The sequence below is a fragment of the Lepisosteus platostomus genome, chromosome 14 (genome assembly GCF_059453375.1).
Source record: "Lepisosteus platostomus isolate fLepPlt1 chromosome 14, fLepPlt1.hap1, whole genome shotgun sequence".
Classification (NCBI taxonomy): Eukaryota; Metazoa; Chordata; class Actinopteri; order Semionotiformes; family Lepisosteidae; genus Lepisosteus; species Lepisosteus platostomus.
In genome coordinates, this window is record NC_142624.1 from 32164726 (window position 1) to 32221886 (window position 57161).

General features: G+C 39.1%; 1 protein-coding gene across 3 annotated transcripts; it reads left to right on the forward strand.

Annotated features, from left to right (window-relative positions):
• Positions 1–220: 220 nt before the first annotated feature.
• drc11 (dynein regulatory complex subunit 11) lies at positions 221–56302 on the forward strand. Of its 3 annotated transcripts, none has more exons than XM_088605695.1 (20): positions 221–425; positions 1152–1253; positions 7283–7610; positions 9072–9191; positions 9559–9750; positions 11840–11911; positions 16436–16641; positions 19573–19657; positions 20543–20695; positions 24186–24261; positions 31389–31495; positions 31903–31998; positions 37138–37202; positions 37866–37948; positions 39361–39468; positions 42429–42628; positions 45654–45740; positions 51619–51796; positions 52884–53122; positions 55326–56302. In XM_088605695.1, the coding sequence occupies exons 2-20, from the start codon at positions 1243–1245 to the stop codon at positions 55458–55460; spliced, it is 2541 nt and encodes an 846-aa protein (XP_088461821.1). In that variant the 5' UTR covers positions 221–425; positions 1152–1242; the 3' UTR covers positions 55461–56302. The 3 variants fall into 3 exon arrangements, with proteins under 3 accessions (XP_088461821.1, XP_088461823.1, XP_088461822.1); XM_088605697.1 differs by having other exon boundaries at positions 7395–7610; XM_088605696.1 differs by lacking the exon at positions 45654–45740.
• The last annotated feature ends 859 nt before the right edge of the window (positions 56303–57161 follow it).

A 57161-nucleotide genomic window follows, 5' to 3' on the forward strand; every position in this document is an offset into this window, starting at 1 on the left:
ATCAAAAACTATAAATTACTTAGATCACTCTGTCCCAGAATACGCTTTTCTTTTAGCACAACGTTAAAAAAAATGTCTGCGTCTTGGTGTTCTGAAATTCGAAATATTCCAAGCGAGCGCCGTGAGTTTCTCCTAAATCCATTTCTTCATTCTCGTAGCAATCCAATGTCAGCTGCTTCACACTCTGCACCTTGGATACGGAATAGTGCGCAGGCGTGGCGTCTTGTTGTTAGATGCAGTGATGTTGTAAAGCAAGTTTGGAAGCATACAGCCGTTTCTGTGAGGTTTCAAAACATTTTATAATTTAGCATTCATCAGGCCGTACTAAGGTAATGTGAAATTACCTTGACAGTCGGTCAGAAAGCCAACAACCAAATAAAACTGGAAACACCTGAACTTGCGGTTTGTGTTTTTTCAAGATATTGGTGAGTTTTTGTGTCTAGTTTCTTCTTACAGATTTTTTGTTCATTGTGGACTTTGAAATATAAAATAAACCGTGTAACTGTATCTGTTCCAGTTATTCTATTTGATTCCCATAGTAATATGTAATTTTAAGTGCAGTTATCTTTAATACTTATATGAAATACCTAATAGGATACGTAGCTCTACGTGCAGTAAAACTGAAAATTGTGCATAAGAACATGTTTTGTCGTTTGAAGTAGTCACATACTGCTTTACCTATGCCCAAAAAGCAGTATTATAATAAAATGCCACATTCCCCTCTTTCTACTAGATTAAGGTTAAAGGTTGTGTGCATGTTGTCCTTTCTGGAATGAAACATTTGCATCTTCTGTAATCTCTGAGGATCTTTTCTTCGTGGTAGTTTTTTAGATCATATACTTAATCTACAACTGTAGAATGGTTTGGGAATATGATCTATGCTTGCTGTTTATAAGGAGAACCAAACTTTTTTTATAGGGCTTTTAAACACTGAATATATACAGTTTATACATACATAAATTGTGAAGTGGAAAGAGTTTATACATATATAAATTGGGAATTTATATACAGTATGTACACACATAAATAAAGTGGGAGGTCTGTTGTTAAAAAGTATCGAAAATGAAGACTATTAATGCTGTTATAGCTCTGCTTATATATGTACAGTATGAGATGCAGCCTGCAATACTAATCTTTATTAATTATCCTAGGATCTATGCTCTTCAGAATCAGATGTAATGCAGAGAGAGTAAGAGAAACAGCAGGACTGTCTGAGGAAAAAGTTGGCAAAATAAAAAAAGCATGTCTCACAGGTAAGCATTTCCAACTTTGTAATGGGGGTTGCCATTATAAAGCTAAGTCATCACATCAAACCAGACCTGCAGTCTTAAGCTTTTATCCAAAGCTTTATTTTTGTTTGTGCAAAAAAAAAAAAACTGACGCTGTTGCATGACCAAATAGTGGACAAAATGTTTTTTTTTTCCAGAGAAAATTCCTGTCGATAAGAAAGTAAATTACTAAAACTATATGTACAGACTAGTATGAAGTAGCAGGTTACAGTCTATTTCATATGCCAATGCAATATGATTCCAATGCATAACCATACTGTGTCATACTGACACTCACTGTCAAATGTTACCTCAGTGATTAACTTGTAGCAAAAGAGTTTCCAGACCTCAACCACAGCACGATTGCTGGGTACCACCCACTTCATAAAACATAATACATCTGATCCATATCTCTTTTTAATGTTTGCTTAACATATGTACATACACATAAACATTTTTGATTATACAACATGTATTAAATAGTAAAGTAAGAAATATTTCTTACCAGAGATGTTTTATGAACTACAAATTCAAAACACAGTACCAGATAATCATGTCTTAAGAATGGTTTTCTAGTCCATTTACATTTTTTGTGATTTTTGTTCTCTTTTGTCTTGTTGTCACATATTATTGATCTGTAAATAATGTTATTCTCACCTGTGTAACAGAAAGGTAAAGGTTTTAGGATCCAGTTCTTTTCAAATGAACTCTTTGTTGAATGCGCTCTTCACTGTTTGCTTTTTGGTGCAGTTTGTGCATGAATAGAAAGTGCTTTTAAATGTTTATCTCATGTGAAAACCTAAGTTGATCGCTGGCACAACATCTAATCAGATTATCTGTGTGGCATTGAAGGCAAAAAATAATTGCATTTTTAATGTGCACTTTACATGCATACTGAATTTTCAAACTGAAAGCTACATGTATTCAAAGTAAATAATGCGTCTAAATGGATTAATGAATAGCAAACAGTAAGGTATAAGGGGAGTAACCTCTGACTGGGCCAATGTATGTAGCTGTGCACTACAGGGTTTTATGTTAGACCCTGTTGCTCTTCCTAATGGTGTATGGTGAAATTCTACGCAATAAGTACAGAAGCATTTTCCACAACATGCATTATAGAAGACTGAGATTACTACCACTGTGCTTCAGAATTTGCTTGGAACTACACAGAGGAGCCACACTTTTACCAAAGTGATGAAAAGGGTTAAAATGTGGAGAAAGGCAGTTACTTCCAATGATCACTACGTCATGACCTGGTCTTGGCTTATCCATATTTCTATACTTACTGGGTAGAGCTTCACCATGCAGTATGGTCATGGCCCAAAACATGAGGCCAATCCAACCAAGGAATTCCACGTTAATCTCCAGATCCCCCCAAAAAATTAAGCATTAGATTTTACATGATGAAGTAAAAACTGAAGGTGTAACATCCCATAACAGGCAAGGAAATTGGCTGTAGAACCCATCTCGGATGGTTACATTGAGTTAGTGGGCTCAGTGGGTCGCAGAGTTTGTGCATTTTATTCCTCAAACACATATGCAGCCAAATACTGACTATTGCACTCTGAAATATGTTTAAATTGAAAGTATTCCAATCATTTTGATCACTTGAAATCACTGGTTTGAAAGTGAGTTTTAGTTCTCATATATTGTATGCATGAACTTACTCAAAACAAATATTTATTGTAAAACAAAAGAAAGATTTTGACTTGAGTTGTCTTAATGCGTTTGTAGGGAACTATAATTGTTGAAAGCACTAGTGAAGGCTTTGAGTAAATTGTTGATAATCATAACATATACTAATACATTGCAACTTCTGATTGAGTCAATGATGTCTAAGACATCTGCACTGGTGTATATGTGGCCTGAGTGAAATGTAAATGTTGTGAAATCCCCTTGTTGTTAAGAGTTTAGCTTAATTAGCTAATACTGTAATTAGGTAAAACTATTTGAATTTTCTTTTAATCTAGTACAACAGGAGTATCTTATTTACATTGCAAGCTAGTAATCAGTCCTTTATGTATTTAATAGCTAACAGTAGTAGTAATGCATGGCTGCAGAGAGCTCGCATCAGCTAATGATGCCGTCTGTTTTGTGTCTGGTCATGGGACTTGAAAAACTGAAATAATCTGCGGTAATTAAAGGGCTTGTCTTGACACCATAGCATTATATATGGTTGTATCTTGCTTTGAAATTGCATATAATTTTAAGGTTATTATACTTTGGGGAAAAAATTATGAGGAAACTTTTTGAACTTGTTGTGTTTATAAATTCACAGGATAGTTCTTAGCTGTTGGGATTGTTTTGGAACCTCCCTTGCTTTTTTAAAAACAATATTACTTTTGGAACAGTTTTTCAATTCCATTGTTGGCTGCTGCTGTCTTATACCAATGTGTGTAGAACAAAACAAACAGAGTTCAAAGTGTTTCCTTCATTCTTACTGTCTTAATTGTCATTTTGGGTGTTTCTTTACATCTGTCTTGAGTTCATGTTTGGCCATATATTAGAAAAAAGGCATTAAGGATAAGGGTAGATTAAGCAAAGATAAATGCAGACTATTGCAGTAATATCCTTGTTGTAAACACCACCGCTCCATTGTATAAACTATTAAGGAGCAGATTTTCCATGGACAGCACTAAGCTGTCCAAAGTTTGTGGAACCTTCTGTTAGTAAGCTCCTTTATGTGTGATGCCATGGCTAAGGGAAAACACACTCCAAATAAAAAGATGTAAACAAGAGCCCACAGCGAGAGGATGTATACATTGTGTTGTTGTTCCTATAGCGACACAAAAGCTAGTGTAAACCTGACCTTCATCCCCATCTCCACACAAGAAACAGCTACTATGTTGGTCAGGTAAGCACCTGGGAACCTGGAAGCATGAAAGCAGTGTAGCAGAATTCTTTTAATGAGCGTGCACAACAATACAAATCATTATCTGCCCTGGCATTGTTAAGTCTGAATTGCTAGCTGTCTATTAAATCATTCAGCAGGCAGTGATTTCAAGCCCAAGAGGCTCCATGGCCAGGGGTTGTCAGCCTCAAGACACTTTCCATTTTCCATTAAGCCTCTTTCACTGTGACGGGCCTTGTCAGGTGATGACTGTCACACAGGGCTGTCTCCGGACTTAATCTGCCTTGAAAACCTTTCTGTGCAACCCTTTTATTCTGAAATTCCTTCATTACAGCTTTGCTGAGGTTCTACATGTTAGCCTGGTTCAAAGGATTGCTCTGCTTTTTTTACTTCCTTTCAGAAGTAGTGCAACCACCCCCCCCCACCTCCACTCCTTTGAGCTCATTCCTTTTCAAGAGCTAAAGAAGTTCTTGTATTCAGCCTCACCCTTGTCTTGGGGGCAGCTCAGAAAAGGTGAAGTGCTCCACATACTGTTGCCCCTGTGAAAAGGAAAATTCTCAGTATTCCTGTATACCCTCCTCTGGTATAAGACTATTCTGCTAAGAGGACTTTCTTTGGCAAATCGGTATTTACAGTAAACATTTCTGTTAAGTGCTAACATTCTGTAAGAACCCCAAAAAAAATCAACTATAATTTTAGATGACAAAGTTAATTTGTAATGTTCCCCAGACACAGGGACATTGCTATTCACATTTCTATTCATAATAGCAATGCCCAAATTCATTACCTATCCTGGAGTGATCAAAGGACTTTGTTTTCAGAAATACTCAAATGACAAATAATTCTTCATGTGATTGTGTTCATTTGCTCCTTCAAACCGTACCCTTGGGAATTGTGTGAATACTTTGGCCCATATGGTTTCCCTGAAGTTTTGTTTTCCTTGTGCATCATTGTCAGATTTATTCTTCTTTGTTTTGTGAAATTATCTCCTCATTCTGAACAGTAGAGTGGCTTATAGTAATGTTTTGTCTGCCCAAATAAGGTATGAAATGCTATTAAAGGTTTCATATTCATGAAATGGGGCATTCCCAGCTGCTGTTCTGATATATTATAGTCAAGGCTTTTATTCTCCAATAACCATTACAGGAAAATCTTTGGAAAAATGTGTCTTGGGAAATTTCAGTTAGTGTGTTCCTGTTACCATAGAATTGAACACACAAAAGTGAGATTAAATTAGGAAATAAAATTTTACCTTAAGGGCGATCTGATAAACCGGCCATCTACAGTATATTTCTCCTTATATTTTGAATAGCTATTGCCTGTTCCCATCAATAAGGAGAGGTATGCTGTCCTTAGGATGACTGAGTGTTGCTTGTTTAGGACTGGCTGATATTTGCTTGTGTTATCTTTGTGTGGGAAGCATCTGGGGGAATTTGGTAGAGTAAAAGAAATAAGGGAATTAGTGAGGAAGGGAAAATAAAAAGATCATGCAAAATTGAAAAGTTAGATGTCTGTGCACCATTTCAGATTGATCATTATTCAATTGCCATTGTCTTTTGAAAATATTTACAAATTAAATTCATGAAAATAAAAAAAAACTAAGGTTGCTGCTGGAAGAGGTGTTTGTGGGGCCAGCAGGGGGCGCTCACCCTGCGGTCCATGTGGGTCCTAATGCCCCAGTATAGTGACGGGGACACTATACTGTAAAACAAGCATTGTCCTTCGGATGAGACGTAAAACCAAGGTCCTGACTCTCTGTGGTCATTAAAAATCCCAGGGACTTTCTTGAAAAGAGTAGGGGTGCAACCCCGGCGTCCTGGCCAAATTTCCTATTGGCCCTTACCATTCATGGCCTCCTCTATGAACTGGCTACATTACTCTGCTCTCCTCCCCACTGATAGCTGTTGTGTGGTGAGCGTTCTGGCGCACTATGGCTGCCGTCGCATCATCCAGTGGGATGCTGCACATTGGTGGTGGTGGAGGGGAGTCCCCATTACCTATAAAGCGCTTTGAAGTGTCCAGAAAAGCATTGTATAAGTGTTGGCAATTATTATTATTAATTATTAAAAGCACAATTTCAGTCTAATATGTTTGCTGAGGATAGATAATGTATCACTGTTTCTTAGAAACATCAATACATGCAATTTTGTTTAATAATAACTGTGCATTCACTTTAGATCTGGTTTGATTTATCATAGGTAATGAGGAGTTTTAACCTGTTGAATGTCAAGCCTAGAGAAAAGAAAGAAAAACGCAGAAAGGCACCAACATGTCGTCTTTATCAAGAGAACATCACCTTTATGCTGTCAGTATGTTAGAGACTGGAATAAAGGAATTGTCTCTTACTGGCATTTTCACAACCAGCAATTTTTAACCTGGCTTGTCCTGACAATAACAGACCATGAACTGGAGGACCACAAGTGATAACACTTCAATTGTTAGGTCCATGTATGATTGTCAGGGCAGGAGAGTCATTAGACAATTTTATTCGTAGTGTTAGATGTTAAGCTGACTGCACAGTGCTACACTGACCAAGTCCTAGGGCTTTCCTGGGTGCTCACCCTGTCCTGACAGGACAATGTATGTGCAACACATGTCCTATGTACAGCGACTTTCTTGTGAGATGAGTTATTTTGCAGACAGACTGCTTACTGGACTTAAGCCCCATTGAAATAAGCTGAGATAACATGTGACATCTAGGGCTCAGAGACCAGTGCACAGGCATTTGCATGTCCAGCTTCTTTGAGACAAATGGGACAGAAGCCCAGCATCTGAAGCTTGGTGCAAAGGATGCCGTACGAATGTACAGCTTGTATTGCTTGCTTCCAGCAATGGTCACACATACCACTAGCCTGTGACTTTCACCAGATTGTCCACCCTCCAGGTTGTTGAGGTTCAATGCAATGTTAGCAGACCGGATACAAAAAATGATTGCCGTTTTCCTGAATATAATGTTTTGAGTATGTTGGAGTTGTAAGTGATAAGTTTGTTTTGACGCCGAAAGGCTTTGATGTTTGATGTGGAAAGAGTTATTTTATATTTCTGAATGTTGGAAAGCTGTTAGTCTTCATCTACTCTATAACCTTTGTACGTTTTCTAGTGCTGGGCTTGGCCACAGTTGTGGGCCTGCTGTTGATTAACCCTGTACGCCATCCTGCCACAGTGTCTACGGGAAGATGTGGGTGGCTGCTCAGGGGGCACTGCAGGATTTGCTGGAGGAGGAGCTGCCTGCTGACCCGCCACGCCCTCAGAAAGACCGTCTCCTCGTCTTCCAGACGCTGGCCACCTTCTATGTCAAGTACCTGCAGGTCCTGCGCGGTCTGGAAGCCGTCTACGACCAGATCGTCCACCCTCAGAAGCGGCGAGTGGTGCGGCACGTGCTGGACGGGGTCATGGGCCGCCTGCTGGAGCTGAAGAACGAGATGGTGGAGCTGGAGTTCTCCGAGTTCCACTACTATGATGACATCCTGCAGGACCTCAAGCTGACCCCAGTCAGTGCTCTTGGGATTCCCTCATGCCGCTGGCAGATCTGTAGAGAGGAAATATTGTTATTGATTATGGATTTCATTTCTCTCCTTTGCAAACATGTGATATGCCTGGGTGGCTGAAAAAAATCCTAGGTTAATCAAAGCACTTGGACGAACTAGTCTATTCTAGACAGAAATGAAAGCTCTGTGAAAGCATCAGGATCAGCAATCAGATCAGAGCTGATTGTTATACTACAGTTTTAATGAGGTGGCTTGATCAACATCATGATCATGTACCATGAGATCACTTTTCCAAATAACCAATTTATAACTTAAATGAATTAAATTCTGTTCTGGCTCACTTGTTTCTCAAGAAAGTTGGTTGCCAATCTTTTGTATACATAAATGAAAGAAAACAGATGATTAGATATTGTCTCTAAAGTGTACAATGCCTACTATATTTTTCTACTATATTATTTTCTCAATTTTTCAGTTCTGTCTTCTCCAGTTTTTCATAGATCAGTGTTTACTGGCCAGCCATATTTGTCTCAGGTCAGATTTCTGGCGGATCCATGCTGGCAGTCTCAATGCAAACTGTTTTCATATCCCTTGGGTTTCAGGGTTGAATGGTAACCACATTCAGCTTATGTGCAGTGATGGATGGGGAAAAAAGGTTGGGTTTTTTTATTCACTCATGCATTTTGTTTGACGCTTTGCCAAATATCAAGAGATACCTGTGGCTGTCCTTTCAAGTTATGTTTTTCTTTGGTTAGGAAAACAGGTATTAATCAGAGAAGTTGTCTGTCCCCACAGTGTGTTTTTCTTTCATCTTGGCTTTTTTCCAAATGAATACCAGGAAGGATGTTTAAATAAAACAAGTCTTAATAACTAACACAACTAGAAACCGAAATTAGCTTTCTCTTCCATAGTATCGTTCCCACCATCTTCTGAATAACCGTACAGTAAGAAGATAAAGTCTTTACCTTTACTCCACTGACATGGTCTCCAATACCTCTCACAATTTTGGTATTGGAATAAACATATGGCATTGGTTCCTCACAGTGCTGGGGCCCTGGGTTCAATTCCAATAGTGTTATCCTTTGTGGAGTTTTGTAGTGTATGTTCTCCCCTTGTTAATGTGGGTTTCCTCCAGGCGCTCTGGGTTCCTCCCACTGTCCAAAGGCATACTGGAAGGTTAATTGGCTTCTGGGAAAATTGACCCTGTGAATGAGTGTGTGTGTGTTTGTATCTGTGTGCGCCCTGTGATGGATTGGCACCCGTCCAGGGTGGATCCTGCCTTGCTCCCATTGCTTGCCAGGACAGGGTCCGGTCTCCCCTGTGACTCTGTATTAGAATAAAATGGTTAGTAAATTAATGAAATACAATAAACATGTATATGAAGCACAGGTTTGGTACCCAATGGGAAATATGTCATGATAACACCTGAGTAAGTGTCTTTCTCCCTCACATCTTCTGTGTTTGCAGGAGGACCTGGAGGTGCCCGTACCCAGATACTTTGTGAGTGAAAGGCTGCGAGTGCTGAAAGACCGCGAGAGGATCCTCGGCCAGATTCTGATGAGAGCCGGACATTTCGAACGGGAAACAGTCAGTGGAGTTGCGAATCGCCAGCCCATTCATACTTCCAGGCTAAGCACATGTGCAAAGTGCAGAACAGCTTTTTTCATCTTGACATAGAGTAAAGCAGGATGGCTGCACTTTTCTTCTTAGATCTTGCACCTTGAAATACGCTGACCATGGTTGCCTCTTCTTTAAGGTTCAGTGGTTTGGAGATGAAGAAATTCTAATTAGAAGCAGAACAGGTGTCTATCGAAGATAAATACTGTAAGAGACTGGCTGGGCACCTTTTTTCATACTTTCAGTAGACTAATGCAAATAAAAGTGAACAAAAAAAAATCTTTTGGCCGGGGAGTGTGTTTTAACTGTATCCAGAGTTTGGCCTGTTCTTTCACAGAAGGCCCCAGCACGGTCCATGTCGCTGGAGGAGGCGGCGCGCTTAGTGCAGGTGTCGGAACGCGCGCGGCAGGGCCGGCTGAGGGCCAGGTTCATGAGGGAGATCCGGCAGGAGGAGGAGAAGGAACGGCTGGCCAAGACGCGCGGAGCCAGCACCCTGGATCCTCATGAAGCAGCCACCCGCATTCAGAAGGTTAGAGCACATATATCACAGACTGCCACACAGAACCAGGCAGCAGGCACAATTCCAGTGCCAGAAGCCATATCACCCTGCAGCTCAAAACAGGCAACCCACTGAAGCTAAGCAAAAACTGTGGTATTAGTGGGACCAGTGAGGGGCGCTCACCTTTCTAATGCCCCAATAAAGTGATGTGGACATTATGTTTGGATGAGATGTAGAACTGAGGTCCTGACTCTCTGTGGTCATTGCGTATTGTGCACACTATGGCTGCCGTCGCATTATCCAGGTGGGAGCTGCACACATTGGTGGAGAGGGGTCCCCATTACTTGTAAATGTAAGGAATAATAATTATTATTATTATTAGTTGCGTTTACATAGCAATGCAGCAGGTAGTTTGTTCCTGCCTTTGCAAAACTGCAGCACTGTGTCGTGCAGATGATGAGATTATGATGATCAGAGCTCTTTATGTGAAATAAAATCTGCCTCAAAAACAAAGGTTTTGCTCGGGTCCTCTGTGAACACTGTTGTTTGTTGTTTATGTGAGGAAGGAATTTTCAAGAGACGAAGGAAAGCAGGTTTTATTTCATTGATCTCGCTAAAGCTTTATCTTATCCAAGGCATCATTCTGTCTCTGAGGTAGAATGCACGTTATGGCTGATGTAGCAGTAGACATGAAGGGACATTTTGGACATGAAACGATAGAGGCTTTTTTAGATTTAATTTTCAGCTGTTGTGCAATAAACACATAAACAATAACACTCATCTGAGTTCATCTGGCCATATACAAACAGCCAAGTACATGACATGCATCAGTTTAGTGAACAGAAAAACATTACTTGATATACAAGGAATATACAACCAGAACATAGTTTGCAGATCATTATGTAACTAGGTCTAGTCCTATGAGTGCTTCTGTGATGTTATGGGGCAGCGTTCCTGCACAAGTATTTTGATTCATCTCTACATAAAGCTGTCACAGCAAACACAAAATATAGAAATGTTATAAATAGCAGCAAGACATTTTCTGAGAGAGCAGTGCCAAGTGCATGAGTAAGAATCACTGGAGCATTACGACTTAGTGAAGATGTTATATATAAGCATGAAGGAATCTTTCATATTTTATTGAGCAGATTTTGTAAGGGCAAGAACACATGCCTAAAAATGTGCAGAATACAGAATGCATGAGTAAAAATAATAATAATTAACCTTTGGTACCCTTAGTAACAGACATAAAAAAATAATTAGAGAGGGGGGGACTATTTGCAAGTGAGAGCTGGCATTCACTTACAATATGTGAGTAGTTCAGGTGGGGAGGTGCGTCAGCATGTGTAGACTGCAAAGGAACAAGTAATAGGTTTATTCCATGCTGAAAAGAGAAGAAAGAAAGCACAATGTTTCTGCCGCTGAAACATTGTGTTTTCTTTCTTCTCTATTTGGCATGGAATAAACCTATTACTTGTTCCTTCACATATGTGCATATGTGTGAAAGGACTTTCTTTCTCGTCGCAGAAATAAAAAGTAATTATAGAATAAGTCTTCTTCATTGTAGGATATTTCATATGTGTGGGATAAGTAGGAGTCTTATCTGTTAACAGCCCATAAAATGTCTGGCAGTTCAGTGTCTTTAGTATTTAGATTACTGATCCTTTGGTTTACCACAAAGCTGATTTATCAAGTTTCAGTGCTAAACAGCTAATGCTTTTTTCCATGCTGAGGTTTTAGAAGTATGTTTGAACCCTCAAAACTGCATTCATAGATTGATTCAAAGCTGCCATCTATCTGCTTACTTTTGAGTCATGCTATCTTATCTTGAAGGCAAGTCCAGGTTTTTGATTCGTATTTTTAGTAGGACTGTGTGGTTCATCATTCAGTTGCTTGTATCTTATTGTATTGTATCTTATTGCTTAGTTCATATTGGACATTACCAGTTGTTTGGTATTTTTGCTGTTACAGATAAACCACAAAATCTCATTATTTGCCTTTCTTTGAAAACTGCAAGTGCTCATTCACTACATACAGTAGAAGCTTTCCATCTGTACACATTTGTACAAATCTGTACACTTTGTAATAAGTATTGCTAACTCTTTTCTGTGTTTTGCAGGTCTGGCTGGGCTATAGTCAGAGGAAGAAAACAAAAAAGGAACGATTAGAGGAGATGATATTCCTAGGAATGGTGAGAAATCAACGTAATGCATCCTAAGTCAGTAGGGAACTTTAAAAAAAAGTTTTTAAGTTCTGAGCTATCTAGCAGGGCAGTGCCAGTTTTGTTGAGCCCATAGCAATGTGAGCTGTTAAGCTAACTCAGGAGGTCTTTACAAAAAAAAACTAATCTATATCTGAGATATGTTACACAATTTCCCTGTAATATACAGCAGTTACATGTATTAAAATACAGTTAAGTAATTAAAGCATAAAAAGAATTAATAGAAGTAAAGTTCAGAGAACTGTGACAAAAAGGACCTGAGTTACTGTATAAAATGGCAGTAATTTGGGCAAAACAGTGCATGATATTGGAGATCACTGTAAAGCATTCTGGTTACTAATCTACTTCTCTTTAAAGTAGCATACAAACATGTAGAAGTAGCATACAAATGATGCATGATAATAGAGCTAACGCTATTTCACAGCAGGTGAAAACAACAAGCAGGTGCCAGTGACAGAGATATACAGTATACAGTATGTGGCCTAAAAGAGCAAAATTAAGAGGTTTAGAAGGTCAGGCATCTGTGTGCAGTTTGAAAGTGTAGAAATCACTCCATAAAATAATTTTATACTTGCCTTCTTTTGAGACAAAAAAGGAGTCTGTTTTAAATATGAGCCTTAAAGGCAGCTTAGGAAAAACATACACACTGTCATCTGACAACTGCCTTGAATTGTTTCATTTTAAAATAAACAAAACGTAGGTTTGACTTAGGTTTAACGTAGGTCTTAAAACATATTGTTATTGCAGAATTGGTATTTTAATCCAAAAAGCAGCATATCAGTAGTGTACAGTATATAGCCACATTATTTTGACAGCTTGCAAAAAGTACTATATTTTTATGTGCAACATTTTTATCTCGCGGGTTTTCACGAGAAAATAGCCTGAAACAAATAAAGACATGTCTTGCGAGAAGAATTTATGACTTGTGATGGCTCCTGAAGATGAAATATGTGGGAAAGCTACATCTTAACCAATGCAAAAAGAGTGCAGCCTAGTACAGTGAAGTAATATAGTAATATTCCTTACCTAGTACAATGATGTAAAATAGTTTGAATTTATAGCAGAAAAAACAATTCCAGCTTTCAGGTTTGCCAGGTTAGAAAAAGTTTGAGTTCGACTGAGTTGAAGACAGGTCAAAGGCCAGGTTCAGTTTGTGCACTCTGCCACATACAACTGCCAGACCATGCTGTAGTGTATATCTCTGAGAAGACAGATATGTGCCTTTTAAGAGCTTGTTGACAACTTTGTGAAATTGATGACATGCTGTGCTGATTTTAAACACCTTTTCAGGGCTGTATTGTAGAACTGCATGTGAAGTTGTTCACTCTCTCTTTCTGCCACCAACGTTCAGTAGCAGTAAATTGTCATTTTAATGCTAAGTATTTGGACCTTTTTAAATAGCTTCTGAATTCAGGTTGTTGTCAGTACTTGATATCCTGTTTTACATGTGAATGTATCTTTAATACAATGTAAATGAGGCCACACTCTAGGTGATATTCCCAATAAATTCCCCTTTTCCAAATGGTGGAAAAGGCAAATAAGACAGAATTACAGACAACATTCTTTTTACAATGAGCCTTGTACGAATATTTCCGAGTGATTTGAACAGTTGATTCCAACGAAGAATCCAAATTCTTCTTTTTTTTCAGCTGTAGGAGATTCATTGTTCCTTTTAACAGAAGGCTGCAGGTCATCAACACAAACATCAGGCAAATTTTCACATTACTAAAGCAGAGTGTGGGGCTACGTCTGAGCTTTGTCATTATTGTGCAGCCCAGGATTTAATCAGTTTGGTACGCTAAGGAAGGAACTGCTTTTTCTCTGCTGAAATTAAAATAGTTTGTCTTGCATAATGTTTTACAGATAGGTCTGTTTATAAGTCTGTTTTCAGTGACCTTGCATAATGTATCCTCAACAATTATTCATTCTTCTTCCTGAAGCATATTTCCTTCTTTGTGAATGTAATGGTGAAAGTAAACTGCTATGAAATTTTGAGAATTATTCCGTGTAATTGTTACATATTAACATTCTGCAGAATTTGTAATGCATGCTTTTAACAGTATTTGTCCAAGCACATATTGAGCAATGTGTGTTTGCTTGAAACAAATCCTTATTCTCAAATGTAAAATTCTGTACTGGAATCTATTGAAAATGATTGGCACTATTACTTTATATGAACTGAAGCTCCTGGTATGTGGCTCATTAGTGATGGATGGTTTTGCCACAAAAAATATGGAAACACAGACTGCAAGCATATAATAAGCATATGTGAACATTTTTGCTGTCGTAGCTAAAGAAAAGGGAGAAAATATATATTTTAAATAAACTGACTTATTATCTTGAGGCATTACAGCACCTAATAATTAATGTTTTATAAACAAAGTCTGAATTATTTTACAGACTTGCCACAGGAATTTCATATTCCCTTTCATGTTTAATTATACATAGGGTAATATATTATACGTTGATATCGCCCTTTGGCTAAATTAGTAATTAATAAATGTACAAATCAGCAGGGTAATAAATAGTTGCTCTTCATATAAATCAGTTAGGGTTTTTCATTGCTTTGTTAGTGATATTCCACTTATGATACTGAAAGAATAATAATGTGTTGAAAACTATAATGTTATATTAACCGAGCATAAAGACACATCTAGTTTTTCTCCTTAAGTATATTTGTACTTGGATTCATTAGGTTGGAAAAGGAAGATCAGATATTAAGTCTTTGTATAAAAGCAAGCTTGGCTTTGGAAACCAATTGTAGTCTTGTTTTGCCAAGAGACTACAGGCTATATACTCCAAAGTGTTTCAGTGTTTACTCTGAATACATTTCATGCACTGCCCTCTTAGCTAAAGGCAGTAAACATTTATTTCTGGACCAAATTCATTTTCTGACATTATTTATTTATGAGAATAATTACATTGCAGTCTCCAAAGGGTGCAAAGGGAAGTCCTGCTGGCAGATTGTGGTGGCCAAACATCAGACAATAAACACAGAGGGAGACAGATGTGTGGAGGAACAATGGACAAGGCTCTTTGAGACATGCAATGGAAATATTTGCTTCTCCTTCGTCAGACTGATCCTTTCAGGTGTTTTCCATTAAAGCTGCTTCCAAATGCAGAAACTCAGTTCAGTATAGAATGTGTTCTGGTGTTGCTCACCATGAATGTTAACCCATGAATTTTTAAGGATGACCTTGTATTTGTCATGCTTGTAAGGTGCATTAGCTATGCTGCGTCTTGTGGCAAGCATAATTTTAGTGTGCACAAGAATCTATAGCTAAATTTAAAGCAAGGGTCTCAAGCACTTTAGATGGTTCCTGTCTTCATGGACAGCCCCTTATTTTCTTTAATGAAATATGTCGTTTTAGTAAGAAAATGTACAAGACATTTAAAAAAGTCCTCTATGTAAGTAACTTAGAAAATAGCTATGTTAATTATTCAATTGATTAACATAAAAAAGGCACAATGGCCCTCCAGGAGTTGAGCATTAGACCTGTACTTTAGAGATTTTTGAAATGTGTGTCCTCGGTGTTTGGAGAAAGTTAATAGTAAGCTTTCTGTATGAAGTCATATTCGCTCACGCCAAAAACCTTGGCGTTTCATCAGCAACCCTAATGTTTAACCGCTAATCATACCATTACTAACAGCTGTGGAAGAAGATCCCCCCCGCCCCAACCCGCACACTGGAGCTATTTAAGATCTGCCTGTGCACCACTTGGATGCTCAGTCAAAATATTAATTTGCTAGTCTCGGCATTTCCTGGTTTTCACCTTTGTCCTCTTGTGTTTGTTTGACCTTCGACTCTTGGATTCCCCTTCTCTGCTTTCACTGTTACCCTGGCCTTGGACTTGCTTGTGCTTCCTGGTTTCTGCCTATGGAACTCCTTTTGGTTCTTTCGCTTGTGTCCCCTGGTTTGGAGCTGTTGCCTGCCTTTAGATTGTGGCTCTGGACTTTTGTCTGCCTGTCACCACTTGCTCCTCCTCACCTGCTGCTGCATGCTTCTTGCCCAGCTGACTATTTACCTTTCCCTGCTTCTGGATCCCGCCCTGACCCTCTGATCCCTGCATAATATTGTAAGTACAGCAATACTACAGAGAGCTCTGGTTTTGGACCCCGTGATCAGATCATTTAGTGCTAAAAATCGGTTTAGTCTTAAATCTGCAATAGATAAAGGGCACTGAACATAAAATAGCTCAGTTTTTTAAGATTCTATTTGTTCAGGTGTGGGCAACTGAGGATCAGATCACAGTGAAAAAGTATTCAACGATAACCAGAAACCAACCCTTTCAATTCATGCGTGTGTCAGATGTTTGCACAAGCATTTTTTTGTAATAATTGTCTTCAAGGTGATAATTACATTTTATATTTAAAGAAACAAATGTATTCATTATTGGATTAGATATAATGTTTATCCGACCATTTAATGAGTAAATGTGTTGCTTCTTGTCGTGTCTTTGTGGTTCTACTGCCCTCCCCCCACGTGATCGTCAGATACCCCCTCCCCAGCAGCAGAAGCTCAGTGCAGCCCAACTGCGGGTGCGACAGGTGGAGAGCGCCCGCCGGCTGGTGCAGGAGGAGCACGAGGCAGAGTACCAGGAGGCACTGAGCAGTATCAAGGAGGCTGTGAGGGATGTTGAGGGGCCTGATGTTAAGGAGACTCTACAGGAGCAGATCCGGCAGTGGTTCATTGAGTGCCGGTAAGAACAACTCTGTCCACTGTAGAGTCAGAGTAGCCATGTTTCACCCAAGCTGGGTATGTGTGTTTCATGTAAAAGGCAATACCAAATACATCCGGTGACATCAACTATGAATTACTGTGGAAGCGCAGCTTTTGATAGGGTAAAACTCAACTCAACAAAGTTATCTAGGCATTATACTTGGTACTGGTACTTACCTTTGTTGTTTCAGCTCCTGTTTGTCTAACATGAGCCAATTTATAGATCTTGACTGTCATCCCAATATTTCAGGATTTTCCACTGAATTCTGTGCTTGTTTATTTACTGTGCAGTTATTATGTTTCTTCTTGGTCACATTTTTTGCCAACATGGTCTTGAGTTTCACTGTTATGCTGTAGTTACAGACCCAATTACACCCTTCTGCTGTAGTATTTGCGCTTTTGCCTGTAAATGTCTGCTATTAAGATGTTCATACAAAAGAATTGTTTTAAAGTTAATTCTGTCAGGACTGAAGATATGCTTGTAGGGTCCCAATTTCAGCTTTTCAAAGATCATGACTTCAGTGTTGTTATTGATGCAATTGAAATTGAACCATTGATGGAAGTGAGAAACCTTGGCCTTTCATTTTGACCTTGACATTGGCAAGTTATCACAAGAAGCTTCCACCTGGGTAATGGTGCTCATTAAAGAGCTTGCTCTGCTGATCTTACACAGAAATATTGATTTGTGTTTTTATTTAATCAAGATTGCACTGACATGCTAAAAGGCTTTAATATGTACAGAAACTATTTCTTCTACATCAGCTCATGACACTCATAATCTTACAATCTGCAAATTGCATTGGCTTATAGTGAAGTTTAGAGTGGACTTTAAGATTCTTCTGGTTTCACATAAGACACTGAACTACACATCTCAGGGTCTTGCTTGATAATACTCTGCATCTGAAATCTGCTGATACAGGCTTTTAAGTTCTGCCAAAGACCAGGATCCACACAATAAACTAAAGCCTCCTCATGTGCTACATCATAACTTTAGAGCTCCCTTTCCAAAAACGTTAGGGATTCTGTGACTGTTTTAAAAACCCATCTACTCACTACAGCTGTTTACAGTGAACTCAGCTTTACTCCTAGTTTTACTGGGTCCATATGCTGTGCTTTTCCTTACTCTTTATATTTCTGTTATGCGAATTACACATGTAAAAAAACACAGAGGTTCTTGAAGATAAAATGTAAGATTATATCATCTGTAGAAACGGGGTTCTGTTTTGAATATGCTTAGTTGTTATTTCTGTAAAAGCATTCAAAAAATTAATAAGTTAGAAGAGTGATGTAGAAGACTGAATTTGTATTTCAAACGTTGGTATTTCTAAGCTTTGGTGAGAAGAAGAGTGAATTCGAAAAGTATGTAGTATAGAAACTGTACTTGCACTTGATATTTAACTACTGTTTTTATCCTCTTTACAGTGATTACCTTTGTTTAATAGTGGAAGTTGTTTAAAGTACTTGTCAAAGTGCCTGAAGTCCACTTACAGCCTGCAAATATGCTGTTGGGGGACCTAGCTAGCTAGAGAGGCACTTACACTGGCTGTCATCAGCCTAGTGGAGAGCCCATTCCTGCTGTGGTCTAGAATAACTCTAGGTGGAGGACATAAATATAGCCCATACAACTGCAGATAGTCCATCCCTGGTGATGTTGGTATACTGATGTTTAATTGTGTGTTTCCTTCATGGGTAGTGCTTAATTCTACTTTCTTGAAGCAAAGACTTCTATTTTCCGCTGATATACTAGTAATTTCATATTCAACTGTAATCTCTAGGTTTAAGTGAAACAATGAACTGTAAATATCAAGCTTCTTTGTGAAGCCTTGTGGAAGGGCAAGCAATGGCTAGGAATTTCCCAAAGGAAGTAGGAGTAATAGACATGCCTTATTAGTGAATTCCTGAACAATTTATGAGCTGTCACTGGGTGATACTGCCCATTAAAGGGAGTGACTGTGCTTATAGGTCATTTCATTTCAGTATCACTGCATAAAACGCTGACATGGGCTCAGCAAGAAAAATACACCTAACCCCAGTTCCTGACTTCCTGCAGCTTGTATGCTGACCTCAAAGAGCTGCTGACTGTAATATAGGATGGATGACATATTTGCGGCCAGGCCTGCACGAATCGACCCATTTGTGTATTTCCCAAGGCGGGTGAGAGATGAGGAGTGTACGGAACAGAATTGGAAATCTGCCTGGCTAGATCTTAGCAAAGCAGCTCCTGTATTACTCACCCTGAGGGAATAATCAGGGTTTAGAAGTGTTCTGGCTCTCGGACACCAAGGGCACTCGATTGGCAGACAAACCTCATTCATGAAGTTTAGGGGATAGAAAGAAAGAGCCTGTCTCTCATATCATTAGCAGATCTCCTAAGGGTGAAATAGAGAATCGGTGAAAGGTAACAGTCTGCTTTTTATTAGGCTTGCAGGAGATTAAGAACTGAGCAAAAGACCTGACTCCGGTCATTACCCCCAAACCTCTCATTCTCCAGGGAAAGGTCAGATCTGATCGACCTCATCTAAATGTTTGGAATGTCTCATTTTCAAAATATCAAATTTGTGAAATACTCAGACATTTCATTGTTTAATTTCTTATGAGCTTTAAAATATCCAACAGCTCATGCTGTCTGTGCAAGTTCTATTTCAACAACTATTTGTCTTTTTTTTCATTAAAGTCTATAATGAAAACTACATTTTCATTATTACTGTGTGTTATTTAGCAAAAGAATCAAGGAATGTGGAATTTGAAAAAAAATAGTTTGCATTTCCAAACAGGCAATTTTAGCTAAATGGTATTTTCATTCAATATTTTTTATGTATGAAAACCATATGGAATTTATGTTTTTCCTGTCAAAGCTGTAATTGTGGTTTTTCCAGTGAATTTCAATCCCATTTCCTTCTGACTCTGGTAGAGATGCCACTGGGAAGTTTCCTGACTTCCCTGACGCTGAAGATGGAGGATCGGCTGCAATATTTGCTGAGAAAACACCTGAACAGGTAAAATTGCAACTTCATTTCACATCATCCTGAAAAAAAAAAGAATTAAAAAACAAGCTCATTTTATCCATATAGTTTTAACATGGTTTGCAGTAATTTATGATGATGCTTATCATGTCTCTCTTCAATAAAGTGCTTGGTTAAGCTGATCAATGCTCTAATATGGTTCTCAAGACTGTAACCAAAAGCTGACAATTTATGCAGTGTGCTCAAATTTTTGTAGAAGGTACTAAAGAAACAGAAGATTCCACAACAGAGAGTTCATGTGCACAATGATTCCTTTATAATGCATCATATTAAGACTGCAGCTTGTCCAGAATCTATCAAAAAAGGACTGATCCATAAGCACAGACCCTACTTGAAGTGCATTATATCTAATCCCAGCTAAAAGAAGGAAGCTGCTTTTTGAACTGCCAGAACACCTTTTCTGAATAACAAAAATCTACTCACCATTACAGTTGCACAATCTATTTATAGTGTTGAGAACATAGAACACATTGCATATTTTTTAGCTTTCAGGACTAAAGTCTTATTAAGTTTGTGTTCCTGAAAGCTTTCAACATACTTTACAGTAATTTATGGTGCCGTTTATCATGTCTCTTTTCAATAACAAGCTTGGTTAAGCGGATCGATGTTCTGATATGGTTCTCAAGGCTGTAACCAGCACAAGTTGTCTTCTTTCTTTGCAGAAAATAAGCCCCTCTATCTCTCGGAATTGTGTTACAAATCACTGCCTGTTCTGTGTTGGTCGTTACAAGGTCTGTAAGGCATAAGCATGAATGAGTGATTGAGTCTCAGGCTGGCTGGCCGCTTGATTTATTGACTGATCGATTCATGAGCTGATCGACTGATCTACTGTGTGTGCGGCTGGTTATACCTTTGAAGGTGGCAGCAGAGTTGGCAGCGAAAGAGGAAGAGAAGGACAAGAAAAATAAAAGCAAAGGGAAGAAAGACAAAAAGTCTGGAAAGAAGGAGAAGGGGAAAACGAAAGACAAGAAGGGAAAGTCGAAAGGGAAGAAAGGCAAAGGAGATGCAGAGGTGAGAGTGTCACATATTCCCTTCAGAACTGACTGGAGAACAGCTTGAGTTATGTAAATTGAACATCAGGAAGGGCTATGCACTGCATATTATTTTAATCCCATCAGGTAGACTGTGGTTTTTAGGGATTCCACTGGCCAGCGGCATAGTAGGAGCAGTTTATTTTCTTTTGCAGCAGAATGTTCTTGGGTTTACACACTGCATGCCAAACAGTCCCGTGATTGATTGGGTTTTCCTTGTTGACATTCCTTCTCTTTAGTCACATCATCCACGCCATCTTATCTCTTTTTTTTCCCCAGTCACGTGCTTTTTGTATTACCGCCTCATTGGAAATCTGTTTGGCATGACTATCTTTACCCCACTGTGTAAGAAATAGACGTCAGTCCTTATGGAATAAGATGTCTCGTTCTGCAGCACCTGTGAAACAAGAAAATAAACTATTTAACGTCTACAAATGAAACTGATCCTTAGTCATCTTTTGATGAAGATAACCCTTGCTATGATATTATGCCCTTATAATATTCTCTTATAGTCATTCTCTAGCAATGCAAAGCCGTTTTGGGAAGCAACTTGAGGCACATTTGCTTTCAGTAATATAATAAGCATCGCAAATGCTTCATAAATGTTTTTGTGTAGGTGCTGTACTACTATACATCATATGCAACACTCAGTTGCTTCACTTACTAAAGAAAATTCCTACATTTTATAGATTAGTACTTTCTTCTTATAACATGATAATTGTATTTATACTGTACATGGAAACACTGCGGTGAAATAAAAAACTCACATTGTAATTTAGCTATGAGATTCCCAAAAGATAAACCAAGAAACCTGTACTTTTAAAAAGAATGAAACAAGCAAAGTCCCATTTTCATAAACAAAACAATTTACCTTTATTATCATATATTTTAAAATTCACTAATGTGTAATTTGTATGACTGTCAACAATTAGTTATCAGCCTTCTTCCTCAAATTAAACTGAGGCTCATGTAGATGCAGAGGAACCCTTACGACACAACAAATGCATTAAAATACTTCTGGACTGATTGTAAAATTAAACGATACACTTAATTACTCATGATAGACTCGCATTGATGGTGGGGCATTTGAGTCAAGTTAGTTTTTAGTGCCACCAGTATGCTGTTCACAATGTGACCATTGTAAGAACTTCTTCATGTGCTCCATTTTGACCGAAGACATATGCTTTTGCTTTGGAAAGAAAGAAAAAACTGAGCAAATGTAGTATGAGGATGACTAGATTCTGATTACAAATGCCACCTGAGTTCAGGTCTTTGTAAAAGGACTGGCTTAACCAACATTATGGATATGCCAGGTGCTCTTTGAGTTAAAGGTCTGTCATAATAAAATTAGCTTGACAGCTATCCTAAATCATACATGTGGTGGCAGTGAATTAAGGGATCTATATTCCTCTGGTCGACATGTTATGACTGCCAGGATTTACATAAAAGGTATAAATTACACATGGGCAGCAATATTGAATGACTTCAATTAGGTGTACTAGAATGGAGCCATTGTTCGTACTGACTGTGATGCAGAGTAACTAATCACTTCCTTTTTTTAATACGCATGGTAAAAAATGTCACACAACAGTTGCTACCAGTGATCCCAGACTTTCTTGTTAGGTTTCCTTGGACTAATGTCAAAAGCTTTGTTTTTTCCTTCTAATTTCTTGAAAGTATTTTTTGCTCGTGAGCAATTTGAACCCCTTTGCATCTTGGGTCAACTGCAAGGAAAAGCTTCAGCGGATAAAAATAAAGCAAATGACCTTTAATTGCTCATGGAAAATAATAATAACAACTGGAAAATAATGCATAATAATGTGTACCAGATGAGGATGGAATGTGAAGAAGCTGTACATGTGCAAAATAGTGGAAATCTATTTCAATTCGAAATCATGGATCGAACACTGACTTTTCTTAACTAAAAGTGGACAGTGCAAACAACAGGAAAGCACTATATATTTTTAGAAATGTTGTGTGCCATACATGTTTTTTAAGTGCATTTTTCAAGTGGCTCTGAACTCTTTAAAAGCTTTATAGAACATGACTGTTTGAAAAGATCTACCTATCAAATGCTACCGCATCAGTCTTTGAAATATATTTACAAACCTTAAGACCCTTTAAATCCCCATAGGAAGCCGTTTCAGCACCTATGTGTTTTGAATATAGGGCCCATTGTCTCAGAGAATTAAAGATACTTGGCTTTACTGGAAAAGGAATTTGTTCACAGAAAAAGACCTTAGACTGAACTTTGCGGCCTCGTTGAGGTGACATTCGTAAACCTCCCTTCTGCAGTGGTTGTCACAGTTTCCTGCTGGGAAGCCTGAGCTCCAGCTGCAGATGCTGTCAGTGATGCACCAGGGGATCTGACAGGAGAGGGGAATCCTGGAGCAGACAGGAAGGGAGGGGATGAGACATGGCATCAGTGACGGCATGAGGAGTCGGCCCTCATGCTTTCTGGGAAAACCTGAAATCCAAATATAACTTATTGGAAAACAGCGTAGGAAAAGAATACATGCAAAGTAACGTCAAAGCATTTTTTTGTCACTACGCAGTCAGGGCACTTTTCAACGTAGAAATCCATATATTGAAAATGCTATCACATCTGTATCTGTCACAAGCACAGTATGAAGGGTTTGCTTCAAAGATATGTGATGTTGAATTGATGTTTTAATTTTCATGTTCTGTATTAGTGATAGAAAACACCTGAATATGAACACTTTTTCTGTGTCTGCTTTTGTTTAAGAAAAGTAAACACTGATGTGATTGATATGTTATTCCATTAGGGACTGACATTTTTATAGTGCTGACCAGACAAAGAGATAAAACTTTTATTCATCCTGTACAGGGAGCTGCAAATCCCTGAGCTCCCAAATATGTGTTTCAAGACTATATAAGTCTTTTAAACTGCCTGGTAAGTCTGCTAAAGACATTAATTTGGTTTACCTGGAGAATAGTAGTTTATCAAGTAAGTGTATTGAAACAATAAAAAATACATTCTTAAGTAGGTGAGAGAAATGAAAAGCTATGCAAGGACAACATTAGAACAGAGAATAATAGCAATCACACTCGTTGCTCTGTCTGTCTCTACTGTTGATTTCACCACCATACTACAGTGAATTACAAGTCCTACATGTATTCCCTAAGCTAGTCTTTCATTTCAATAATTTAATTTAATCTAAATTGATTTTACTTCATTTTAATTGATTTCAGTTGGAATGTAATATTTCACTTCTTCCTTTATATAATAGCTGCACAGAAATAAATATTGTGCTGAAATCCTGCCTCCTAGTCTTAGGAGCTCAGTCTTGATCACCGTTTTTCTTCAGGACTATAATCTCAATAAACTAGAATAAGATAATAAGTGAACCAGGGAGTGCTTCATTGATCACTGTCTACGAAGTGTCTGGGGGCCCATGATTTTGTCTTCAACCTTTTCTCTTCTTGGGTTATTACTTTTGAATTTACAGGAGGAAGAGGAAGGTTGGAAAATGGCCCCTAGCAACTTCCTCCCCACAATGACAGAAGGAAGCAAAACATACAGAGGTCAGTATTTCAGTATCTGGAGATACCAGCTATGGTGTTTATAGTATTCCCCATTGCGGGTGATAAATTCAATCTCAATGTGCCGCAGGCGATTGAGCCTGCTAGTTTACTGTTCACTGTGGCCAAAGTAAATAGGAAGGATGAAGACAGCTTGCACCTGTGTTGTGCACCAGCCCTTCTGTATGATTTACAGGAGGGTTTAGCACTGGGCTGTGCAGGCTTAAAGGGGCTTGGAGAAAGTGCATAGCCTAAAAATACAGGGAGACCCGTCTGTGGCCTGTGAGCTCCCTACAATGAGATTATAGCCTGAACCGCTTGGTCTGATCTCATGGATCTTCCATATCTGTGGCCTAAAGTGCCGGGCATCACCATAAAGATATATTTGACCATTTACTCTCCCTTTTCTCTCCACTGGGGTGATATCCAAATTATATTTTTGGAATTAGTTTCATAGAACCGTTAGATTAAATGTGTCCAAGAAAAATATTTTGAAATTGTTTTTTACCTAGTGCTGGCACTGAAGAATACTAACTGGTCCATGAACTGGGGAACATGGGATGATACAGAAGAGGCCTGGAGAGCAGTCTGGGAAATCCCCCACAGTTTCATTGCCTAGGAGCCTGACCTCATAAAGCAGTGTGCCAGCATACTCTGGGGATTAGGAGAGGCTGCTTGACGGGATTTGCGTATGTAACTCAGGATGTCGGGCTGCCCTTTGTAACTCTAACTTTGATTTTTACAGACCTTTCATCTGTGCAGAAGTATATTTATTTGGATGTATTTTTTTGAATCAGGACATCGCAAATCAGCTTAATCAGTTTAATCAAAAGCACCACAGCCCAGACCCCGCATTGTGCTGATGTTTCCTTTCATTGATGCCACACAGAATAGCCTGACTCTCAGGGTGACAAATGGGAGAGAAAGCAATGGGGACAAGAGGGCCGCGGGGCCGCTAAGCCGCTTACAGTCCATTGCGCGCTGCACCACGCTGCCCCCTTGTGTTAGCTATCTGAACACGCAGTGAGCCATACTGGACTACCACAGGGCCTCCTTGGGTCTGATTGGCAAATTTGTTCTTTTTCCACTTTAAGACTCTCATGTTTACCACATCAAACCTTTAATGACTTACATTGGCTTAACAGCCTTAGGGAAAACTTTCTTCATTGTACCATCTTTGATTATACTAGCACAGAATTATGGATCGACTTTCAGTAATTGCTTTGAATAATAGTCGCTTAAGATGTTCTAAGGAGAGTAAACAAACAAGAGCTGAGGTTTTCCTTTGTCTATGACTATGTTTATGACTGTGACTGTGGCTGTTGCTGACCAGCTTGTCAGTTTGTGAAACTGTATCATTTTATATGTGTAGCACCTTCTATATTAAGGAAATAATACAGATTAAATGACGATATCACAATGTTAGAAACAGAATCATTTAAACATACCTTTAATACTGCTGAGCATATATTAAGTGTAGGCAAACAAACATCAGAAACATCTGTTTAGCCTTTATTCACATTCATTAGTGTACTACAACTGTGCCTAAGGTTATTATGACAAAAACTGTTTAGAGTAAGGCTTTCCAAGAAAGCAAAAGTCTCTATGAACAGCTCTAAATGTGTTTCTCATAATGACCTTAACTCTAAATCATTAGGGTGAAACATGTTGGCCATCACTCTTGAATTTGCATATTAACCTTAATTCAGAGTTGCTGTTTAGCTTTCTTTGATGTTTCTTAGCGAAAAGGAATTTCTCATGTATACTTGTATGCATAACATGCGTGTATGTACTATACACACAGTTTAGACTATAATCTTGAGCAGCCTTATAACTTTCTATTTCAGGAGGTGACCTGATAATCTTGACAAAACCTGGATTATTTATTTCTCTTTCTTCCGCTCATTAGAATAATTTAGTCATGACAGCTCATTGGAGGCCAGCACCTCAAGGGAGGTGCTGGAAAGAGCCAAACCTCTGCATTAAATCAAGATAATGACAAGAAGGAGAAATAAATAAACCCTTTTTCACAAAAAAGTGAGAGCCCTCTTTCCTCTCCTGGACTGACCTTTGTTCACTGTGGGGGAAGCTCATGACTTTCATCTGTTTCACTGCAAGTTCTGTTGCCAATGCGGGGCATTGGAGGTAGGAAACCAGCTCCTCAGAAAAACAGAAATGAATGCCTTCTCTGTCATGAGTTGTCCCTTCTAGTTCCTTCTGTGCCTTGACAGACATACTAAAGAACTTCCCCTTTCTAACTTAAAGAGTCACTGAAGAGGCTGTCGCCTTTTACCACATTGATGTATGGTAGAGTAAAAAAATAACCAGGGTCAAGGTGCAACTTTAACATCTTAGAAGTGGTTATTCTTGGTTATTATCTGTATCATGAGAAAAAGCTTCATTTCATATTTCTATTCTCTATCACACTATACATCATGAGGAAATACATTTTTATGAAGATATTGTATCTTACTCAGTTGTAAAGTGAGAAAATATAAGGATTGCATTGATCACCTAGTAATAGTAATTTATCACTGAGTAATCTGTACTCTAGGGCACAATGATATTTTTGGATTAACTTATTCCATTTATTCCATTTAGCCTGATGTTGCCAGCATCCTAACTAGTCTTTTGTAGGTGCTTTGGATCCCTTTTAATTGGATGCTGGTGTGAATTCAAGGAACTTGGCAGTGTGGATGAACTAGATTGTGTATACTCTGGTCAAACTAGAGATCTTTAGCCAGTGTTCACTTTGTCTGCCATGCTAATGAATCACTGACATTTTTAAAAATGGTATGTATAGTACTTCACCTTTTTGGACTGTGACTTCCATGCTTGAGCAGCATTTCTTTGGCATCAGGTTGAAATTCGGCCACCTGTTGCTTCATTAGTACTGCAACAATTCTTTTTTACATGGCAATAAGGGCAAATGAACACATTTGCACTCATAGAGGAAATGCCACAGAGTCCAGGCCTGCGATTTCAGGAAGGACGGTCCCAGAAATGTGGTGCCTGCTCCTGTGAAGTCCCCACTAAAGCACGTTAAAACCACACCATTAACCTCAACCAAACATGAAAGGAAATTGACGCACATCAACAATCTCAATGTTTTGAGATGTTTTTAGCATTGCCTCTCGAGTTTACTGCTGAGATGTATGTGGGATCTTGAAGGACAAAAGGATAACATGCTACTGAGTGTGATTTTTAACTTATTATGTGACTAGTTTCTTGTCAGATACATTGTTAACATGTGTAAACTGACTTCTCACCAGTTCATGCTTAGTTGTTTTAAAATTTTAAGATTTTAAAAGTCTGTGGTTGAGTGTAGCTGCTGTCCCTGTTCTGTCCTAATTTTCATGGGAATGTGCAAAAGCAGGCTCTTCTGGGACTTTGTTTCAAACTTTTGGGATTAGTAATTAGGGTGACATGTGCTATTTAAACAAGGGTTTTGCATGTAAAAGTTTTTTCCCCTTTTTGTTTCAAATTAACAGTGTTTTCCTTTCCTCTTAGCTCTGTATAAGAATTGTTTTATCAGGTGTCCTTAATAGGTGTATAATTACATAATGAGTTTATTAAGTATAATGATGTGTAAGCCAAGCTGCAGTCTTCTTTTATTTATCCAAGCCCAATGAAAGACTGGTACAGTTCCAAAGCTTTGTTTACTCTGTTTAAATTAAAAAAATAAAGCATTTTCCAAATTAACACTGACATTTAAGTAAATCATATTTTTTAATAGCGAAACTAACCCTTTTTTTACTTGCAGGGATTGTGCATCCCTTTTTATGGCAATTTCAAAACACCAACATTTTTTGTTATATCCAGCTGTGGAAAAAGTCCACCTTTTTGCAAAAGAGTGGTAGCCTTGCAAAAAAAGTTTTTTCCTGTGTGGCAACGTCACGGTCCATTTGCCTGAGCTGATCTTGTGTTTAATTTAAGTTTCCTGGCCAAGGTCTTTGCAATAGGAAATGTTACTTAATAGGAATCATTCTTCCTGTCAGTGTTTTGATGGTGAAAACAAGTTGTTCTGCCAGAGAGAAGAAATATGTGCACTTGCATACCAGTCTGTACTGAAATACATTCATACAATTAGGTGTCTTGGTATTCTTTAACCTGCATATACTATGCTTCTTGTCTACAAATCAGGAAGATGAAGGACTACAGCTTAAGACTGATTTCTGGATAGCATAAATGTATTTGTCAATTTAAGGAATTGGTTATATTGCTTTTTTTCTGAAGGTTTCTGTGGGAACTGGCTGGTGTGTAAAAGGCTATCAAGGGTTACACATTATGTAAAAAAAGATAAATCCCTGTCACTCTGTCTATGCTCCTGAAACAAGAATGAGAAATCTGTTTATTATATTTCTTCTTCATTGAGCTACTGTGTATGTCTGTATATGACATGGTAGCTTGGTGCCTAGTAATCTCTAAGTAGGTGGAGATAAAGATGAAAAATACAAAGCATTAAATATTCTGTGCCCTCTTGTACTTATTCCTTCTTTATTTTCCTGAAAAATGGGCCAAAGCCCTGGTTACCAAGGACGACCAGGAAAAAATCCCATTGATTTTCCTGAGAACAGTGGATAAAGAGACCTGGTGAATAAGTGCCCAGTCAAATGTACTGCAAAAGTGGGAACAGCAGTGCAGACTATTCAATATTCATGACCTTTCAGACATGCAAACATGGCTGAAAAATAGAGCATTTAAAACTATAGCAGGTAAATTGTATGTTTGTTAAAAAATTCCAGTATCTTTCATGAGTGAGACATTGTTTAAGAACAATGTTGTAGAGATGGTAATAACAGAGTCAGCTCAGGTACTGACCCTTAGTTTTGTTGCACCCAAAATAGTCTAATCCTTGTACCTCCAAGCATCTTTATGAGCTAAAATGGTTCTGTCTTTAACAAAATATCCCAAATCCCCCAACTTTGCAGTGAAAAGCAATTAGGCATCAGAATGCCCTGAGGATGTTTTTCAAAAGTGACTTTTAGAAGTGGGTCCTGTTGAAGGCAGCTTGAATCTTGATCTCATAAACTGATCAGATTTCAAAGTGAGGTTTTAGTATGTTTATATGTTAACGTGACTGCCCTTTGATTGTGTGAAAGAGTTCGGAATCATGTAGTAGTTCCCTTGAACCTTATTTTTGAGGAATGCTCCCGCCTCAGACATTTCATGGTATACTCTACCCTGCTGTAGAACATGTCTATAAACTTACTGTTGTGATGCAGCGATCTGATGGAGGAAGCCACATGTTACTGACAGGATGGAGAGCTGTAGCCCAGTGAAGACTCAGAGAGGGTCCCAGGCAGGCAGAGATAGTCATAGCAGGTTTGCGCACAGAGACTGGTGGAGATTTGGCGAGGCTGACAGAGGCTGATCATGATTGTGGAAGCAAGACGAAGATAGGTATAAGACAGGACTCGGAGACAAGTACAGCTTGTAGAGCAGATGCAGACAGGGTGACTGGGCCCCCGAGCAGGACTACAGGCAGGGAACCATGCCACTTGTCCATTGCTTTAGACTGCAGCTGGCTGCACAGAGGCAGAATGGGAAGGGTTTCAGGCAGGATTCAGGCAAAGTATCCTAAATCCTGCCTGAAACCTTTCTGAGGGTATTGCTGAGGGTGCTACCATTGTTGGAAGGTAGCTCAATGACAGAGCGCCGGACCAGTGGCAGAGCAGGGTTTAAATATCCTGTCCAATAGCACCCATTAATTTGACAGAGGAGGTGGGGACAGTTGGCCCGAGTGAGTCCAAACAGTCACTGGTTGAATTGAGCTCCTCGTGAAAATTAGCCCAGTTTCCAAGGCGATCATGAGCTGCGAGCTCTGGCTAGTCTGGGCGTAACACTTACAGCTGCAGTTGTTGCTATATGAGTTGAGTATAAAAGCATACTGCGATCTTATGGGGCTTAAGAATCGAGCAGAATGCCGTGTCACATGGTGTGGTGTGTGGCAAGAAGCTTGAGAACAGAGATCTACAGGTTTCACAGCAGAGTGGATTCAAATGTCTTGGCAAGTGCAATTCCCACCTGCCTTCTCTGATGTGAATTACTACCCTTCCCCCTGGCTCTGTGCCTTTGTGCAGCGGAAGGCTGTCTTCCTCCCATGTGTGAGAGAAAGCCAAGGGACAAAGGGCCACAGGTTATTTAGCTGAATAATTCCGACTTCATTTCCCTCTTTCTGGCTAATTACTCAGAACAGCCTTGTGGCCACTTCAGCATGATGGAAGAGTTTTCTTGACGTCGGTTTGCCTTGTACAAATCTTAATTGCGAATTTCCTCCCTGTTCCTGTTTTTAGGGACTGTTTATCTCAGTTCAATAATAGACTACTTTAAGCTTTGTTTGTACCCATGTGTGTCTCAGTGATTCAAAACTTACTGGATTTGCCTGAATAAACATGGGAGCTAGTTAAAATTGTCTTGCCAGGAGGACCTAAAAGCAGTTAATACTGAGAGGAAAGCAATAGACAGGTTTCACAGGCCGCTCAAGCACCTTCAGGTCTCAAGAGACAGTAGCTTAACTCGGTGTCTCTTTATATACTGCTATTTACATACTTCACATACAGAATTGAAAATCTGCTTTAATTTTCAATGCCCACCTGTATGCCTGAAATCTCAGCTATCTTTATCTTTGTGTGAGAAAGGTATGAACAGAGACATGGAAATGTGATGTATTTATATATTATTATATTTACATTATAATATTCATGTTATGTTATTCAACATTTTTGATAGAATAATGAGAATGTGGTTATTGCACATGATAATTCAATATCCTAGCTTTTTTTCTGCATAATCTCTGACCTCTAGTTAACATTTTGTGTCACAGTTTACATAATCTTGTCTAAATAATGGATGAACATCAGTAATAATTGGTCTGAAGTTTTATTTTTTGGACAAAAGAAGGTGTCCTTGTTGGGCACCACTAGCATTGCTTGTTATCCTTACCATGTGAAACAGCAGTCATTGTTTTAACATGTTTCCTCAGACCACACACACTCCAAGTCTACCATATGATTACAACTGAAGACAAAGTAGCATTATGAAATCGGTTATGAGGAAAACAGTGTTTGCGAGTGCAGGTTCTGAGGTGTCCAGGTGGAGCGACGCATGTTGTTCTGTGTGGATTTCAGAGCTGTGGGAGAACAGAGACGAGAAGCACAACTTCTCCCAGCGCTTTGATGCCCAGCTGGTGAGGGAGGAGAAGAGGGTAGAGGTCGAGGAGGAAATCCGCATACAGGTGGGGAACCTCTCCACTGTGGTTTACAGTAACAGGGGCAGAAGGAACCCGGTCATTCCTGGAACTGGCAGTGCCACTGCGTATGCATGTGCTGTGTTTTGAAAATAAAAAAAAATATTATAGCAAATCAATTTATTCCATCTTTAAATTTTTCGCACAGAAACCTTCAGGTTTGAATGTGATAAACACTTCTTAAGAAAACTAGTTGTGGTTTTGGTGAGAAGCATTTAACTTGACAGTTTTATCTGGGCCTCATTTGTGGCCCTTTTAACCAGCTACTGCTGGAGCTTTCTCCAGCCACCTTCCATCGGGCATCGTTAGTGAGCAGGTTTGGACAAATGCTCGGTATCTTGTGTTTGTTGCACTGCGGTTGCATGTTGAATAGTCATGGCTGTTAAACCTTGCAGGTGGACGAGCTGATGAGACAGGAGCTGAAGAACTTAAAGTTAGCTGTGGACCGGGAGAAAGGGAAGAAGAAGAAAGGAAAAAAAGGAAGCAAGAAGGTTAGTGATCCAGTAGGGTGGGCACCCACAATTTCATGGCTTGGGTCTGGGGGGGCCTGAGGTCAGAGGGCAGACACTGTAGAAGGGAGTACCTGAAGACAATGCGGACACAGTGCTCACTGCTTGGATAATCAGTACACCTGCAGTGCCAGCACAGCACCTGTATGCCATAACCAAACTGACATTGAAATGTAGATTTGCTGGTCTAAAGAGGAATTACTTTTAGCCAAGGTTTATGGTTTGTAGACCATTAAGACCTTGATGATGTTTTGAAAAACACGTTGACTGCCGGTGCAATAATGTGTACAGATGTTATACAGTTTCACACACTGTGTTTAGCATCTTTTATCTGAAGCAAGACAAACAGTAAGGGCGCTATCTCTAAGTTTATTACTCATTGCATAGCTTAGATTAAGTGCGTCTTTTTTACATTTGAGATCGGCGGTTAATTTTTTTGTTGTGCTCACCCAGTTTTGGAATCACCAGTTTCATGTTTTTCATGTCATGGCTCATGGCTACGAACCCCCTGACCTCCTTCAAAATACAATGAGACAGTGTAGGCAGACTCGTCGGGCCCACCCACCTTCGAGCCACTTGTCTTTTAATACGTCATGGGCAGTGCAGCTCTGTACCGGACCTTCAGTGCCGAGCGGAGGAAAGGAAAGGGGCGAGCTACACTGTAAAGTGGCCAGGAGGCTGCAGGAGTCACTGAGTTTGCCGAGAACCAAGAATGCTTTGGCCGACTCTCCCACCCTGACATTGGTGCTGCTCACAGATTTAAGTCCATCATAACCAGTTTAAGATCCAGGCTAGCAATATCCATTGTGCTTCACGTCTGCAGCTGTTTGTAGAACAGTACAAGTGGAACTGGAAGTTCCCTTTCAGCAAAATCTTTGGTGAAAGAAACACTAACCACAAAAGCAAAAACACATTTCCTACTGATTAAATTGGAAAGGGATATCCTCTGTGGTTTTGGTTTATTCTGTGGCTGGGAGGCGGGGAGGCCAAGTTCACCCCACACTCACACAAGCAGGGCTAAATGGACATGCTGTAGAAACATCACTGGTCTCTAGTGTAGCTGCCCTAGAGACACACTGAGCTGAAAAAGTCCCAGGGCTTGCACAAACAATGCCTATCTCCTGGGGCACGCCGGGACCATTTGAGAATAGGGTGAGCCATTAAAATGACTTTTGCACGCTAGGAGAAAGGAAATACAGCCACTTACGTCTGAGGCCATAGAAAATAACTCAGGGAAGTGTTTTTATGAACCACTCCTATTGTAAATGGTAGATGTAAATATTACTGTGTTTTGTGGGTGTGTTAGTTAACTGTGGCTGGCCAGCCTAAATACTGTAGAGCACTGCAAATACTGTTGACTTGCCACACTCATTTGACACATACTTGTCCACTTCAATTTTATTTTACAAGATAAAGATTTAGTAAAGAAATAAACTCACAAACAACACAGGAAGCACATAAAACCTTTATTTGCAGGTCAAGATTTACTGCTGGAGAGACCCCAGCTCCTTATATCCAGCCTACATTAGATCCCTAAGAATATCAACCCCAGTGCACTCGGAAGTCGACAAAAATCTTTCTCAGGATGGTTGAGACTGCTTTCATCCACTAAATAATTCTCTGTGGGTGAAACAGCACCTCAGAATTATATCATTGGAGGTTCACAATTGCTCCTCATTGTACCTTGCAGCAGAACAGTAAGCAAATAAAGCCCAATCCTTTAGATTTCCCTAATAAAATGTCCTAACTTTTGTTTGTATTCACAGTCTTGCGCATCCTGCTTAACTTAGCATAGCACTGAGAATCCCTTTTTGCCTGTTGCTTGTAGCATGAATCTAGGTACTTGGTACTTCCATCCACTATTTTAAATCAATACAAGAAGTGTGAAGAAAATTGTGGACAAAGCAATCTGACAACATTGAGATAATCAAAAAACTTGATAAAGTGACCACTAAGCAAAGCAAAATAGGTAATGGGTATATATAGAACGTCATGCTAGTTTTTTTCCCTTTAAAGAATGGCACTCGCTGGCATCCTGGCTAGTTGCTATAACCTTGGTGAAAGATTTATATCTAATCTGCTGTTTTTTAGTTCAGTTCAGTTTATTGTCATATACACAAGTGCAATAAAATGCTTATTTGCATGTATGCTCCAATATAAAGACATTAAAGGAATCACCAACAACATAAACACAGAACAGCAACAACACGTTGTTGCATACCATACAACTTAAAAATAAACATCAGTGTGAGCAAGTGGTACAGTAGAGGTAGAGTTCAGTAATCTGACATCTTGTGGGAAGAAACTGCCTCTGAATCTGGAAGTTCGTGCCTTTATGCTCCTATAATGCTTACCAGAGGGAAGGGGGGAAAAAGTGAGACGCCAGGATGACTGGTATCATTAGCGATACTTCTAGCCTTCCTGAGACAGCGGGTTGTAAAAATGTCTGCCATGGAGGGGAGCTGTACTGCAATGATGGACTGGGCTGACCTGACCACCCCCTGTAACGCCTTCCTTTCAGACAACGAGCTGCTGCCGAACCACACTGAAATCCCACACGTGAGCACACTCTCAATAATGCAACTGTAAAATGTGGTAAGGACAGCTGAAGATAGACCAAATTTTTTCAACTCTCTGAGGAAGTAAAGGCGCTTTTGTGCCTTCTTTGTACTGTAGCTCCAGTTACATGCTGGGACTACGTTAAATCATTAGTGATGAAGGTCCCCAGGAACTTGAAGCTGCTAACCATCTCTGCAGCCAGCCCATTGTTGTGATTAGGGTTGTGGTGCTCACCCTGCTTTCTAAAACCAATGACCGAATCTGGCAGCGAATGTGGGAGGACAGCGATGCAGTGTTATGTGATGCCTGCATGTGCTACTCTAAACCTTGTTTTGAATCTAATCCTTACACTCACTTTAAGTTCACCCTTTTCCAGCGCCCAGCCTAACATTCTCCCTTACTGTAGTTCAAATTCTCTAATCTCTAATCCTTGCCTTTAATCTTTGGTCAGTCTAAGAGCATACCTTAGTCCAGCCTTTAAACACAAACATGGCTCAGGTCTTAACAATAAGCTTCATTCCATCCCTCACCCTTATACTAGCTTGAAGCCTAACCCTACATCTGAACTATAACCCTAGTACCCATCCTAACTAACCTTTACCCTAGCCCTAACCCCTGATGTTACCTGCAAATCTATCCAAATCCTGTCTTTACTACTTTCTTTTTAAATACTAATAAATTGCATTACCCGTACATTTAAAATTGATTTTTAAAAATAATTAGATTTTTTACTAGCAAGAAAGAACCACAGCAACATAAGTCTATGTACATCTTCTGTGCACGTCCCTATAAAGCAAATTATGGTGTTGATTCTGTAGGCTGGCTGGAAGATATTTAGGCCCTCACACACAGCATCTTAAAAAATGGAAAACTTCGAGTACATAGGAGGGAGAGGGATGACATTCTGTCATATAAAATGTAAATATGACTGCAAAATGAAGAGATGTAAGTTCAGTGTGTTATGAAACAAAAACATTTAATGTCTTGCTTCCATTTCTTGTAAATCCTGGCAGCCTATTTTGTATTTTCAGTAACTCTATTCAAGTGCCATAAAATGGTGGTTTTAAACGCACTGATTCATCTTTTCCTTTACTCACTTTCTTTTTATATGGTCAAAGTTGTTTTGGAAACTAAGATCTAGCCCATCTGATGGATGTGTTGCTCTAACTGGGCAATGGAAAAAGATCATTCAGTGACTGCGACAGGCTGGCTAGTTCCACACATGCACTGCAGACTGGAGTTTCCAGAAGTAGTACATTGTTGCTTGTTTTGTTGTCTCATGGCTGTTATACTACACCATAGCAAGATCTCTTTTGTGATAGTTTTCTGATATTGACCAACATCTGCTGGAGGAAGTCACAAGGAAAAAAGACATGAAAATGCCTTTTGACATTTGAAGAAGAAAAACAAATGCCAATGCAATGAGTTACAGATTATGCTTTTCTATGCTGCAAGGAAATTGATCTAGGAAAATGTCGTTTCGCTTACAGCTTTGTCGCCATGGAAGTATAAACTTCTTACGTGATCTTCTTTTCATCTGTCATTTTCTGAAGCATTGCATTATCCGTATATGACTGTTTACATTTTCAATCAGATTTGTAAAGCTGGTCCTCTCTCTGCTTTGGGTTCTTCTGAAGAACACAAGGTTCTTTTTTGAAACATTAAATCAAGATGTGAATAAGGACACTAAAATAACTTCTGTCTCATCTGCATGGTGCACATTGTCCAGAATTTAGCAGAGTAAACAACTGGACTATGACTGCTGCCTCCCGGTGACACCTTACTAATGATTGTATTCTGTATGGGGCTCCACAAATCTCAGCAGCTTAAACCAAACACAGACACAACGTTCAGAACTTTAGTTCAGTACTCAAGTAGCTCCTTGACATTTTATTTGAGGATTTTGCTTTTCACAGCACAGTTTGATACTTTGCTCCCGATGGCCATAACTCTTTATGTCCCGAGTCCTGAGCCTTATTATTTGTACTTTTGCAGCTTTGTCCTCTGCTGGTGCTGGGTGTTGAGTTGGATATGAATAAACATTTTGTAAGAGTATTCTCGTATATGTTGATCACATTTCCCCCCAGCCTTCTTGTTATAAGATGTCCTTAACCTTTCCTAGAGCTCTAGTGTTTGCGCTCTTTTTTTAATTCTTTCCAGCAGAGTAATATCTTTTGCTTGCTCCTGTAATTGGGAGTTGGAAACACTGCTGTAGATGAGGTCATTCTGCCGTGTTATATGTTAGCAACCATTAACTTGCTTAATTTGAATTCATTGATTTTTTTGCAGCATAAGAAAGTAATTAATATTTTAGTAAAAGAGATGGCAAGATAACATAGAAGTGAGAACAATAAAAGGTAGTGTGCTTTTTGACACTGCAAAACCAGTACTCAAACAAAGCTTTGCATGTAATACTGTATTAGCAAGTAAATCTATTCAGTAAGGGTTTCCTTTTTTGCGTATCCATTGTATACATATTTCATCAGTCATTTTAAGTGAAGCATTTTGAAAGAGTAATCTGTACCTGTTATCTTATATTTCTGCACATGGATTCTTTTTCAGAAGAAAAAAGGGAAAAAGGGTGGCAAAAAGAAGAAAAAGAAGGAGAGGGACCTGACAGCGGACAGGTCTGTTAAGGCGCAGCTCCTGCTGTCGGTTCTTGCCTGAGAAAGCGTGACATGTCCCGTACTGCAGCATTCCGAAGTTTGCGTGGTGAACCTGGAAAATCCTGTAAAACATGTGCTTCGCTGGAGATCAGATCTGTTTATATTTGAGGTTGTTTAAATCCAGTGCTCTCTGTTTACACCTGCCTTAGCACAAATTACCCAAGGCCTCCAGCTAACACTAATTAGAATGATTTGGAAAGGAACAGTATGTGAGAGACAGTCTTTTTCTCTTATCTCCTAAAGCTACAGTATACCACTCTGAGCCTGGATATCCTTCACTGTGCTGGAATCGCTCAGATAGGCCAATACTGTGTCCTCCCAGGAGAAACTGCTCACAGAGCTTTTGATTTGATCCTGAACTCCAACGTTTACTGTTCTCTTGACACCTCGAAATGGATGAGTCACTTCTTTTGAATTTAATCCTTGTTGCTTTTTTTTTTTCCATGGAACTGCAGTCAGAAATGAACTCAAGAATCTGAAATTATGCAACTGCATATAAAAAGATTTGAAAATTCTGTACTTTAAAAAATCAAGTGCATTTCTGGATTAACCTTGAAACATAACCTGAAACAATTTAATTGAATGTGATAAGTGGGAGTTAACACTCTTGTCATTCATCTGTAGAACCATTGAATCGCTGTATGAGGAGCTGGTTGAGGCGGGGTTGCTTGTCAGGCCCTTGAACGTCAGACTGTCTGATTATATTGGTAATCTCTTCTTACTGCTTCCTAATGCTCTGTCACTTGAGTTTTTATTTTACACTTAATCTATGTTCAAAATCTAGAATTCATTAGGTTGAACCCTTTTATTTTCAACCTCTTTATTCTATGTTTTATTTAATAGACGCACAGCAGTTTTTCTGATTTGTAAATTGTGACTGTGTACGAGTGCAGGATGTATTAGGTGTTGTGGCTAGCGCTCAGTAAAGAGATGGTAATGGAATGTGACTGTGTCCACGTGGGCAGTGCTGAAATGAGGTTTTGGCAGACAGAAGTTTTTTTGTGGCCAACTAAGCATGCCTCTTATGCAAAATTTGATTTCTTTTTACATTAATCAGTATGCCTCTTTTCATGAAATCGTTTTTACGGCATGAGCTAAACACAGGGAAAGTAGACATCTTGGAAATGCTGTGTTCAATAAAGGTAGTCAATTAAATTAGAATTTAGCACTGAAAATAACAGAGATCGTTTCTCTTGTTCAGTCAATTGTATTCTACCATGGAGAGAGTGACAAAAATGACTGTTAATAAATGAAAACAGAAACCTTCAGGAAACATTTAAAATAGAGTACAAGTATTATTGTGACCACTTAATGGCAGGTCCAACACAAGAGGCAGAACAAAAACAGCTGTGTGTCAAAGGAGTGTGTCCTGCACATGGTGCTTCGCTGCCATTATTTAGGTTATTTAGGATTAAGATACTGTCGGTCACAAATGAGTGGACATCATTCAGCCCATCTAGCTTGTTTTGTAGTTAGTAGATAATTGATCCATGGATCTCATTCTGCTGTTTCTTAAAAGAAGCCTGGGTATTGGCTTTAACAGTATGGCTGGGTGGCCTGATTCATTCTCCCTTTCAGTCAAGAGGTGCCTCCTTTTCCTGGTTTTAAATGCACTTCCAATGCACTTTCTTACAATTCTTTTCATAAAAAAAATTACTGTGTTTAAGATCAACAAGCAAAACCAGACGTCATGGGATCGTTTTGCAAAATAACTTTTCTCTCTTGCCAAATGCCCGATTTTCTTTCATTTCTTTCCAAAAAAGTGCCGTTTAATCATTACGAAGCCCTGCAGCTGTTCTTCAATTTTAACGTTTTAATTGCTTCAATCAGTGTCATCCTAGCCTCTTCATATAAGACACAGAGCAATTTGGTGCAGCTCTAGAAATTTGGATGAATTTGGAAGAGCAACAGGGCAGGGTATCTTAGGGTGTCAATAGTCACAAACTAAAGGCAAGTGATTCGGATCCTAATGTTCACCTTTCTCACTTTCCTTCCCTTTACAGACCCACACCTGTCTCCTCATACCTTCCTTTTCCTGCAGCCCATGTATGTCTTCTTATAAAAGTGCTGTGGAAGAAGTAAGGTCCCCATGTGTGAGCTCTCTCACTCTCTCCTGCAGGAGAATACAGTTACCTGGGCACCACGCTCCGCCAGGCAGATATTGAACCTATGCCATCTCTGTCTGACGTCAGGCAGCTGATTGCCCTGTATGGAATCCTGCCACTTGGTAAGTCTCCAGAAGGACAAATAAATAAATGAATAAACAAAACTGAACATAAAGGAGGAGCACAAAAGTGAAACCCAAGACTGAAAGCCAGCGCACCTCATAACGTTCCAACGTTAATTTTTCAAAAACAGGACCTCTGAAGCACTCTGGCCCTGAACTGTGTTTGAACTGGGCCCATTTAAATGGGGGCTGCGTTTCTTTTGTCACTTTCTCTCCAGCAGCATGCTGGCAGGGTGTAATGCGCCGAGGGAAAGGTGGTGTTGGGTGTCCCATGCCGTATGTCAGTTTATGTTTTGAATTTCATCCCCGTTTAATAAACACCAGCCTGGCTCAAAGGGATTATCGCAGCGATCAGAACCTGAGTCAAAATTTGATCCTAAGGTTAAGGGCAGGCCCATTGAAATCCCCTCCAGCATGGTGGGCCATGACCTCTTTGTCATTCAACACCAATTATAACTTAAATTGTAACTCTTGTGTTTGGGTCTGTTGTATTTAGTTAGTGGCTGGAGGGACAGGAGAGGTGTAGAAAGCACAGGGTAACCATATATACAATATATTAGTACTATCGAAAATATCCCTTAGCAAAGTAAAGTAAAAGTAAGAAAATTAGAGTATGAGGACTCAAGACTTTTTGCTTCATTTTTTTGTTTTGCATTAAATGAAAACAATGGTCTAAAAAGTTCAGCTAAAAAAAATCATAAATATTTAATTCCTCTAGTAGGTGCAGGCTTACAAATATTGTTTTGCCTACATTTCTAACCAGAACCTTTATTCTAGTTTTACTTGGATGTTTTAGTGTTTTTTTTGCTGTTAAAAAGACGTCATTATAAATAAAATCTGTTTATGAATGCCTAGAGTATTGCATCAGTCCTGGGGGATAACATGTTGGGTTTTTTTTTTTTGCTCTCTTGCAGTTTTTTGTTTTCGTTCTTTCTCCTTGAAGTGTGCTGTTCTTTCTCTCCTGCCTACATCACTCTGTGCTCCAGTCCACTAGTCTTTCATTTTCCTTTTCCTGAGTTTCAAACCAGGAGCTTTTCAGATCTGAACTCAGTGAAATTGTAGAGCTTCTCTGCAATTTCAACCACTTGCACTTTGCAAAGCACACTGCCCTGTAGTCCACTTCAACAGCAGAATGTGCAATTTTGTTTCCTACTCAGGCCTCCTGCGGCTGAAAATAGTTTAGGCTCTTAGCATACCTAAAAGAGGAAACCAGTTATGGACTGTTTTTTTCCATATTGATTTTTAAATTTCTCTTGTTTGTATACTACAAAGGGGAACTGTCTTCTCACAGAAATCAGTTTCTTAGCCTCTCTGAGATGTCTGTATTGAATTAACTTGCTAACAAATTTGAAGGAAAATACTTTGACTTGTCTCAGAAAGAAACCTTTTACATGGTGCACTTGCTATCTCTGAGGCAAACAGGCCAAAGTACACAGTGGTGTGAAGGGCGTTCTCCTGCAGGGCTGATTTCACATTTCATGGAGGTTATCTGTATCTTCAAGTGAATGGAGGCCAAGGTTTAAACACGTCTCATAATCTAGAGAAAAGGCTGCTTTTAACCAACATGCAGAACGAGGCTTCTCGGCAGAAGAAAAAAAAAGAAATGTATTCCTGAGGAAGTTCTCATGGCTGCACACAATAGTACAGCACACAATATAATGCCCTCAATCTAAAGTGTATCGTTTATTAGAAAAACTCACTTTTTTCCAATAGGAATATTCAGTACAATGCTTCTTTTATTGCTTGTTTGGATAGGAGAATAACATCTCAATACCCTGTCAAGGAAAATTCATTCACATCCAGAAGGTAATAAAAAGCATTACATACATACATTAAACCACAAAAAAAAGCCTTAGCAGTTGCTCCCTGTGCAGGACATTATACCTTGACAAGTGTACTTAGTTCTAATATATAAACACTTCTTACTCCTGCTTATGAAGAAACAAGTACAAGTTAATTCTGCACTGAAATGTAAAAAAACATTTAGGCATAAGGCTCCTACGACAAAATAAGTTATTATTTTCTTCTCTCACTGTAAAATTATCCTGTACTTGTTTCTTTCCAGCTCATACTTGCTGACACAGCTCTCAACTTTAATCTCTACTCTTGTTCATGCCTTTGCAAAGTCAAAATAAGCTCCTTGCTTATGAAAATCTCAAGTGATTCTAGACAAGTTGAATGGCAAACACAGGATTTAAGCCACATACAGTATTATGATAATGTACCAACAGCACAGTGCTTAGAGTTCACCTGTGCTCTCAGGAAAATCTGGGAAACACACATTTCTAATTAATTGCATAAAATTAATAATACAACAGCAATATGCTAGGAACCTTTTTTTAATTAAAAATAATGTTGCACCTGCTCCGGGTTTCTGGACCCAGATGATGAGGTGCATGTGTGCAGTCTCACGCTCTTAATGAATGTTATTTCCTGGCATCCGTCCAGTATTTAATTTAGCAGAATAAACATCTGATTAGACACAATGCTGTGTGCTAAAGGTGTATGCCAATTAATCTTTTGTTCTTTAATGTATTGTGCCTCATTTGGGTTTTTTATGTTGGCCCGGCCATCAGTTCGATTAATTAGAGCATAATAGTACATTTAGAGTTATTTATATTAGATAGTTCGCTCCCACCTTACATTTCTCTGGTAGTTATAAAAAGCTTTTTTAATGTACAATTCTGTATTTTATAGGCGAAACAAAATTTTAATCTGTGGCTTTAATATGAAGAACACATTATGTTAAATTATAGGAAAATAATATTAAGTTATTTTTAGCAGCCTTTGAACCCAAGACAAATTAGTAGCATTAATAAGAGAAGGAGTAATAGTTTAAATAGTATCTTAGTGTAGCTCTCTTTGCATATTTTGTACTGTTTTAAGTTGATTTCAAGAAGAAGCTCTGTTCTTTCCTCATTGCGTAAGTTGCCCTTGTCCTCACTGTGTGCTTGTGAAAGGTTCCCAGGCTGTCCACGAGAAAGCGCCTTTGCTGAAGACACTGCTGCTGGCCGGCCCTGCTGGGGTGGGCAAGAGAATGCTAGTCCACGCCCTCTGCACTGAAACTGGCGCCAACCTCTTCAACCTTTCTCCGGGCAACCTCGCTGGGAAATACCCAGGCAGGAGCGGCCTGCAGATGATATTGCACATGGTGTTCAAGGTATGAAGGGTCTTTGACAGGTCAGACCTACTCATAAAACTGAACCTTTATGCCACTTTCCTACATTTATATTGGTACTCTTAACCTTTAGTGTGTGGGGACCGTTTTCTTCATTACAGTGATTTCGATATGAACTTTTTTCTTATTTAAAGGGTCCTGAGGCAAATTATTGGCTTCAGAAAACCAGAAATTCAATTAAACTATTTTAAATTGAGAACTATTACCCTTCAGGTTGGCTGGGATTAGATCCCTTATTTGTAACACTCAAAGAAAGACGGTAAGGCATTATAATACCTTGTGTAAACCATTATATCTACTGTAGTAGATACAGTATATAGAGAAAAATAGAAGCATGACTTTTATATGCATTCTATTGTGTCATATTTTTATAGGTGTGAAACGGTAATGTTTGTGATTCTGTTTAGAAACAGAATTGTGTGATGTGACAGTAGGATATTCACACAGGCAGCAACCACTAAAAGAAATAGACCAGTCCATTTGTCTTGTAACTTAGTTCTGGGTTTTGCATCGGTTACCATCAATTTATCTAGAGATTTATTTAGAGATAAAATCAATTCCGTTTGCTGAGAAAGAAAAATGAGGTGTGCTGGCAGAGATTTAGTTTAAGTTCTCTTTCACAAAAATTTTTGGATTAGTTGTACTGACTGATAAGCATATTCATGTTGGTCTGTGATAGGCTCTGAAATGTGTGAAGCAGGTGCTAGTGGGGAATTCAAACCATGAACTGCAGATGTGAGCATTTCACACTGCAAATATTTATGATTTTCCAGTTTGTCATTTCTGTCACATCTAATGGGTAAAAAATTCCCACTGTTAGAGGAGATCAGAATGAGATCTGGAAAGCACAAAAAAAAAACATATCCATTCAGGCCTGTGTATATTAGATTTTCATGGTCATATCCCTAGGCACACATATGACTGACCACTGATAGATTTAGCATGGTCTCTTAATGAACACCTTACTTCTTGCATCCATGAATCATCAGTTGTGTGGATATCCTTTCTTTTGTCTGTCATCTCGGCGATTTATCATTGCCAAGATGTTGTGTTCCCCTCTGAATGATTGGGGAGCAAACAAAAAAGCCTTCATCTTCCAAAGAAACACTTCTTTGCCGCTGGCTTGAAAAAATAAACAGAATGTGACAGTGTAGCTTTAGTCATAATATGCTGTTTGTCAAACCAGGGCACCAGAGCTGCAGGAGAAGCTCTTCTTTCAACACCTCTCAATTTATGAATACAGGGGCATGACACAAGGCAGAAATACGAGAAAGTGGTCAGCAGTAGCAAGTAGGCCTGTCCACTGTCCACATTGTTCGAGTAGAAACAGGTGTGTCTCATCCAGAAAATAATTTTACCGTGACATCTGTCATCAGAGTGAAAACTTACCATTTCAACGGGCTCATTTATTAAGAACAGCTTCTTATCACTACTTTTATTTTATTTGTCCCTTGTGGTTTTCTGTATCTGTCTGCAGGAGAATGACAGAATAGGCATCCATAGTATCACGGCCAGCTCGGGTCACTTTAAGTGCAGTATATAACTCGGATACTCATAATTTAAAACTGTTTCCCTCACCCTTTAACGATAACAAAATATTATGTGATTGACATTAACTTAGATTGCAGTCTGGGTTTCTTATTTAATATAGATTGAAATGAAGGGCCAAACAAACACATCTGTCACTTTCCAAATATGACTTCTACTGGGACTGTGTCATCACTGGCTGATTCACCTCATCTGCTACAGTATGTTTGTAAAATTAATGATGATCATGTCGTTCAACGATTTAGGATTCTTTCTTTCCCCAACCACTCTTTCTCAGATTTCAGATTCCTTCTTCCTTTTCTTCAGATGTGGCTGAATTCCCAGCCACACAAACATTCCCACCTCCTTCCAAAGGAAAGCTGATTTTCTTTGTGAAAGAGTCATTCCAGAAACAGTCATAAAGAGGTCATTACCAGTATTATTTCATTAGCTGTAGAGACAAAATATAAAAGCATTTCATTTTTGTTAATGGAAAGTGACTGTTGTATTTTTCAGATCAGTGCTTTGGAATGCTATTAATTTCTGCACTTGTATATACTTTGTGGTGTGGGTGTCACTTTCTTACATTCTCTGGAGAACGTAATTTGTATGTGATTTTTCTGCACCACACCAGATGCTGCTGACCTTTAACACAGTGTTTTGCAGTCTAAGTGAATAATGCTGTATTCTGTAAATGCTTCTCTATGTTGAATTCAGGCAAAGTAAAGAGGCAGTGATTAGACTTCTGCAGGGCTGTAAATATTCTAGTGCGGCCTTATGGTACACACTGATCACAAGGACCCAAGTGGAGAGTCCCCCTGAGTGGCCCCAAGGGTAAAGGTAGTTGTGCAAGTGCAGATTGAGCTCCCTGATCTCAGGTTTAAGCTTGGGTCAAGTCACTAGCCGGCTATGAGCAGGATTCCCTGAGCCGAAGTTCCACAATGGAAGGTAGGGTGGGACTAGACAGCAGGGCTCTCAAAGACATTCTGAGCCCTGAGGCCTCCAGAGCACTTGTAGGCATGTGCTGTTGTTAGCTAAGGGGTGCACCTCTCCTCCAATTGGTGCTGGACCTTGGGTTATGGGACTGCGTAGCTTCTGATATGTTAAAAGACGTGTCTCAAAGTGGGGTCTGCTTCCACTTTCTCATTCTATCTGGTATGACAGAGTAGCCACAAGCCAGGACATGAAAAACAATTGGCATTGCAAAAGTCAGGTAGGTGCGACGAAAATTTATTGGTGATTGTTTTTTTTTTAAAAAGGGTTGCCATGTGAATTATAATGGTTTACTGGAGAAGATGAATTCTCTCATTCATTTTGCATACTGGTCTGTTATACTCATATGGTTACGTATACAGTATATGAGTCTTTTGAACAGCTTTGCTTAACTGGGCCTATTATGCATTACCTTAAGGGCAAGGCTTAGGATTTTGAGCTGAGCTTTAAAGCTTAAATAAACTGACCTCCTCTGGCCATATTGCAGGTGGCTCGTCAGCTGCAGCCCTCAGTGGTATGGATTGGAGATGCTGAGAAAACTTTTTACAAAAAAGTTCCGAAACCTGAGAAAGAGGTAGGATAAACAATGGTATTACACACAAAAGGGCGTCTTCCAATGAGACTCGCACAAATCCACAGTCTTTGTTTATAATTCACTTGTTATAGTTTATTTAAAAAAAAAACAGTTCAGATTTTATAGAATGTAAACTTCATCTTCATTAACGTCTGCTTTGCTGTTAAAAAAACAGATTAACTTTCATAGAAGCCTACTCTTTCTTGTTGTAACAGATGACACACAGTCACCATGCTTAATTAAGAAAAAAAAAGTTTTAATTCACAGTAGTATTTACATGGAAACCTTTAATTTGCTAAAGTGGTGCAACAGTTTCTCCTACTCCTCTTTAGGTTGAAGGAAAAGCTGGAAAATGTGCCAGTTTAGCTAATTGGGCAATAAACATTGCTTAATGCATTTTAAATCCCTTTAAAACAAACATTTTATAAAGGAATTTAAAACCTTGCTGGGTGTTTTGCAAAGCCAGCCTCTGTTATATTTGCATACACAGCATTACATTGTGTGTTTTATAGTTTTTATATCACTACACTGATTCCAAATTCCTTCAGCATTTATTAGACAGTTAAATAAATGTAGTCTGTCTTTGTAGTTTAGCTCCTTCCTATCCTTTCCTCATAATACATTATTTTACATACTTGACTCTAAGACTCCTTTTAGAAAATGATATCGTTTCAGGAATTTGTACAATTAATCTGTGCTCTGAAGAACGCATAGAAAATATACCGATTTGCATATTTAGATGGGCATGCTTGTCACGGTAACTTTGACCCATTTTCCAAGTGTAAACTGTTTGACTATAGCTTCCTTTTTGTCTAGAGCATCTTATGTCCACCCATTGAAAAGCTGCCATTTAGTACTGGCAGCAAGGTCAAAGTTTGGATTTAAATCTGGACCCTGATTTATGCTCTCACCCACTTGACTCCATTGGTAATTAATTTTGATGTAAACTGTGAAGGTAGCCCCTGTTAGCATATTGCACTGCTTTCATCCAGTTAGGAATTTTAACAAAGCCATCACTATACACACACCTGCAAGCCATTTGTTTTAAAAAAAGACTGAACCCTAGTTTAAAGTGCAGCTCCTTTACAATTACAGTACCTTTAATCACTACATTCCACACTACAATTGTAACAATGAATAAAATGTTAAATCTAAACCACATTTTAAAACGCATAGAGCCAAATTATAAGAATGTGAATAAGTGGTTAATAATTGTTTCTTCAAGTAATATGTTGACAAGATAAGACTGATTGCATGCCATGGATTACGTCCTGAGCTAAACCTGTTCAGGACTGGCAAAAGGGGATTTTCTTTTTGTCTGTAGTTATCTGAATCAGTCAGTTACCATTAGCCATTCGTCTGCTAATGGCTCATTTCATGGTGCTTTGTTGTTGTAGGACACTAACGTGGTAATGAAGTCTTGACAATCCATCTTCATCAGTGTCAATTCTTTAGGCAAAAAAGGCTCTCAGCTCTCAACTCTCAATACTAGCTGCTTGTAATCTGCAGTTATTGTTGCATAGAATGCTTTGTTTAAAGCGTGTTTCCATTCAGAACATGACATTGTAAGAACGTCTATGCCTTGATTGTTTAGCTTGGAGATGAACTTCACGCTTCTAAGACCTTTTCAAAGATTTCACCGACTTTATGCCTCAGATTTTACGGATGAGAGCTGCTCTGGACTGGTTTCCAGTCCCCATTAATGGTGATGCTGAAAGTTAATTTCACTGGAAATGCTTCCCAAAGTGTGAAAAATTGAATAGACATTCTTTTTGGTGTACAAGAAATGTAATTACGAATATATGTCTGGACATGGTATTGACGCATATCTCTCTACAGCAGTTGACCGTGCAATTAATAATACCCAAAGAGGAATTTAGTGTAACAGAACTGGACCTAAAATATTTATTTTAGAGACACTGGCTATTCAACCTTTAAACTAGACTTTCAAGGAGCTAATGTTTTTCCATGCTTAAAAATGCAAATACAGCCACCTTATCATCATTCCTACTTTTGTCATCTCAGAGCAGTCAGTATATTCCTGTTAGCCGCCCTTCTATCAATGTGTATTGCGTAAACAATGCAGGGCCCTCACCTTCTCTTCATAGTAAGGTAAGAGAATCACAATTGCACGGTTTCTCTCAGTTGTTGTAGCCTAAAGCTAAAGTAATTTTTTTGCAGTTTTGCCAGATGTCTTGTGTTTAAACAATTACAAATAGACCACTTGCAGTTCAAAGACACTCCTGAAGTGTGTCAGCTATACTTTGCCTAATATTCAGTAGTGCACATTTGGGACCTTGTCACTTAATTGGCCCTTTTTGTGGTGGCCAATGCGAACTGTATTTTCCTTCCTTTAAAATATTTTAATTAATTCAACACATTTCAGATGTTAATGTTAGGTTTATGGATGTGGTTTTCTGTAAAGCCTATTTTCTTTATTGAAGTTTAAACAGAATTTAAACATCTGGTCAACACCTTGTTGAAGTCTGCTCTCGGCAATCTAGCCAAAAACGTTGTAGCGCCTGTTCCTGTGCAACTGACTGTAGATTATCTGTGACACAATACTCAACCCACTGAAGTCTGGCTTAAATACTTCACGTACTTGACAGGTGGGCACACTTTGATTACTTTACGGCACATGTGGAAGGGTTCACATTGGGCTTTTATTGATAAAATTATACACTTGACTTGAGGAATATATAAATGTTTCAAGATGCCATGTCTGAATCGTCCTCTCAGCCTACTGTTATGAATCAATTTCAGATAAAGAAAAAAGCCCATGGTTTCTATCTCAAGGTCATTTCTTAAAGTTTCAAGCCCGCTCCATTTATAATTCTCTAAAGAATTTGAAAAGATTGAACTACTACAATATGAAGGGACATCCCTCTCCTTTGAATAAAAATGAGTTAACCATTAAATATGTAAAAATAAAGAACCTCACTGTTCTCATGTCAAAGTCTGTAAGTGAATGCTTTTAATATTAAACGCTGGCATTGTGCTGTGTTGAGTTGAGTTAAGCTGAATATTTCAGTGTATCAGCTTTTCACTGTACTCCTATTTTTATTGATGAACGTAGTCTTTGGAACTTAAAAGTGCTTCTAATTCCCATATAACTTCCAAGGAAAAGTTTAATATTTGGTGTCAGGCTGATGGTGTTTCATAAAACCTCAAATGTAATACAAACCCTATAGTATATAGTCTCACCTCAACAGTTTATCACTAGTAGAATTTCTTGTTCATGCATGTGAATGGAATCCTGTAAAATCTGATTCTGTTTTATCCTGTAAATACTTCTGTCTTTTGTTCTCCCTGCCAGAATTTAAGTCCTTAGCACTGAAAGAATTTGAAACATCCTGGTTTGCTTATCAGTTTTTACTGAAGTCATTCTGTCTTTTGCTCTTGTGCGTTGATGTTTTCTCTCCCATTTCAGAGGTAGATGATATCAGCAGCAAAGAGGGGATTGATAGCAAGACGTTCTCTTGAATAGGCCATTTGTATTGACAGTAAATAGAGCAGATTTCTTGCCAATGGTTATATCTGGCAAACATGTGCGCCCAAATAAAAAAGTATTTGCACATGAGCTGCAGACTGAGTTATGTTCAAATAATAAATTGCTTTATATAGAAGGCAACTTCCAATTTCATAGTGAAAATCCCATTTGTATACTTGGTAGTCACATTTGTTTCAATCTATCTGTGCATTCATAAATCTGTCTTTTGACTCTATATTTCTCTTTCCCCTATTTAATTTCTTACTCGCCTCTCAATGTATATAATATGCATTGCTGTGCCAAAATTTCATAAATCCCTCAACTTAACTTTTTCCATTTGACATTAAGTTAAGACTTAATTTCTTCCAGTCTCTCCTCCTAATAAGTTCTATTTCTGAGAACCTACTGCAGCTGATGTAAGAAATTGTGAAGAAACTTATCTAGGTACAGCTCACGTTGAAGTAGTATTTGAATCTGTAATAAACAGAGTCCCCAAAGTATAGCAGTGCTTATTAGTTTTATGTGAAATGCTTCATTTGAAATGTTTTCTGTCAAAGCAGGTAGGCTTATCAGACAACCTTACTCCTCCTTGCTAAATTTAGGCAGTTTGTCTCAGCACTACATTTGCAAACACATTGTTTTCCATTTGTAGATGTGAAATCTGTTTGTTTTGGTGGAGAATGAAAAACAACTGCCATTATAACATTCAATTATAAGAAATGGTTCATAATTTGGGATGCAATGCAATTTTGAAACAGACTCCTCATTAAAATCATACTTAAATGTAAATTTACTGCCTGTTTAGATTTAGACTGGGTCTCTTTAAAAGCTAAATTAGAGTGGGGATTTGGAAATTGGGATGTGGTTTAATTTGGAAGTCTAAGACACTTGAAGTTAAAATGTGTTTTAGACCTATCATGATATCATTTCTTCAGAGACCACAGCACATGCTGCCCATGTGTCAGAACAGCATTAATCTAACAAGATCAAAACAGAAAAGTGCCTTCTGGCTTCTGTTATACCCTCAGAGCGCTGTTTACTCAAACTTTGCCTCAAACATGCACATTGCGTGAGTCAACGATGAGGCAGGGTGTTGGAAGTCACTGTCAAATGTGTATTTGTGCAGAAAAGTGCTCCTGTTACATGAGACATGTCAGAATCATCCTGAATGTGATACCAGAATGTCAAGAAAACATGTTCAAACAAGAATCCAGGACAGAGGGGGAATGTCAGCCCATGTTCACGTGACTTCCCAAGAGTGTATCACCATGACTGCAAAGAAAGAAAGCTCCAGAGATGGCAAAGAGGGAGCTGTTTTAGGGCAATCCATCTTTGTAAGCACTAGGTTAAAACCTTAAGAGAGGGGGGTGAAGATTTTGTCCCTTAACTACAGCTGAGAAAATATAGCATTAAAACATTCTGTCATCTTTCTCATTCCTGGTGCCAGCTTCTTCTGCTTCACATTTTTGCAGAGTTCTCAGTTTCTTGTTTGGATCCTCATTTAACGTAATTGTTTCCTAAATTGGACCTTTCAAGTCATTTTCAGCTTTCTCCAAAATTGCTGACTGTAGTTACCCAAATTTCTTCACTTGTCCTCTATCTGCGTCTTTTCAGAAGTCGCGAATGATTGAAAGGTTGTAATTAAGTAAGTAACTACTTCAATTAATTCCTCAAGTAACTGAGAGCTCAGCTGAGAAATAAACAGAGGACACCTAGATGTGTGGAACTGGGATTGGATTTAATTTGTACTGCTGTGTCCAGATGGACAATTTTCAATGTTGATTATCCCATACAGCCGATAACAAGTGCCCTACAGGACTGCATTGAGAAGTGGATGCAAGTATGTTACAATGTTTCTATAGACTTTGTCACTCGTCTAATAACTCACTGCTTCTGCTGTGACAGGAGGTCAATTTAGAGATTCACTATGAGTGCAGTTCAACACACTTGACCAGTCCATTTTCAGACAGCGCCGTCCCACCCTCACTTTTTACTGATTTGCAACATTGATTTCTTCAGTTTTACGGTACAATGTCATGAAACCTCCAAAGTTGTGTTACACTGCCCTCTTGTGGTAAGGTTGTTTGGTATTTAACTTGCGCTTGGATCCTTTTTGGGAAGAATCCTGTTGGATCCGCAGGTGCTTTTGAAATAGCAACTTCAAAAGCAGGTGATTTGAATGAATAATTTGAATCTTGTCCAGATAATTTGATGAATAATTAAAGAGAAGATTGGTATGAACATCAGAGTGTCCTTTGCAACCCAAAGTTGCCCACTTCCTGTTTCACAGCATTTACAACAAGAAAGGTCGTTTTTTGTTTTGTCCTAAAGCAGGTTTTTGTTTCTGAGGTTTCACACACTTTCTCTTATCCATCGCCTGCACTTCAGATGGAACCCAAGCGGCTGAAGAAAGACCTCCCGAAAATCCTGAAGTCCATCAAGCCTGAAGACCGCGTGCTCATTGTGGGCACAACGCATCGGCCTTACGAAGCCGATCTCAAGCCTTTCTGTAAAGTCTACAAGAAAATTGTCCTCATCCCCCGGCCAGACTACGCATCCAGGCTAGGTGAGAGCCGTGTGTGAGGTCAGTGACCAGGGTGGTGAGACTCTTATCAAGTACTGTGTAGGAACAGACTGACTCAGAAAGTGAAACACTGAGCTAGTTGCCACGACAAGGATGCTAATGGTTTGTGGCATGCAAATTCTCTTCTATGAAACTGTAAAATGTTTAACATCCCATTTGCTTTTCAAAATGAATTCTTAGGATTTTGTCTGTGTCAATTGGTAGCTCATTTAACAGATATTTGTATATACATGATGTCTTTCTGTATTGTTAACTTCAGAATTTTAAATGCTTGAATAAAGTTCCCTCATTTCAGCCTGCCAGTTTAGGATACTCCTTGTAGTACTGGAATATCCGTGGGTGCTTAGCTCTTAACTGATTCCAATGCTGCAGTGTCCTTTTATAATGTAGACACCAAAATTGTACACGACATTCTAAATGGCATTTTACTAGTACATTGGACATAAACAGCTTTTCTTTTTATTGCTTCCCGGTGTTGCCTAGGACATGAAAATGATGTGTCAGCGTGAACACCCAAGTCTTTTCCATAAGTACTGTAGCTTCTTCAACATCAGTGTTTCTCATTTTTAGTTTTTGCTACCTGTATTTAATGCTCTGCACTTGTTTGCATTATACTGTATGTAACTTGCCAGGTGTTTGCTCAGTCTTGAATTCTGTCTAAATATTTTTTTAATTTCCTTTGCAGCTTCTACCGTGCTTTGTTTATTAACTATAACAGAATCCAGATTATTACTATAAATTAGGAAGAGAGGTGGTCCTAGTACAAATCCACTCCACTATTTATGTCAGCCCGATTTTAGCATTCACATCTTATTTGTACTCTTTATTTTTATCCATTAATCAGTTCTCCCTTCAAAATGATTCACTTTCCTGCAATTCATGGCTTTACTTTTTGTTGCCAATTGGTTATCTCTACTGAGCTTCGTCAAAAGCTTTCCAGAAATAGCCACCTTGTTAAAAATGCAATACCTTTTGAGTTCCTGTGGTTATCTTTGTGATGCTGAAACTCAAGCTGTTTAAGACTGTGCCAGCCCCGTAAGCACCCTGCTGCCCTCTGCTCTGTCTGCAGTGCTGTGGAGACACGTGATCCAGGAGCACGGGGGCCAGCTGACCAACAGCCTGGACCTCAGCTCCCTGGCCAAGGTGACTGATGGCTACACCCAGGGCCACATCCTGCAGGCGGTGCAGGCCGTGCTGGACGAGCGGCGCCTGCAGCAGCTGGGCAAGAGGCCGCTGGCGGCCCTGGAGTTTGTAGCCCCCCTGGCCAGGCAGGACCCGGTCTACAAGGAGGAAGAGGAGACCTTCAAGGTGAGCGGAGTCATAACGGGGCAGAACCTGATTCTCACCCCCCACACTCCTTCCACAGTCTCGTCTCTCCCATGGTCTTGCCTGCTGCTTTGCCTCTCATCTGCCTTGGGCTTTGCTTCATTGTTTTATACACACAATTAGAGAGAACTCCTGAGATGGAAAATCTAAAAATAATCTATTAGGATCCCAGTATGGATTAATTATCATGGTCAGTACCTGGATGGGAGACCTCCTGGGAAAAACTAAGGTTGCAGCTGGAAGAGGTGTTAGTGGGGCCAGCTGGGGGCGCTCACCCTGCGGTCTGTGTGGGTTCTAATGCCCCAGTATAGTGACGGGAACACTATACTTTAAAAAGGCACCGTCTTTCAGATGAGACGTAAAACCGGGGTCCTGACTCTCTGTGGTCATTAAAAATCCCAGGGTGTTTCTCAAAAAGAGTAGGGGTGTAACCCTGGCGTCCTGGCCAAATTTCCCATTGGCCTTTACCAATCATGGCCTCCTAATAATCCCCCTCTCTGAATTGACTTCATTACTCTGTTCTCCTCCCCGCTGAGAGGTGATGTGTGGTGAGAGTACTGGAGCACTATGGCTGCCGTTGCATCATCCAGGTGGGGCTGCACACTGGTGATGGTGGAAGGGAGTCCCCATTACCTTTAAAGCGCTTTGAGTGGAGTGTCCAGAAAAGCACTATGTAACCAAGAATTATAATAACTATTATTATTAAATACAATTAAGATGCTAAATGTATGTAATAATTAAATATGTATGCAGTATGACATAGCCAAGCTTAGAAAATTTGTGAAAGGTGCATTAAGAGATCCCTACTTTTTCCATGGGTCTGGGTCCATTATTAAATGAAAAGCACTTGTGGTTTTCTGGAGGACATATTAATTGGTACCACTAGATGGCAGATTAACCCTTCTGGCAGAAACCTATTCGCCATTTCTGCACTGTTCTGAACTTTCATCTGCTTGGTCTCCTTCTAAATTCCTGTCTCAAATCAGATCCCAGAAGCTATAGAAATAAAGTATGTCGAAACCAATTGCTTTCAGGCACAACTTCTCAAACAAAGCCACATTTTCATTAATGCTGCTAATAAGATTCTAATTCACTGGGAATATAAATTAATATTAAAAAACTTAGAGCAGAATAAACACACAGCTAGGAATAACACAATACTGGGTTTTTTTCACAAAAACCTTTGCACACCCTGTTATTTGCGCACAGTGTTACAAATTTGTTAACAGCTGTATGTTTTGTATGTAGTGGTGTCAAGTCCTGAGGTTGATTGATTATTAACAGAACCTCTGTTCACTCTTACTTTTTCACCAGGCATTGCTGTACCAATCGCCAGCTTGGTCATTGGGTGTCTCTAAGAAATGAATTGCACTTCCCGGTGCACCATTCCATTTTTATCTCCGAAGCCCTTTGTGTGGGAGCCTTTCCCTGGTTTCACATGATCGATGGCTCAGTTCTAAAAGCAGCTGTGGTAGCTGTCAGGGCCAGGCATTCCTTGAGAGAAGGTTTTTAATCCAAATGGGCTCGGCTGCCAGTTTGGCTTTGATAGAGGGACAGGCAGTGAGAGGGTGCCCTGAGATCTCTTCCCACATGCCTAGTCTGCCTTCACGCTGGTTTCAAAAGCAGAATAGATGCTATTCAGAGCCATACTGCAGTTGTGCTCATAGCTGACTTTCAGACTAAGGCAGAACAGAAAGAAACAGTTGTTATATAAGAAATTTATATAGAGCAGTGTTGCTTGAAAAAATATCCCTGTAATAAATGACCTGTATACATCCATCCATCCATCCTTTTCCTAAGATCTTTATCCAATACAGGGTCATGTGGGAGCCATAGCCTATCCAAAAAAGCAGTGGGTACAAGGCGAGATACACCTTTGACAGGGTGCTATTCCACCACAGGACACACAGATAGGCACACACTCTCACCAGGGCCATGTCTCGCAGAAGCCAGTTAATCTACCAGTTTGTCTTTGGATTGTGCAAGGAAACCAGACATCCAAGGGAAACCCCCGCAGACCTGGGGAGAACATACAAACTCCACACAGACAGCACCCCAGAATTTGAAACCAAGGCCCCAGCACTGTGAGACAGCAATGAGCCACTGTGCCGCTCTGCCTTTCATGCTAATGCCTAAACGGTTTAAAAAAGCTGTGTGTGCGAGTGGAGCTGCTCTGTGATTCCAGGTGTGGTACGCTAAAACGCCGCTGGGAAGGAAGAGAGCAAAAGCGGCGAGAGGCGCTGAGGAGGAAGGACAGACCAAGAAAGGGAAGGGCAAAGGAAAAGGGAAAAAAGGAAAGAAGAAAAAGAAGAAGAAATAGCCCTGGGTGGCCAGCTCACAGTGAGTCATGACAGGAGAACACTCAGCTCTCTGCTGCTACAGGATCGTTTGTTTGTTTTTTTTTATTTGAAACTAATGTATTTTGATTAGGTTTTTATCATAGTAATATTTTTTTTTCAGTGGGAGTATGAATAAGTGCCTTATTTCTTTACCACTTTGAGGTAAACATCTGATTTACAAATTAAAATATTGCGTATGGAGGATTGTAGCTTAGAATTCTTTAATGGAAAAAAATGCTGAAATAAGTGTTTTTTAGAGGAAAAAAAGGTTAAGGGTGCATTTCAGCTGAATACATTGCTGCCCTCTGTGGGATAAAATGAATGCTGCAGGACTTCCGTCCACTAAAACAAGGCTGTAGGCATGAATTCTCAAGTCCTCAAATAAGAACATTTCCACGGACACAATACGGAGAGCAATTAAAAATGCAACAAATCCAAACATATGCTCAAAAATTAGTTCCTAATATGCACTAAAAATTAATGTTGCGTTTTAATGCCTTTCTGTTTATTATCTAACAGTGTTTTCTTTGTATTGCAAATCACACACTTATAAATGTATTTGCTGATGCCCAAAATGTCTTCAGCAAAATAAGTTCTAAAACCTTGCATTCTAAAGGACTTATTTTGTTGCAGTCAGCTGTGTCTCATAATATTGTAGTAGGATTACTTTCCCTCATTCCAAAAACTGATACCAAGTGCAAACTTGTAAATGTTTATTGAACATCCTTTCTTATTTGCATTTCATTAATTTGTTCCAAAACTTTATTAATCTCTTTATTTAATCTCCAAAGCCAATTATCTGTAATAAAATTATTCTAAAACACAGCTGGGGGAATAGTGTCATTTGTGATTTATAGGCTGTGAACAAACGTTTCATTAACATTGTCCAGTTTAGATTTGTATGTGATTAGCTACTGCAATTAGTATTTATTGTGCAGTTGTTCCTGTTCTATTATACTGTATACATGAGAGAAAACAAACCTAAGCCAATTCTGGTCTTCAAAAAACTACAATATCTGCACACTATTAAAAGTGAACAATTAGGCTTTTCAATTCCACATCATGCAGAAGAGCAGCTACCTCAGGCAGTAAGCTTTGTCAGGGTTATAGTCATAACTGGAGCTTCACCCTCTGCTGAAATCCACCCCTTGCAGAAATGGGCTGTTATTATATAATTAAGAGAAGACCAAAAGACTTAAATAACAACAGACAGTACACAGGCTAACGATTTAAGATTTATTTAAAACAAGAGGGGGAAAGAATAAGTATCAGTAATTATTGTCCTGGATTTTCTTCACTCTTCCGGCAAAAATTCTTTTAATTTCTGTGCCAGAGAGCTGCTAATTAGCCTATGTAATTTTCATTGTTGCTTCTAATTATAGCCCGAGGCTGGTCTAATCCACCTTGGCTCAGGTCTGGGATTGATTTTTCCAGTTTGTGTTTACAGGCAAGGCTGCTCTGCCAAGCGGCTGACCCACTTCTTAGGAAGGCTCAGTTGTTCCTAGAAGACCAAAGTTAAATCAAATTTAACAATAAATAAATAGTCAGCACGGCGATCTACTTTCTTTCCATCTCCCTCTCCTCCATCCGAGAGCTGTGGAGAGCCCCCTGTGCAACTCCCTCGCAACCAGATGAATATCTAGAGCATAACAAACGTGAATGTCACCTATCCTGCGTCTCTC

Bases quoted from the DNA above. Each gene is read 5' to 3' on its own strand.
- drc11 (XM_088605695.1), top strand. The intron at 7,611-9,071 runs GTCAGTGCTCTT...CTGTGTTTGCAG, and splicing joins AGGACCTCAAGCTGACCCCA to GAGGACCTGGAGGTGCCCGT. The intron at 51,797-52,883 runs GTGAGAGCCGTG...CTCTGTCTGCAG, and splicing joins AGACTACGCATCCAGGCTAG to TGCTGTGGAGACACGTGATC.